This window comes from Carcharhinus amblyrhynchos, chromosome 5 (assembly GCF_965287045.1).
Source record: "Carcharhinus amblyrhynchos chromosome 5, sCarAmb.v2.hapA, whole genome shotgun sequence".
In the NCBI taxonomy this organism is placed as follows: domain Eukaryota; kingdom Metazoa; phylum Chordata; class Chondrichthyes; order Carcharhiniformes; family Carcharhinidae; genus Carcharhinus; species Carcharhinus amblyrhynchos.
This window is the reverse complement of record NC_137328.1, coordinates 126,244,943-126,317,031: the sequence shown is the minus strand read 5'-3', so window position 1 is coordinate 126,317,031 and position 72,089 is coordinate 126,244,943.

Sequence of the window (72,089 nt, the reverse complement as noted above, 5' to 3'; positions counted from 1 at the left end):
GTAACTAATTTAAGATTGTCAATCGGGCTTGCAGTGTCGCAGATCTGTGTGTACTGGAAGTGATACATATCAATACACATGACAGGAAGAACATGTACACACATTGCCTGCATTTCAACTGAACATGATAAGTGACGGGCATTCACTTCCTCATGGCCGTGCCTTGACCTTTAACCTTTGTTTTAAGCATTCCCGAATGTGTGCGTCACTGGCCAGACCAGCATTTACTTCCCATCTCTGACTTTCCCTCGGGAGGCCCATGGAACGTGGATAATGCATTACCCATCCGTAAATTGCCCTTGAGGAGGTGGTGCTGAGCTGCCTCCAGAGCCGCTGCAGTCCATGTGATGTAGGGACACTCACAGTGCTGTTAGGGAAAGAGTTCTAGGATTTTGACCCAGCGACAGTGAAGGAACGGTGATATATTTCCGAGTTAGGATGATGAGTGACTTGGAGGGGAACCTCCAGGCGGGGGTGTATCTGCTGCTCCTGTCCTTCTCGATGGAAGTGACTGTGGGTTTGGAAGGTGCTGCCTAAGGAACCTTGGTGAGTTGCTGCAGTGTATCTTGTAGATAATGCATGCACTGCCAGTGTTCTTCGGTGGTGGAGGGAGTGAGTTTTTAAGGTGTGTATCTTGTAGACCTACTTGATTAAACAAGGTCTTTGAACAGCAGACAAGCCTACATGCTGTCTGTTGGGTGCACTATGGAGTGCTAATCCTGCAGGGATTCTGGACACACCTTTTGTAAACTCGTTCTATATCAATAAGAGCTACTAATGTTTACAGGGCTGGTGATGACGGTGAGTCACAAACTTGTGACCTGGGCCATTGGAACAGATGTTGATTCCCCTGAGTTACATCACCAGCAGACACAGCGAGATTATTGACTAAAGTCCTGAAGCCAATGCCAGGGTCTCAGCAACGATCCGTCCACAAGCTATTCCCCACAGCAGCACAACGTACATGTTTCAGGACACAAAGCAGCTCCCCTTCCCTGAGCTACGGCACCTTGTGTTTACTCAGTGCCTCAGAGCAGAGAAATATCCCCAGGCTGGTTCAGTGGAAAAACACATGCCCACGCTCTCAACAGTACCCATTAGAAAAGCTTTCATTTAACTCACTGTAATTGTCCCAATCCTCTCACTCTCCAAACACTGAGTTAGTGTTACTGAGGGGAGGGGGGGTTGAACTGAGAAACCATCTGCATTTGTAAAAATTGGTGTCAGATCAGCAGGACACTGAGAAGGATCAGATTTACAATGTGAGGAGAATGTGGGAGCCAATTTACTCACAGCAAACTCTCACTCACAGAGGGACTCGGAACATTACTCATGCTGTTAAGGACTTGCGGTGTTTCGAGCCTATAATTAATGTTACATATGTGGTTAGTGCGCCACGCCTAAAGTCAGTGTGTTACACCCCCAATAAATATCTTTGGTTACTGAATCACACTGTTGTTATGGAGCTGTCTTTATTGTCAGAAGACCGCAGCTCTGATCAGTGTGTAGCTAGCCCAGGAACTGCTGCCGGGGTAACATGGGGGCGGGGGCAGATTAAATCTCCATTGACCTGAGGCAGGAACTCCTGGTCCTGGTGGGGTGGAAAATCCCCACCGCACAGCTGTGTTGCGGTTTGTTTGTCACATCTGCTCGTATCCCAATTCCTAGCCCCTAAACCCACCCAGTATCCGGTCTCCAGGCGGTTCAGCAGTGCAGAGAGATTAGCCAAGCTGCCCGTTAACGTGTGTCTGTTAACAATGAACTGTCTTTAGGTTCAATCTAAGAGATTTTTTTTTTTACAAACTCCATCATGGGAGCTGATAGTAATGTCACTGGATCAGTAATCTAGAGGCCCAGGGTAACGCTCTGGGGACATGGGTTCAAATCCCAACATGGCAGGTGGTGTGATTTATTACCCATCCCTGATTGTCCACGAGCAGAGGGCAGATAAGAGGCCACCACATAGCTGTGGCTCTGGAGTCACATGGAGGCTGAAGGGTGAATTAAACTGAACTGAATGGGAAACAGTGAAAAATATTGTTTCTTGCGAGCTATACAGGCAAAGCATACCGTTCACACAGTACATAAGGGAGGAGGAAAAGGGACTGTGCAGAATATAGAATTGCATTTACAGATAGGGTGTGGAGAAAGATCAGCTTAATATATGGTAGGTCCATTCAAAAGTCTGACAGCAGCAGGGAAGAAGCTGTTCTTGAGTCGGTTGGTACGTGACCTCAGACTTTGTATTTTTTTCCCGACGGAAGAAGGTGGAAGAGAGAATGTCCGGGGTGCGTGGGGGCCTTAATTATGTTGGCTGCTTTGCTGAGGCAGCAGGAAGTGTAGACAGTCAATGGATGGGAGGCTGGTTTGTGTGATGGATTGGGCTACATAAGAACATAAGAAATAGGAGCAGGAGTAGGCCAACTAGCCCTTCGAGCCTGCCCCGCCATTCAATAAGATCATGGCTGATCTGTCGTGGCTCAGTTCCACATTCCCGCCCTCTCCCCATAACCCTTAATCCCCTTGCCTATCAAAAACTCATCAACCCGCTTCTTAAAAATATTTAGCGAGGCAGCCTCCACCACTTCAACGGGCAGAGAATTCCAGAGATTCACCACCCTTTGAGTGAAGAAGTTCCTCCTCAACTCCGTTCTAAACCGCCTCCCCTTTATCTTGAGGCTGTGCCCCCTAGTCCTACTGTCCTTTCTGAGCGGGAAGAGTCTCTCCACCTCTATCCTATCCATCCCATTCATCATCTTATACGTCTCAATGAGATCTCCCCTCATTCTTCTAAACTCTAACGAGTACAAGCCTAGTTTATTCAGCCTCTCCTCATATTTGTAGTTCCTTGTGGTCTTGGACAGAGCAGGAGCCCATACCAAGCTGTGATACAACCAGAAAGAATGCTTTCTATGGGGCATCTGTAAAAGTTGGTGAGATTTGTAGCTGACATGCCAAATTTCCTTAGTCTCCTGAGAAAGTAGAGGCTGCGGAAATTCCTTTCTTAATTATAGTGTCAGTGTGGAGAGACAGTTTCTCTTCCTGATATTAATGAGTCAGATACATCTTTAGAACAATTGATCATATATTAACTCATTTTTCTACCTGTTTTTGCAGAGTTTTTTGTGGCTTGAATAGTCAACTTATACCCTGGCACCTGCGGTGTACATATAGATATATACCTTAAATATTCATGGATAATGCCTGGAATCTCTGTCCCCTGTTGAGTCTGTCTAATCTTTAACATACATTCCACAAATATTTCCGCCTACTTGTTACCACAAAAAAACATTTCTCTCTTAAGCTCCTGTGTGATTGAAGTTTCTTGATAGCAGGAGATGATGCATGAACTGATATGTCGGAACACTTTCTCTGACATGACACGAGAGTTAAATATTGCTGAGGTTGCTGTTTCTTTTATCCTCCATTATAATTAGAGACTGATATTAGATGACTGCTCTAATATAATGCAGCCTAACTCTACAGAATGTACAGCCTGCTTGTGCAGGGCTGCACGCCAGGAAGTCTGACTCCTTCTGCTCAGAATTGCTCTGATGGTAAAGACAGATTGAACAATGTAATCAGCAAAGTTAATGGAGTGTTGGGTTTTATTCCTAAGATGCTTGATTGCAAAAGGAGTGGAAGTGATGCTTTAGCCCTGACGAACCCTGGTTACATCACCTCTGGAGCTGTCATGTTCCGTTCCGGACACTGGGTCGTGGTGGAGAAGGTAGTCAAGAAGGCATACGGCATGCTTGCCTTCATCAGCCGGGGCACTGAGTTTAAAAATTGACAAGTCATGTTGCAGCTTTATAGAACCTTAGTGAGGCCGCACTTGGAATATAGTGTTCAATTCTGGTCACCACACTACCAGAAACCATCTACAAACTGTCATTATCATGAAAAAGGTAGTGTTGGGCAAGCTAATGGGACTAAAGGTAGACAAGTCTCCTGGTCCTGATGGAATGCACCCAGGATATTAAAAGAGATGGTGGGAGAATGAGAAAATGCACTAGTGGTAATTTACCAGAATTCACTGGACTCTGGGGTGGTTCCTGCAGATTGGAATACAGCAAATGTGATGCCACTGTTTAAAAAAGGAGGTAGACAAAAGGCAAATAACAATAGGCTGGTTAGCTTAACTTCTGTAGTAGGGAAAATACTTGAATCTATCATCAAGGAAGAAATAGCGAGACATCTGGATATAAATTGTCCCAACGATAAAAAGCATGGATTCATGAAGGGAAGGTCATGTTTGACTAATTTGATGGAATTCTTTGAGAACATTACATGTGCAGTGGACAATGGGGAACCTGAGATGTGGTGTATCTGCATTTCCAGAAGGCATTTGACAAGGTGCCACACCAAAGACTGCTACGTAAAATAAAGGTGCATGGTATTACGGGTAATGTATTAGCATGAATAGAGGATTGGTTAACTAACAGAAAGGAAAGAGTGGGGGTAAATGGGTGTTTTTCTGGTTGGCAATCAGTGACTAGTGGTGTGTATCAGGGATCAGTGTTGGGATTACAATTGTTTACAATTTATATAGATGATTTGGAGTTGGGGACCAAGTGTAGTGTGTCAAAATTCACAGGTGACACTAAGATGGGTGGCAGAGCGAAGGGTGCAGAGGATACTGAAAGTCTGCAAAGGGACATAGATAGTCTAAGTGAGTGGGCGAGGGTCTGGCAGATGGAGTACAATGTTGGTAAATATGAGGTCATCCATTTTTATAGGAATAACAGCAAAATGGACTATTATTTAAATGGTAAAAAATTGCAGCATGCTGCTACGCAGAGGGACCTGGGTGTCCTTGTGCAGGAATCACAAGGAGTTGGTTTGCAGGTGCAGCAGGTAATTAAGAAGGTAAATGGAATTTTGTCCTTCATCGCCAGAGGGATAGAGTTTAAAAACAGCAAGGTTATATTGCAGCTGTATAAGGTGCTGGTGAGGCCACACCTGGAGTACTGTGTACAGTTTTAGTCTCCTTACTTGAGAAAGGATATACTGGCACTGGAGGGGGTGCAGAGGAGATTCACTAGGTTGATTCCGGAGTTGAGAGGATTGGCTTATGAGGACAGACTGAGTAGACTGGGGCTATACTCATTGGAATTCAGAAGAATGAGGGGAGATCTTATAGAAACATATAAGATTATGAAGGGAATAGATAAGATAGAAGCAGGGAAGTTGTTTCCACTGGCGGGTGAAACCAGAACTAGGGGGAATGGCCTCAAAATAAGGGGGAGCAGATTTAGGACTGAGTTGAGGAGGAACTTCTTCACACAAAGGGTTGTGAATCTGTGGAATTCCCTGCCCAGTGAAGCAGTTGAGCCTCATTGAATGTTTTTAAGGCAAGGATAGACACATTTTTGAACAGTAAAGGAATTAAGGGTTATGGTGAGTGGGTGGGTAAGTGGAGCTGAGTCCATGAAAAGATCAGCCACGATCTTCCTGATAAGTTTACAAAACATCAGCACATTCTACCCTTTATAACCTGGAGCCAAACAGTTCAACTAACTGTGTAGAAAGTCACAGCAAAACCCATTCATTCGGCAACATCCGGGCTCACTGACCTGGGTCAGCTCATAAGATCAGAAGACCATAAGACAGAAAAGCAAAATGAGGCCACTCGGCCCATCGAGTCTGCTCTGCCATTCAATCATGGCTGATATTTCTCCCATCCCCATTCTCCTGCCTTTTCCCCATAACCCCCGATCCCCTTATTAATCAAGAACCTATCTATCTCTGTCTTAAAGACACTCAATGACCCGGCCCCCACAGCCTTCTGTGGCAAAGAATTCCATAGGTTCACCACCGTCTGGCTGAAGAAATTCCTCCTCATCTCTGTTTTAAAGGATCGCCCCTTTAGCCTGAGATCGTGCCTTCTGGTTCTAGTTTTTCCTACTGGTGGAAACATCCTCTCCATGTCCACTCTATCCAGGCCTCGCAGTATCCTGTAAGTTTCAATAAGATCCACCCTCATTTTTCTAAACTCCAACGAGTACAGACCCAGGGTCCTCAACCATTTCTCACACGATAAGCTCTTTCTTCCAGAGATCGCTCTTGTGAACCTCCTCTGGACCCTTTCTAAGGCCGGCACATCCTTCCTTACATACAGGGCCCAAAACTGCTCACAATTCTCCAAATGGGGTCTGACCAGAGCTTTATACAGCCTCAGAATTACATCCCTGCTCTTGTATTCGAACCCTCTCGAAATGATTGCTAACATCGCATTTGCCTTCCTAACTGCCGACTGAACCTTCACGTTAACCTTAAGAGAATCCTGAACAAGGACTCTCAAGTCCCTTTGTGTTTCTAATTTCCTAAGCATTTCCCCATTTAGAAAATAGTCCATTGTCTGATGACTCTTCAATACTTAAATACTCATCCTCATATTCAAATCTCTCCATCTTCTCATTCCTCTATATCTCTGCAATATCCCAGCTTGAACATTCCCCAATCACATGCATCCAGTTGTGGTCTCTGGCCTGATCTTAATTGCTCACACTGAGGATGGAACATCCATAGACTCTGTCTACACTTCCCGCTGCCTTGGAAAAGCTGCCGGCATAATTAAGGACCCCACACATCCTGGACATTCTCTCTCCCGCCTTCTTCCGTCGGGAAAAAGATATAAAAGTCTAAGGTCATGTACCAGCAACTTCCACCTCCCCACAGCCGAAGAAACCTGCAACAGATGCAGCCCTCCCCAGGAGGGACAGCTGAGAGGGTGGACAACACGAGGAGCTGGATCTCCAGGGGGCCCAGACCTCCAGGTTCACTGTTCACCACACAGAGTGGTCAGATAGTGTCAGTGCCGAGGGCAGGAATGATTTTGAAGCGTTCTCGACAGTTGTTGGAATATTAGGGGCGATTGGAGGAGTGAGCAGAAGAGGAAGAATGGAGGAGAATTCCCATCCATGGGGATTTGATGGGCTGAATGGCCTTTTCTGGAATGTAGCTGGAACAGAGGGAAGTGACAGGGAATCATTTGGAGACAGTGGAGTTTATGAAGCCACTGTGTAAAGCAGCAACGATGGGAGATATTTTTAAAACTTGCTTGTCGCAGATTCAGAGAGAACAATTTAATTTCCGTCCTGTTCCCACATGGTCTCAATCTGAGCAATTCAGTCTGGAATTTGGGCGCGATGGGAACATGGATTATGGAGTTTGATTTCATTTCAGACACCGAATCCAGTGGCAGAACCAAATCCCAGGACATTTATCAACATCACGGACACAAATAAACATGAAAGTTCTTTGGGTTTTTGGCCAACCTGAAGGAATTATTAAGTGGACCCTCTGAGAGGCAGATTCCTTGCTTCAGAATTGGCAGAGGACAAGGTCAAGCTAAAATTAATCACATCAGATGTTTTTCCAGGGATGTATTAAATAAAGCATTTAATTGGGATTATGTTTAATCGGTGCCTGACTTGCACGATCAGGATTGTTCAGGGTATGTTGGCAATGAACGGTGACTAATTTTATTCTTGTTAAAAAATGAGAACTAACTGAACCAGAGAGAGTAAAGGATAGAGCGGGGGAGGTAAACAAGCTCGCAGTGAGTTAGTATCATTACTGAGGGAGTGCCGCACTGTCAGAGGGTCAGTGCTGAGGGACTGCCGCACTGTCAGAGGGTCAGTGCTGAGGGAGCGCCGCACTGTCAGAGGGTCAGTGCTGAGGGAGCGACGCACTGTCAGAGGGTCAGTACTGAGGGAGCGCCATACTGTCAGAGGGTCAGTACTGAGGGAGTGCCGCACTGTCAGAGGGTCAGTGCTGAGGGAGTGCCGCACTGTCAGAGGGTCAGTACTGAGGGAGTGCCGCACTGTCAGAGGGTCAGTGCTGAGGGAGTGCCGCACTGTCAGAGGGTCAGTACTGAGGGAGTGCCGCACTGTCAGAGGGTCAGTGCTGAGGGAGTGCCGCACTGTCAGAGGGTCAGTACTGAGGGAGTGCCGCACTGTCAGAGGGTCAGTGCTGAGGGAGTGCCGCACTGTCAGAGGGTCAGTACTGAGGGAGTGCCGCACTGTCAGAGGGTCAGTGCTGAGGGAGTGCCGCACTGTCAGAGGGTCAGTGCTGAGGGAGTGCCGCGCTGTGAGAGGGTCAGTACTGAGGGAGTGCCGCACTGTCAGAGGGTCAGTACTGAGGGAGTGCCGCACTGTCAGAGGGTCAGTACTGAGGGAGTGCCGCACTGTCAGAGGGTCAGTGCTGAGGGAGTGCCGCACTGTCAGAGGGTCAGTGCTGAGGGAGTGCCGCACTGTCAGAGGGTCAGTGCTGAGGGAGTGCCGCACTGTGAGAGGGTCAGTACTGAGGGAGTGCCGCACTGTCAGAGGGTCAGTGCTGAGGGTGTGCCGCACTGTCAGAGGGTCAGTGCTGAGGGAGTGCCGCACTGTCAGAGGGTCAGTGCTGAGGGAGTGCCGCACTGTCAGAGGGTCAGTGCTGAGGGAGTGCCGCACTGTCAGAGGGTCAGTGCTGAGGGAGTGCCGCACTGTCAGAGGGTCAGTACTGAGGGAGTGCCGCACTGTCAGAGGGTCAGTACTGAGGGAGTGCCGCACTGTCAGAGGGTCAGTGCTGAGGGAGTGCCGCACTGTCAGAGGGTCAGTGCTGAGGGAGTGCCGCGCTGTGAGAGGGTCAGTACTGAGGGAGTGCCGCACTGTCAGAGGGTCAGTACTGAGGGAGTGCCGCACTGTCAGAGGGTCAGTGCTGAGGGAGTGCCGCACTGTCAGAGGGTCAGTGCTGAGGGAGTGCCGCACTGTCAGAGGGTCAGTGCTGAGGGAGTGCCGCACTGTCAGAGGGTCAGTACTGAGGGAGTGCCGCACTGTCAGAGGGTCGGTGCTGAGGGAGTGCCGCACTGTCAGAGGGTCAGTGCTGAGGGAGTGCCGCGCTGTGAGAGGGTCAGTACTGAGGGAGTGCCGCACTGTCAGAGGGTCAGTACTGAGGGAGTGCCGCACTGTCAGAGGGTCAGTACTGAGGGAGTGCCGCACTGTCAGAGGGTCAGTGCTGAGGGAGTGCCGCACTGTCAGAGGGTCAGTGCTGAATGAGTGCCGCACTGTCAGAGGGTCAGTACTGAGGGAGTGCCGCACTGTCAGAGGGTCAGTACTGAGGGAGTGCCGCACTGTCAGAGGGTCAGTGCTGAGGGAGTGCCGCACTGTCAGAGGGTCAGTGCTGAGGGAGTGCCGCACTGTGAGAGGGTCAGTACTGAGGGAGTGCCGCACTGTCAGAGGGTCAGTGCTGAGGGAGTGCCGCACTGTCAGAGGGTCAGTGCTGAGGGAGTGCCGCACTGTCAGAGGGTCAGTGCTGAGGGAGTGCCGCACTGTCAGAGGGTCAGTACTGAGGGAGTGCCGCACTGTCAGAGGGTCAGTGCTGAGGGAGTGCCGCACTGTCAGAGGGTCAGTGCTGAGGGAGTGCCGCACTGTCAGAGGGTCAGTACTGAGGGAGTGCCGCACTGTCAGAGGGTCAGTGCTGAGGGAGTGCCGCACTGTCAGAGGGTCAGCGCTGAGGGAGTGCCGCACTGTCAGAGGGTCAGTGCTGAGGGAGTGCCGCACTGTCAGAGGGTCAGTGCTGAGGGAGTGCCGCACTGTCAGAGGGTCAGTGCTGAGGGAGTGCCGCAATGTCAGAGGGTCAGTGCTGAGGGAGTGCCGCACTGTCAGAGGGTCAGTGCTGAGGGAGTGCCGCACTGTCAGAGGGTCAGTGCTGAGGGAGTGCCGCACTGTCAGAGGGTCAGTGCTGAGGGAGTGCCGCACTGTCAGAGGGTCAGTGCTGAGGGAGTGCCGCAATGTCAGAGGGTCAGTGCTGAGGGAGTGCCGCACTGTCAGAGGGTCAGTGCTGAGGGAGTGCCGCACTGTCAGAGGGTCAGTGCTGAGGGAGTGCCGCACTGTCAGAGGGTCAGTGCTGAGGGAGTGCCGCACTGTCAGAGGGTCAGTGTTGAGGGAGTGCCGCACTGTCAGAGGGTCAGTGCTGAGGGAGTGCCGCACTGTCAGAGGGTCAGTGCTGAGGGAGTGCCGCACTGTCAGAGGGTCAGTGCTGAGGGAGTGCCGCACTGTCAGAGGGTCAGTGCTGAGGGAGTGCCGCACTGTCAGAGGGTCAGTACTGAGGGAGTGCCGCACTGTCAGAGGGTCAGTACTGAGGGAGTGCAGCACTGTCAGAGGATCTTTCAGAGAAGGAAATCTGCCATCCTTACCCAGTCTGGCCTGCATGTGACTTCAGAGCCACAGCAGTGATTGACTCCTAACTGCAACGCCAAAATAGCTGAGTGGGACACTCCGTTCAAGGGGTAATTAGCGGTGGTTTGGTGATTGTCCCTTTCAGGGTCAACTCTTGGGCGGCACGGTAGCACAGTGGGTTAGCACTGCTGCTTCACAGCTCCAGGGTCCTGGGTTCGATTCCCGGCTCAGGTCGCTGTCTGTGTGGAGTTTGCACATTCTCCTCGTGTCTGCGTGGGTTTCCTCCGGGTGCTCCGGTTCCCTCCCACAGTCCAAAGATGTGCGGGTTAGGTTGATTGGCCGTGCAAAGAAATTGCCCTTTAGTGTCCAGGGATGTGTAGGTTAGAGGGATTAGTGGGTATAATATGTAGGGATATGGGGGTAGGGCCTGGGTGGGATTGTGTTTGGTACAGACTCGATGGACCGAAGGGCCTCTTTCTGCACTGTAGGGTTCTATGATTCAACCTGCAAAGTGAAGCTCATGTGAGCCAGGGATCCAACTGGGCACCAGGGTGGGGGTTCAGGATACCGTTGATGTTGTATTTCCACCCCTCTCTGCCCGTCACACTGCCACTCCCACCCCACAAGGCTCTGTGTCCTGTCCAATTGTGGCATGGAATCGGCCAATGAGGATGAGCTTGTTGGGACTGAGACCAAGTGTTGTCCGAGGCTGGAATAATATTGATCTTTGGATTTGGCTGTCGGTTCCGGTGTTGGGGGATCCACGCTGAGGATGGGCTCGGGTGGGACACAGGGTCAATAGCTGTTCATTTACCCTGTAAGAGGTGTCTCTGAATCAACAGCCTGGTTTGTTTCTGATAGTGCAGGGTCCCTGTGGAGATGGTGATCTTCTGGTTGACCTTTCCAGCAGATGGTTTGACCATCGCCTTGTTCCTGGCCTTCCCTGTTCACCAGGTATCGATTCAGGCAGCAATATCAAAGTCAAAACACCTGCGCTCCCGGGCAATGGTATATTGTTCTGGATTATTGTTGTGGGGGTTGTCCATGAAGTTCCAGATGTTCGGGGAATATTGACCATAATTCCGTACGTTTTTAGATATTAACAGATAAGGACCAGAGAGGTCCTCGGATGAAGAATTGGGGGAATGCCAACTATAACCAAATTAGGCAAAAATTGGAGAGTGTGGATTGGGGGCAGCTGTTTGAGATTAAATCAACATCTGGCATGAGGGAGTCTTTTAAGGAGCAGTTGATTGGAGTGTGAGACGGGCCCAGTTCCTGTGAAAAGGAAGGATAGGAAAGGCAAGATTCGGGAAGCATGGATAACCAGGGAAATTGTCAGCTTTGTCATAAGTAAAGGAAGCATATACAAGATCTGGGTGCTAAAAACAGACAGAGGCCTTGTATGATCTGGAGGAGGGAACCGAGTGTAGGGTGTCGAAATTTGCTGATGACACCAAGATTGGGGGAACGGCAAATTGCGCGGAGGGTGTGGAGAGTCTGCAGAAGGATCTAGATAGGCTGGGCGAATGGGCCAGGAAATGGCAAATGGAATTTAATGTTGGCAAGTGTGAGGTGGTCCACTTTGGTAGGAAGAATGGTAGGAAGGACTATTACTTACAGGGCGAAAAACTGCAGCAGGCGACGGTGCAGAGGGACCTCGGGGTCCTTGTGCATGAGTCGCAAAAACCCAGCTTGCAGGTGCAGCAGGTGGTCAGGAAGGCGAATGGGATGCTGGCCTTCATAGCGAGGGGAATTGAATATAAAAGTAGGGAGGTCTTGCTGCAGCTGTATAGGGCATTGGTGAGGCCGCAGCTGGAGTACTGTGTGCAGTTTTGGGCGCCGCACTTGCAAAAGGATATATTGGCCTTGGAGGGAGTGCAGAGGAGGTTTACTAGGCTGATACCGGAGTTGAGGGGGTTGAGCTATGAGGAGAGGCTGAATAAACTAGACTTGTACTCGTTAGAGTTTAGAAGAATGAGGGGAGATCTCATTGAGACGTATAAGATGATGAATGGGATGGATAGGATAGAGGTGGAGAGACTCTTCCCGCTCAAAAAAGACAGTAGGACTCGGGGGCACAGCCTCAAGATAAAGGGGGGGCGGTTTAGAACGGAGTTGAGGAGGAACTTCTTCACTCAAAGGGTGGTGAATCTCTGGAATTCTCTGCCCGTTGAAGTGGTGGAGGCTGCCTCGCTAAATATTTTTAAGAAGCGGGTTGATGGGTTTTTGATAAGAGAGGGGATTAAGGGTTATGAGGAGAGGGCGGGAAAGTGGAACTGAGCCACGACAGATCAGCCATGATCTTATTGAATGGCGGGGCAGGCTCGAAGGGCCAGATGGCCTACTCCTGCTCCTATTTCTTATGTTCTTATGTTCTTAAAACGTAGAGAAAGTAGGAAGGAGCTCAAACGGGGAGTTTGGAGGGCGAAAAAGGACCATGAAATGTCCTTGGCCAGCAGGGTTCAGGATAATCCCAAGGTATCTTATACATATATTCGGAGTTAGGGAAAGAGTAGGCCCACTCAAGGATAAAGGAGTGAAGTTATGGGTGGAGCCAGAGGCAGTGGGAGAGTTTGTATCGGTATTCACCAAGGGGGAAGACATGAGGGATGTTGAGGTTAGGAATATTCTCGGGCAGGTCAATATGAAGAAGGAAGTGCTGGGTGTCTTGAAACGCATTAAGGTTGGTAATAGGAGAGGCGATGGACTGATGGTATTATCGTTAGACTATTCTTCCAGAAAGTCAACTCATGTTCTGGGACCTGGGTTCGAATTCCGCCACGGCAGATGGTGGAATTTGAATTCAATAAAAAACATCTGGAATTAAGAATCTACTGATGACCATGAAATCATTATCAAAAAAACCCATATGGTTCACTCATGTCCAGGAATCAGTGGTGGGACATCTGTTGTTTGTAGTACATATAAACAATCTGGAGAAAAATGTGAGACATCTAATTAGAAAGTTTGCGGATAACACACAGATTGGTGGAGCTGCTGATAGTGCCAGGAATTGTCAGGGGATAAAACAGGATACAGATAGATTGGAGACTTGGGCACAGGAGTAGCCGATGGAATTTAATCCGGCCAGTGGTGTGCCTCAGGGATCTGTTTTGGGGTCACTGCTGTTTGTAATTTTTATAAATGATCTGGATGAGGGTATAGTTGGGTGGATCAGTAAATTTGCTGATGACACCAAAGTCGGAGGAGTGGTAGATAGTGAAGAGGGGTATCATAGTTTACAGAGAGACTTGGACAAGTTGCAGAGCTAGGCCGAGAGGTGGCAGATGGAGTTTAATGCGGAAAAGTGTGAAGTAATTCACTTTGGCAGGAATAACAGATGTGTAGAGTATAGGGCTAACGGTAGGACTCTGAATAGTGTTGATGAACAGAGGGATCTAGGTGTATGTGTACATAGATCCCTGAAAGTTGCGAATCAAGTAGATAAGGTTGTTAGGAAGGCGTACGGTGTCTTGGCGTTTATTGGTAGGGGGATTGAATTTAGGAGTCGCAACGTCATGTTGCAACTGTACAAAACTCTGGTGTGGCCGCACTTGGAGTATTGTGTGCAGTTCTGGTCCCCACATTATAGGAAGGATGCGGAGGCTTTGGAGAGGGTGCAGAGGAGGTTTACCAGGATGTTGCCTGGTATGGAGGGAAGGTCCTATGAGGAGAGACTGAGGGATTTGAGGTTGTTTTCGTTAGAAAGAAGGCAGCTAAGAGGGGACCTTATTGAAACATATAAGATGATTAGAGGTTTAGATAGGGTGGATAGTGATAGCCTTTTTCCTCGGATGGAGAAAGCTAGCACGAGGGGGCATGGCTTTAAATTAAGGGGTGGTAGTTATAGGACGGATGTCAGGGGTAGGTTCTTTACCCAGAGGGTGGTGAGGGATTGGAATGCCCTGCCTGCTGCAGTTGTAAATGCGCCTAGTTTGGGGGCGTTTAAGAGATCTGTGGATAGGTTTATGGATGGAAAGGGATTGGTTTAGGTTAGAGGGTCATTGCTTTTTAATTGGTCGATGCAACATCGTGGGCCGAAGGGCCTGTTCTGCGCTGTAATGTTCTATGTTCTATGTTCTAAATGTGAGGTGATGCATTTTGGATGATCAAATTTAGGTCTGAATTATACTGTAAATGGCAGAACCCTTAGGAACATTAACATAGAGGGATCTGGACGGCTCGGTGGCACAGTGGGTTAGCACTGCTGCCTCACAGTGCTAGGGACCTGGGTTCAATTCCCGGCTCGGGTCACTGTCTGTGTGGAGTTTGCACATTCTCCCAGTGTCTATGGGGGTTTCCTCCGGGCGCTCCGGTTTCCTCCCACAGTCTGAAAGACGCGCTGGTTAGGTGCTAAATTCTCCTTCTGTGTATCCAAACAGGCACCAGAGTGTGGCAACAAGGGGATTGGCACAGTAACTTCATTGCAGTGTTAATATAAGCCTACTTGTTACATTAATAAATAAACTTGAATTTTGAATGGCAACACAGGCAGGGAAGGTGGTGAAGAAGGCGTTCAGCATACTTGCCTTATCAGCCAAGGCATTTAGTACATGAGATGGGAAATCATGTTCCATGGTCCTTTTGCCTCTCTCTGTGAATATCCCCATTGCTCTTCTCTCTCACTGTGAATATCCCCATTGCTCCTCTCTCACTGTGAATATCCCCATTGCTCCTCTCTCACTGTGAATATCCCCATTGCTCCTCTCTCACTGTGAATGTCCCCATTGCTCCTCTCTCACTGTGAATGTCCCCATTGCTCCTCTCTCACTGTGAATGTCCCCATTGCTCCTCTCTCACTGTGAATGTCCCCATTGCTCCTCTCTCTCACTGTGAATGGCCCCATTGCTCCTCTCTCACTGTGAATGTCCCCATTGCTCCTCTCTCACTGTGAATGTCCCCATTGCTCCTCTCTCACTGTGAATATCCCCATTGCTCCTCTCTCACTGTGAATGTCCCCATTGCTCCTCTCTCACTGTGAATGTCCCCATTGCTCCTCTCTCACTGTGAATATCCCCATTGCTCCTCTCTCACTGTGAATGTCCCCATTGCTCCTCTCTCACTGTGAATGTCCCCATTGCTCCTCTCTCTCTGTAAATATCCCCATTGCTCCTCTCTCACTGTGAATGTCCCCACTGCTCCTCTCTCACTGTGAATGTCCCCATTGCTCCTCTCTCACTGTGAATGTCCCCATTGCTCCTCTCTCACTGTGAATATCCCCATTGCTCCTCTCTCTCTCACTGTGAATGGCCCCATTGCTCCTCTCTCACTGTGAATATCCCCATTGCTCCTCTCTCTCACTGTGAATATCCCCATTGCTCCTCTCTCTCACTATGAATATCCCCATTGCTCCTCTCTCACTGTGAATATCCCCATTGCTCCTCTCTCTCACTATGAATATCCCCATTGCTCCTCTCTCTCACTGTGAGTATCCCCATTGCTCCTCTCTCTCACTGTGAATATCCCCATTGCTCCTCTCTCTCACTATGAATATCCCCATTGCTCCTCTCTCTCACTGTGAATGTCCCCATTGCTCCTCTCTCATTGTGAATATCCCCATTGCTCCTCTGTCACTGTGAATATCCCCATTGCTCCTCTCTCACTGTGAATATCCCCATTGCTCCTCTCTCTCACTATGAATATCCCCATTGCTCCTCTCTCACTATGAATATCCCCATTGCTCCTCTCTCTCACTGTGAATATCCCCATTGCTCCTCTCTCTCACTGTGAATGTCCCCATTGCTCCTCTCTCTCACTATGAATATCCCCATTGCTCCTCTCTCTCACTGTGAATGGCCCCATTGCTCCTCTCTCACTGTGAATATCCCCATTGCTCCTCTCTCACTGTGAATATCCCCATTGCTCCTCTCTCTCACTGTGAATATCCCCATTGCTCCTCTCTCACTGTGAATGTCCCCATTGCTCCTCTCTCACTGTGAATGGCCCCATTGCTCCTCTCTCACTGTGAATATCCCCATTGCTCCTCTCTCACTGTGAATATCCCCATTGCTCCTCTCTCACTGTGAATATCCCCATTGCTCCTCTCTCTCACTGTGAATATCCCCATTGCTCCTCTCTCTCACTGTGAATGTCCCCATTGCTCCTCTCTCTCACTATGAATATCCCCATTGCTCCTCTCTCTCACTGTGAATGGCCCCATTGCTCCTCTCTCACTGTGAATATCCCCATTGCTCCTCTCTCACTGTGAATATCCCCATTGCTCCTCTCTCTCACTGTGAATATCCCCATTGCTCCTCTCTCACTGTGAATGTCCCCATTGCTCCTCTCTCACTGTGAATGGCCCCATTGCTCCTCTCTCTCACTGTGAATGGCCCCATTGCTCCTCTCTCACTGTGAATATCCCCATTGCTCCTCTCTCACTGTGAATATCCCCATTGCTCCTCTCTCACTGTGAATATCCCCATTGCTCCTCTCTCACTGTGAATATCCCCATTGCTTCTCTCTCACTGTGAATGTCCCCATTGCTCCTCTCTCACTGTGAATGTCCCCATTGCTCCTCTCTCACTGTGAATATCCCCATTGCTCCTCTCTCACTGTGAATGTCCCCATTGCTCCTCTCTCACTGTGAATGTCCCCATTGCTCCTCTTTCACTGTGAATGTCCCCATTGCTCCTCTCTCACTGTGAATATCCCCATTGCTCCTCTCTCTCACTGTGAATATCCCCATTGCTCCTCTCTCTCACTGTGAATATCCCCATTGCTCCTCTCTCACTGTGAATATCCCCATTGCTCCTCTCTCACTGTGAATGTCCCCATTGCTCCTCTCTCACTGTGAATGTCCCCATTGCTCCTCTTTCACTGTGAATGTCCCCATTGCTCCTCTCTCACTGTGAATATCCCCATTGCTCCTCTCTCTCACTGTGAATATCCCCATTGCTCCTCTCTCTCACTCACTGTGAATGGTTACACAAGTACCAGGCAATGACCATCTCCAACAAGAGTGAATCCAACCATTGCCCCTCGACGTTCAATGTCATTATCATTGCTGAATCCACCACTGTCAATACTCTGGGAATTATCATTGACCAGAAACTGAACTGGACTCTCTATTACAAGAGCTAATCAGAGGCCCGAAACACTGCAGCGAGTAACTCACCTCCTGACTCCCTACAGTCTGTTCACCATCTACAAGGTACAAGTCAGGAGTGTGAGGGAATACTCCCCACTTGCCTGGATGGGTGCAGCTCCAACAACACTCAAGAAACTCAACGCCATCCAGGACAAAACAGCCCCACTTGATTGGCCCCCCATTCACAAACATCCACTCCCTCCATCACCTTGTGTACCATCTATACCCAGTTGTGCAACTGTCATTGAGGTTACAAGCTGTAAATATGGATTGAAGAAATTGGGGCTGTTTTCCCTTGAAAGACGGTGACTGAGGGGGGATCTAATAGAGGTATATAAGATTATGAAGGGTATAGATAGAGTAAACAGAGGTAAGCTATTTCCTATGTTAGAGACACACAGTACGAGGGGCCATGGGCTTAGGGTGAGGGGCGAGAGGTATAACACGGATATTAGAGGGAGGTTTTTCACACAGAGGGTAGTGGGGGTATGGAATGCTCTGCCAAGTAAGGTGGTGGAGGCAGGCACGCTGGAGTTGTTTAAGAGTAACTGAGACAGGCACATGGGTGGGTTGGAGATGGGAGGATATAGGAGATTGTTTTAAATAAGGTTCATTAGCATTGGGATGTCCCTGGGAATGTAAAAGGATGTGGAATGATACTAATGTTTTTCTCTTTTAATTCACAGGTTTTAAGTCGGTCCGCCTTGTTGTCCAACGAGGGGCATACACGCGATAGGTCGTACTGGGGCTGCTCTTGGATGTTCGAGAGTAGCCTAGTGCTTCATGTCGTTAGTGTGTGCTTAAACTGGACCAGATGCTGGGCAAGACGACAGCTCAGTGACTATCACTGATTGCTGTGCAGATACATGGATTTGGGTCGGTGTCTGTGGGAGTTTGCGCATTCTCCCCATGCTTGCGTGGGTTTTCTCCGGGTGCTCCGGTTTCCTCCCACACCCCAAAGATGTGCTGTTAGGCTGATTGGAGGTAATAAATTGTCCCTAAATTAGTTTCCCTCAATGTGGAATGCCATAAGCATAGATAAGGGTCATGGGTGGAGGGGGGACTGGTAATGTTAAAATGGCGGCGTGGGCTCGTTGGGCCGAAGGGCCTGTTTCCCCGGGCTGTTTTTGTTCTTTGTTCTTTATTTATGAAATATAAACCTAAAATAGATACTTCCCTGCATAATGAAATGGAGTTGAGAGTTCGGGGTGAGTTTTCCTGCCTACTGATACACACGAAGAACTCAGTGTTAAACTTCATCCCAGCCCAAGTGTTGATGCAGACATTATATGAAAAAGAATTTTCAGGACATATTTTTGCAAAATCATGATCTATTCTCACGGTTAGTGGCTGCAGCTTCTCCAATGAGTTTAATAGCTTGGTTTCACAATCGTCTGGCAGCATCTGTGACTCCAACACTGAACTCCAGAGAATGGGTGTGAGACATTCAGTTTGATCACTGTGGCATGTAGACGCGAGGTTGCCACAGTGACCTAACCATCAGGGATTATCTGTCAGGGAAACGCAAAGAGATGCCAAGGTCACATGACAGAAAGGAGATTTTGGATACTGGGATTTCAGTGAGGCAGATTGTGAGCAGATAAGACAGAAACAGCCCGACCAGCACAGAGAACAATACCTTGCCCAAGATCACTCCAACGAGCCTAGAATATTCTACCGTAGGATTCTGTTATTGCACGTTGTCTGGGACAAGACAAGGTCTGCCTCAGAGAACAGAAACCAACAGCGGATCCATCACAAACTCCCATTGAACAACACTGGGATTACAGGAATGCTCCAGTTACTAGTCCACGGATTAGTATGCCAGCCCCTTTGCAGATCACCCCCATCTGCCCCCTGCATCAACCCCCCCCCCCATCATTGTGCATGCTCCACCACTCACAACTTCCCCATGATGGGAATCCTAAATATTACAATCTTTATACATGAACAAAGAACAAAGAAAATTCCAGCGCAGGAACAGGCCCTTCAGCCCTCCAAGCCTGCACCGACCATGCTGCCCCACTTAACTACCCTTCCGGGGACCATATCCCTCTATTCCCATCCTATTCATGTATTTGTCAAGATGCCCCTTAAAAGTCACTACCGTATCCGCTTCCACTCCCTCCCCCGGAGTGAGTTCCAGGTACCCACCAACTTCTGTATAAAAAATCTGCCTTGTACATCTCCTTTAAACCTTGCCCCCTCACACCTTAAACCTGTGCCCCCCTAGTAATTGACTCTTCCACCCTGGGAAAAAGCTTCTGACTATCCACTCTGTCCATGCCCCTCATAATCTTGTAGATTTCTATCAGGTCTCCCCTCAACCTCCGTCGTTCCAGTGAGAACAAACCAAGTTTCTCCAACCTCTCCTCATAGCTAATGCCCTCCATACCCGGCAACATCCTGGTAAATCTTTTCTGTCCCCTCTCCAAAGCCTCCACATCCTTCTGGTAGTGTGGTGACCAGAATTGAACACTATATTCCAAGTGCGACCTAAGTAAGGGTCTATAAAGCTGCAATTTTTAAACTCAATACCCCGGCCGATGAAGGCAAGCATGCCATATGCCTTCTTGACTACCTTCTCCACCTGCATTGCCACTTTCAGTGACCTGTGTACCTGTACACCCAGATCCCTCTGCCTATCAATACTCTTAAGGGTTCTGCCATTATTTGTGCAAGTGGATGTAAAGGGGTATGATACAGTCAGATATGGCTGCAGGGATAAGAATTAAACATTCACTATTTAGGAAGGTTAGACAAAAACTAAAAGGCAGTGGAGTTGCATTGCAGGTTAAAGAGGAAATTAAGATCACACTGAGGAAAGATATTAGCTCCAACATTGTGGAATCTATGGATAGAGCTAAGAAACACCAAGGGAAAAGAACATTAGTGGGAGTTGTACATACACACCTAAACTGTACTGGTGATCTTGGGACTCGTGATGTGGAGATGCCAGCGTTGGACTGGGGTAAACACAGTAAGAAGTCTCACAACACCAGGTTTATTTGGTAGCAAACACTACTAGCTTTCGGGGTTACTGGCGTTTGCTACCAAATAAACCTGTTGGACTTTAACCTGGTGTTGTGAGACTTCTTATGATCTTGGGAATAAGAACATAAGAACATAAGAAATAGGAGCAGGAGTAGGCCATCTAGCCCCTCGAGCCTGCCCCGCCATTCAATAAGATCATGGCTGATCTGTCGTGGCTCAGTTCCACTTTCCCGCCCTCTCCCCATAACCCTTAATCCCCTCTCTTATCAAAAACCCATCAACCCGCGTCTTAAAAATATTTAGCGAGGTAGCCTCCACCACTTCAACAGGCAGAGAATTCCAGAGATTCACCACCCTTTGAGTGAAGAAGTTCCTCCTCAACTCCGTTCTAAACCGCGCCCCCTTTATCTTGAGGCTGTGCCCCCTAGTCCTACTATCCTTTCTGAGCGGGAAGAGTCTCTCCACCTCTATCCTATCCATCCCATTCATCATCTTATACGTCTCAATGAGATCTCCCCTCATTCTTCTAAACTCTAACGAGTACAAGCCTAGTTTATTCAGCCTCTCCTCATAGCTCAACCCCCTCAACTCCGGTATCAGCCTAGTAAACCTCCTCTGCACTCCCTCCAAGGCCAAAATATCCTTGTGTAAGTGCGGCGACCAAAACTGCACACAGTAAGAACATAAGAACATAAGAACATAAGAAATAGGAGCAGGAGTAGGCCATCTAGCCCTTCGAGCCTGCCCCGCCATTCAATAAGATCATGGCTGATCTGTTGTGGCTCAGTTCCACTTTCCCGCCCTCTCCCCATAACCCTTAATCCCCTCGCTTATCAAGAACCCATCAACCCGCTTCTTAAAAATATTTAGCGAGGCAGCCTCCACCACTTCAACGGGCAGAGAATTCCAGAGATTCACCACCCTTTGAGTGAAGAAGTTCCTCCTCAACTCCGTTCTAAACCGCCTCCCCTTTATCTTGAGGCTGTGCCCCCTAGTCCTACTGTCTATTTTGAGCAGGAAGAGTCTCTCCACCTCTATCCTATCCATCCCATTCATCATCTTATACGTCTCAATGAGATCTCCCCTCATTCTTCTAAACTCTAACGAGTACAAGCCCAGTTTATTCAGCCTCTCCTCATAGCTCAATCCCCTCAACTCCGGTATCAGCCTAGTAAACCTCCTCTGCACTCCCTCCAGGGCCAAAATATCCTTGCGCAGGTGCGGCGCCCAAAACTGCACACAGTACTCCAGCTGCGGCCTCACCAATGCCCTATACAGCCGCAGCAAGACCTCCCTACTTTTACATTCAATCCCCCTCGCTATGAAGGCCAGCATCCCATTCGCCTTCCTGACCACCTGCTGCACCTGCAAGCTGGGTTTTTGCGACTCATGCACAAGGACCCCGAGGTCCCTCTGCACCGTCGCCTGCTGCAGTTTTTCGCCACGTAAGTAATAGTCCTTCCTACCATTATTCCTACCAAAGTGGACCACCTCACACTTGCCAACATTAAATTCCATTTGCCATTTCCTGGCCCATTCGCCCAGCCTATCTAGATCCTTCTGCAGACTCTCCACACCCTCCGCAGAATTTGCCTTTCCCCCAATCTTGGTGTCATCAGCAAATTTCGACACCCTGCACTCGGTTCCCTCCTCCAGATCATCTATATAAATGGTAAATAGCTGAGGCCCCAGCACCGACCCCTGGGGCACTCCACTAGTCTCCAACCCCCAATCCGAATAGCACCCATTGACCCCCACTCTCTGCCTCCTATTTGACAACCAATCCTCTATCCACGCTAACACCCTACCCCCAACTCCATGTCCCCTGACCTTCTGCAATAACCTCTTGTGAGGTACCTTGTCAAACGCTTTCTGAAAATGACAGTAATCAGGAAATTAGAGGCACATGCAATAAAGGAACATCTGTAATTGTGGGTGACTTTAATCTGCATAAGGATTGGGCAAACCAATTAATTAGAAAACCATCAAAGAGGAATTCCTGCAGTGTGTCTGAGATGGTTTCCTGGACAAGTACAATGAGGAGCAGGAACAGGTCATCCTAGGCTGGGTATTGTTTAATAAGAATCACTCACAATCTCATTGCACAAGATCCCTTGGGGGCGAGTGAGCATAGAACTCTTCATCATGATGCAGCGTGACATCATTGATTCTGAGACTGGGGTTCTCAATCTTAATAAAGAAAATTACAATGATATGAGGCACAAGTTTGCTATGATAGATTGGGAAATGTTACTTAATGGAGTGACAATAGATAGACAGTGACAAACATTCACACAGCACGTGGGTGAACTGCAACAATTGTTTATTCTTGTCTGGCACAATAGTAAAACTGGAAAGGTGTCCAAACCATGGCCCAGAGGTGTAATTAGAGATAGTATTCGATCCAAGGGAGAGGCAGAGAAATTGGCCAAAAACAACCACAGGCCTGAGGATTGGGAGTGGTTTAGAATTCAGCATAGGAGGACCGCGAGACTGATCAAGGAGGGGAAATAGAGTATGAGAGTAAGCTAGTGGGGAACATAAAAACTGACTATAAAACTTTCTATCGGTGTGTGAGGAGAAGAAGATCAGTGAAGAAAAGTGTAGGTCCCTTACTGTGAAAACCAGGAGAATTTATAATGGGGAACAAACCATCAGCTGAGCAACTGAATACAAACTTAGGTCCTGTCTTCACAAATTAGAACACAAATAACATACCAGAAGTGTAAGAAAACACAGGGCTGGGTGAGAGGAAGGACTGAAGAAGATCAGAATTAGTAAAAAAACGGTGTTGAGGAAATTAGACCATAAGGGATAGGAGTCACTCAGCCCATCGAGTCTGCTCCGCCATTCAGTCATGGCTGATATTTTTCTCATCCCCGTTCTCCTGCCTTTTCCCCATAACCCTGATCCCCTTATTAATCAAGAATCTTATCTATCTCTGTCTTAAAGACACTCAATGACCCGGCCTCCACAGCCTTCTGCGGCAAAGAGTTCCACAGATTCACCACTCTCTGGCTGAAGAAATTCCTCCTCATCTCTGTTTTAAAGGATCGTCCCTTTAGCCTGAGGTTGTGCCCTCTGGTTCTAGCTTTTCCTACTGGTGGAAACATCCTCTCCACATCCACTCTATCCAGGGCCTCGCAGTATCCTGTAAGTTTCAATAAGATCCCCCCACATCCTTGTAAACTCCAACAAGTACAGACCCAGGGTCCTCAACCGTTCCTCATACAACAAGCTCTTCATTCCAGGGATCATTCTTGTGAACCTCGTCTGGATCTTTTCCAAGGCCAACACATCCTTCCTTAGATATGGGGTCCAAAACTGCTCACAATATTCCAAATGGGGTCTGACCAGAGCCTTATACAGCCTCAGAAGTACATTCCTGCTCTTGAATTCTAGCCTTCTTGACATGAATGCTAACATTGCATTTCCCTTCCTAATTGCCGACTGAACCTGCACATTAACCTTAAGAGAATCCTGGACAATGACTCCCAAGTCCCTTTGTGTTTCTGGTTTCCTAAGCATTTTCCCATTTAGAAAATAGTCATTGATTCCATTCCTCCTTCCAAAGTGCATAACCTCACACTTTTCCAGAGTATATTCCATCTGCCACTTCTTTGCCCGCTCTCCTAACCTGTCCAAGTCCTTCTGCAGCCCCCCTGCATCCTCAATACTACCTGTCCCTCTGCTGATGGGATTGAAGGTCGGTAAGTCCCCAGGGCTGAATAATCCACATCCCAAAGGATTTCAGAAGTGGCCTGAGAAATAGTGGACACATTAGTGGTCATCATTAAAGATTCTACAGACTCGAGAAGAGTTGCTACAGATTGGAGACTAGAGAATGTGATCCCACTGTTTAAAAAGGGAGATAAAGAGAAAACGGGGAATTATAAAGCAGTCAGCCTGACTTCAGAAGTGGGGAAAATTCTAGAATCCATATCAAAGATTTAAGAGCACTTGGCAAACAGGATTAGACAGCGTCAGTATGCATTAATGAAAGGGGAATCATGCTTGAGCAACCCACTGATAGGGTGGGGCTCGCTGCCATGTTTAGGCTCCACAGCCCCCAGAATCAGCACATAACTCACACTCTCCAGAACACTGGCTGACCGTGGGAGGATCTCAGTGCAGGACGCGCCTGACAGACAGACACAGGTCACTCGAGCGCTCCCACTGCGGTCACACTATCAATTCCACACACGAGGCATGGGGAAATTAAAGGGAGTAATTCCGATCATCGCTCCCATGGCTGTAACACAAAATGCAGAACGCATTCGGGAAGGTTTTGCTCTCAGTTCCCCGACTTAATCAACACAGCGATTGTTTCTGCAGGGCTCAGCTCCACAGAGAGGGCTGATTATGTGTAAAGAACACAGCCCCAGGCAGCGAGCAGCTCCGAGCACACTCATACCCCTGAAATCAGCTTGTTGCAACACGCAGAGGCTGCACTGGCCCAGAGCCAACATATGTCACTGTCACAATTCCCAGTGCCTGATTACTGGGCACCCTCTGCAGTACTGAGGGAGTGCCGCACTGTCAGAGGGTCAGTGCTGAGGGAGTGCCGCACTGTCAGAGGGTCAGTGCTGAGGGAGTGCCGCACTGTCAGAGGGTCAGTGCTGAGGGAGTGCCGCACTGTCAGAGGGTCAGTGCTGAGGGAGTGCCGCACTGTCAGAGGGTCAGTACTGAGGGAGTGCCGCACTGTCAGAGGGTCAGTGCTGAGGGAGTGCTGCACTGTCAGAGGGTCAGTGCTGAGGGAGTGCCGCACTGTCAGAGGGTCAGTGCTGAGGGAGTGCCGCACTGTCAGAGGGTCAGTGCTGAGGGAGTGCCGCACTGTCAGAGGGTCAGTGCTGAGGGAGTGCCGCACTGTCAGAGGGTCAGTGTTGAGGGAGTGCCGCACTGTCAGAGGGTCAGTGCTGAGGGAGTGCCGCACTGTCAGAGGGTCAGTGCTGAGGGAGTGCCGCACTGTCAGAGGGTCAGTGCTGAGGGAGTGCCGCACTGTCAGAGGGTCAGTACTGAGGGAGTGCCACACTGTCAGAGGGTCAGTGCTGAGGGAGTGCCGCACTGTCAGAGGGTCAGTGCTGAGGGAGTGCCGCACTGTCAGAGGGTCAGTGCTGAGGGAGTGCCGCACTGTCAGAGGGTCAGTGCTGAGGAAGTGCTGCACTGTCAGAGGGTCAGTGCTGAGGGAGTGCCGCACTGTCAGAGGGTCAGTGCTGAGGGAGTGCCGCACTGTCAGAGGGTCAGTGCTGAGGGAGTGCCGCACTGTCAGAGGGTCAGTGCTGAGGAAGTGCTGCACTGTCAGAGGGTCAGTGCTGAGGGAGTGCCGCACTGTCAGAGGGTCAGTGCTGAGGGAGTGCCGCACTGTCAGAGGGTCAGTGCTGAGGAAGTGCTGCACTGTCAGAGGGTCAGTGCTGAGGGAGTGCCGCACTGTCAGAGGGTCAGTGCTGAGGAAGTGCCGCACTGTCAGAGGGTCAGTGCTGAGGAAGTGCCGCACTGTCAGAGGGTCAGTGCTGAGGAAGTGCCGCACTGTCAGAGGGTCAGTGCTGAGGGAGTGCCGCACTGTCAGAGGGCTTTAGTCAGTATTTATTGCCAACATTGTAAATTATTGATAAATTCCTGCAGATGCTCAAAACCTGAAATAAAAGCAGGAAGTGTTTGAAAATGTTAAGCAGATCTGGCAGAATCTTTGCAGAGAGAAATGGAGGTGACACTGGGTGGAATGATCCTGCCCCGCCCATCACGGGATAGGCCAAGGGGAGGAATTTCCAGTTTTGGGATGAGTGTGGCTGGAAGTTCCGCTCTGTGTGTTAATCTGACCCTTTATCAGTGGATCTTCTCAGACGCTGACTGGGCTACAGAGCTTTTCCATCATGTTCTGTTTTATTATCAATAAAAATATTGAAGCAATAGTTCTTTGGGATTCCTGAATTGATGAAATATTGATCTGGGATACCAGCTTTCTGGCTGTCTGGGTTCAGGGAGCAGTTGTTGACAGTGTCAGGGAGGTGATGGTATAATACATTCGAGTTCCTCATTTCGGCCAGTTCCTGCTGTCACCCCGCGTGAATTTACCGTAAGCTGCTTCCTTCAGGGAAGAAGGTCTTACACAATGAGTCCTTTATTTAGTAATATCCCCAAGGCATTTGGATTAAAAATTAATCCCACTCCACTGTGAACAATTAAGCAATGAATCCCTTTTGGTGCTCTGCAATTATAGAACATAGAACACTACAGCACAAACAGGCCCTTCGGCCCACGAGTTGCGCCGATTACATCAATACGTACCAATCTATAGACCTATCTATAACCCCCAATCCCACTAAATCCCATATACTCATCCAGAAGTCTTTTAAAAGACCCCAGCGAGTTCGCCTCCACCACCACCAACAGCAGCCGATTCCATTCACTCACCACCCTCTGAGTGAAAAACTTACCCCTAACATCTCCTCTGTACTTGCCTCCCCGCACCTTAAATCTGTGTCCTCTCGTAGCGACCATTTCAACCCGGGGAAATAGCATCTGAGAATCCACCCTATCTATTCCTCTCAACATTTTATAAACCTCTATCAGGTCACCTCTCAACCTTCGTCTCTCCAGGGAGAAGAGTCCCAGCTCCCTCAACCTATCTTCATAAGGCATGCCTCCCAATCCAGGCAACATCCTTGCAAATCTCCTCTGTATCCTTTCAATAGCTTCCACATCCTTCCTGTAGTGAGGCGACCAGAACTGCGCACAGTACTCCAAGTGGGGTCTGACAAGGGTCTTATAAAGTTGCAGCATTACCTCCCGACTCCTAAACTCAATCCCTCGATTAATGAAGGCCAGTACACCATACGCCTTCTTGACCACATCCTCCACCTGCGAGGCCGATTTAAGAGCCCTGTGGACCCGGACCCCAAGATCCTTCTGCTCTTCAACACTACTCAGACTCCTGCTCTTGATAGTGTACTCGTTCATCCCATTGGTCCTGCCAAAATGGACCACTACACATTTATCCACGTTGAAGTCCATCTGCCACTTCTCCGCCCAGTCCTGCATCCTATTTATGTCCTGCTGCAACTTCTCTCCTCTCCCACTCCATCCCTGAGTGAACAGGGAGACTCCATTCCATTATCCTTCAGAGATTAAAGTTGTGGCAAACATTGGGAAGGATGTCTCACAATTTACTATTTATCTCATCTTAATCTATGTCCCTCTGAAGCTTTGCTGCAATTCCACTGAGATTCAGTTCTGTCCTTTCGCAGTCAGTGAATTGACTGGGTGGCACGGTAGCCCAGTGGTTAGCATTGCTGCCTCACATTGCCAGGGACCCGGGTTCGATTCCAGCCTCAGGTCACTGCCTGTGTGCAGTTCGTACATTCTCCCCGTGTCTGCGTGGGTTGCCTTTGGGTGCCTCAGTTTCCCCCACTCTCCAAAGATGTGTTATGTGGATTATCGCTATACCATTATTCCAGAAACTTTGTTAATGTTCCGGGGAGCCGGGTCCGATGCCACCATGGCAAATGGTGGAATTTGGATTCAGTAAAAATCTGGAGTTAATATTCGAATGATGCCATGAAACTATTGTCGATTTTCGGGAAAACCCATCTGGTTCACTCACATCCTTAAAGGAAGGAAATCTTCTGTTCTCACCTGATCCGGGCCTACAGAGCCACAGCAAAGTGGTTGACTCTCAACTGCCCTCCAAGGGCAACTAGGGATGGGCAATAAATGCTGGCCAGCCAATGATGCCCATGTCCCATTAATAGAGAAAGTACAACATCCTACATCAACACTACAGGATCCTGTATCAATACAAGGTCCTTATCAACACAGGACCCGTTGTCAAGACAAGATGAATAGAAGATCCTATTTGAGTGTAAGCTCCAGGTTTATCAGAGAGCTGTGATCCCTGTGCCTCGGGAGATTTGGACTCACTCCAACCAGCCCCTGGAGCCAACTAAAACCCACTGAACTGGATTGGCAGCAAGTCCTCCTCAATCCAAAAGGTCTGTCCAAAACGGGGATAAATGTAAGCTATGGATCACGACTTTGTTACAGCGTCTCATCTGTTACGTCTACTTTCATGTCAGCATCAATTCCAAAGGAATTCCTATTGGCTGTGACTCAGATGTCTCCAATATAGTTGTCTCTTAACTCTCTCTGAAATGGTAAGCGTGGTGATCTGTTGAAGGGATTAAGGATGTGCAGTAAATGCCAGCGATGCCCGTATCCTAACTAACTAAAAAAATGTTCATACAGCTCACAGGATTGGCCCGGAGATGGCATTTGATCGCCTCTCGTTGGTACACAGGAGAAGTGCGTGTGTCCTTCTCTATCACATCATCAGCTGTGAGCTAACACACTCCTGAGAATTTCCATGTTTACATTCTGCTATCTTATCACAGTTTTTTTTTAATGTTAATAAAAACTTTGCCAACTCACATATATATCGTGTGACAATGAGCTGCTTTATCTGTGGCCTGGATTATTGTTCAACTTTGGATTTAATGAAGCTTTGCAGTTTGGAGGAAAGTCAATGGCATTGCCTGGGCAAGCTGAAACTGCGAGGTCTTGATGACACTGGATGGGTGCCTAACTCTGTAAATTACTCACATACAGGAGGTAAGCATCACTGACTCGGACAACATAGAACATAGAAAATTACAGAACAAACAGGCCCTTCGGCCCACAAGTTGTGCTGATCATATCCCTACCTACCAGGCCTATCTACAACCCTCAATCCCATTAAATCCCATGTACTCATCCAGAAGTCTCTTAAAAGTCCTCAACGAGTAAGGATCAAGAGCCCTGGGACGTTCCTGGGAATCAATAGATTCCTACGGACCTTCCAATGTATTTTATGGCTCACTTGTCTTACTTCTGAGCTTCTGGGGATTCCGTGAATGTCTGTATGAGTTGTGTATGTTTATTGATGTCTTTTCTTTTGATCCACAGGTGATTCGGTCCGCCTTGTTGTCCAACAAGGGGCATACACGCGGTGGGTCGTACGACGGCTGCTCTTGGATGTTGCTTTGAGAGTTGCCTAGTGCTTCACGTCGTTAGTGTGTGCTTAAACTGGGCCGACTGACGGGCAACACGACAGCTCAGTGACTATCACTGTTTGCTGTGCAGACACATGGATTTGGGCCGGTGTCTGTGGGAGTTTGCACATTCTCCCCGTGCTTGCGTGGGTTTTCTCCGGGTGCTCCGGTTTCCTCCCACACCCCAAAGGTGTGCTATTAGACTGATTGGTGTAACAAATTGTCCCTAAATTAGTCTCCCCTCAATCTGGTTATGGTTCCGTTATTGTGGAGTCCAATTGGCGTAGACAAAGGTCATGGGTAGAAGAGGGCAGTCACAATGTTAAGATGGCGGTGTGGGCTCGTTGGGCCGAAGGGCCTGTTTCCTGTGCTGGGTTGTTCTTTGTTCTTTGTTGAGTTTGCCTCCACTGACGGCAGCCGATTCCACTCACTCACCACCCTCTGAGTGAAAAACTTACCCCTGACATCTCCTCTGTACCTGCTCCCCAGCACCTTAAACCTGTGTCCTCTCGTAGCGACCATTTCAACCTCATGAGCTTTGTTGAGATGATTACAGGAATAGTGTCTTTCTGCTGAGCACGGAGCTGATCCTGTATTTTTCCGTGACCTTGGTAACTGGTTAATATTAATTCGTCTAAAGGTATTAGCTATTGCAATGTTACACCTCCTGGCAGGAAAGATGTGCCCACAATGCCAGGGAGAGAATCAGGACTGGAGGTAGCATTCCAGATCTGACAATCAGACACACTCTGAGGGTTCAGGGAACCTCTCAGCCACACAGACTGACTCAATCAGCAAGGGATAAATAATCATTTTAGCGGATGGAGCTGAAATGATTTAAAAGTTTTATAAGTTTATTAATTAGTGTCACAAATAGGCTGACATTAACACTGCAATGAAGTTACTGTGAAAATCCCCTAGGCGCCACACTCTGGCACCTGTACACTGAGAGAGAATTTAGCATGGTCAATGCACTTAACCAGCACGTCTTTCAGACTCTGGGAGGAAAGCAGAGCACCCGGAGGAAACCCACGCCGATACGGGGAGAACGCAAAACCCAGCAAAAACCCAGCTTGCAGGTGCAGCAGGTGGTCAGGAAGGCGAATGGGATGCTGGCCTTCATAGCGAGGGGGATTGAATATAAAAGTAGGGAGGTCTTGCTGCAGCTGTATAGGGCACTGGTGAGGCCGCAGCTGGAGTACTGTGTGCAGTTTTGGGCGCCGCACCTGCGCAAGGATATTTTGGCCTTGGAGGGAGTGCAGAGGAGGTTTACTAGGCTGATACCGGAGTTGAGGGGATTGAGCTATGAGGAGAGGCTGAATAAACTAGGCTTGTACTCGTTAGAGTTTAGAAAAATGAGGGGAGATCTCATTGAGACGTATAAGATGATGAATGGGATGGATAGGATAGAGGTGGAGAGACTCTTCCCGCTCAAAAAAGACAGTAGGACTAGGGGGCACAGCCTCAAGATAAAGGGGGGGGGCGGTTTAGAACGGAGTTGAGGAGGAACTTCTTCACTCAAAGGGTGGTGAATCTCTGGAATTCTCTGCCCGTTGAAGTGGTGGAGGCTGCCTCGCTAAATATTTTTAAGAAGCGGGTTGATGGGTTTTTGATAAGAGAGGGGATTAAGGGTTATGGGGAGAGGGCGGGAATGTGGAACTGAGCCACGACAGATCAGCCATGATCTTATTGAATGGCTGGGCAGGCTCGAAGGGCTAGATGGCCTACTCCTGCTCCTATTTCTTATGCTCTTATGTTCTTATGTTAACGCGCAGACTCCTCACAGAAACAGTGAGGAATCTGCAAGCCAAGAATCGAACCCAGGTCCCTGGCCGCTGTGAGGTGGTAGGGCTAACCTCTGTGCCATTGTGCCACCCAGTTTCAGAGTACCTCGGACTCACTGCGATTGTCAGAGTCCGAGGCAATGGGGCTGTGATCTGTACTCGGTTGTTGGAGAGGCTAACAATCTCCTCACAATTTCAGTCCCCCCCAAAGCAAGCTGGCCCGCATGAGATCCATTTTCTCTGCCGTTCCTTCCCCAGTCTGACATCGGTCACACTTGGTGTGTGCCAGCGTGGCTTGTACGAAGATGGAGGAAAGGTATGTGATGAGAAAGATGGAGCACTGGTTGGTGTGTTTCCTCTGTGTCTCAGAGGGGACAGAGATTGGGGTTCGATCAATGAGACAGACAGGATGGGGGTGTTGTAAAAGTCTCATTGAGAGAGTGAGTGTTGCTGCGTATCCCCTGCGAATGGATGTGTGAGATCCATGAAGAGAGTCACCACTAAAGTACATGATGCCATATTGGGAGTTTGATAGTGGAGGGAGTGAACAGAGGACTTACTCTGGCAGAGAGGGTGAGATCATTCACTTCCTACACTGGATGGCACTTTGTGGGTTACTGACTGCCACACTGACCTCCTGGGCAATGGCCTCCCAGTCTGGCAAGGTGAAGTTGATGTGTTCTTTGAGCCTTCCATGGGATAGAGAGCAAGTCCAAGCCACCAGACTCCCCGGATCGTATCATTGAGGCTCTGGGCACTACCTCCTTCTCCAGGTTCTGGTCTTTTCTCCCTGTGCTGCTGACATCCTGCACAGTCTGGTGGAGACACGTGGGCTGGAGAGAGTGTGTCAGAATGGCAGTTCAAGACGGCGGCCAGGCCTTCAAACCCACTAGCTGGCAGAGACCGGCCAAACCAGCTCCCAACCCAACAGGCAATTGGAGGAAACACTCCCGCGTGCATAATTAATGAGGCTCCAAGTGTGGAATTGAGTCTGAGGTCACACCATTCCAGCCAATGGGAGCAGAATGCCCAGAAGGGTGGCATGGTGGCACAGTGGTTGGCACTGCTGCTTCACAGTGCCAGGGACCCGGGTTCGAGCCCAGCTTGGGTCACTGACTGTGTGGAGTTTGCACATTCCCCCTGTGTCTGCGTGGGTTTCCTCCGGGTGCTCCAGTTTCCTCCCACAGTCCGAAAGACGTGTGAGTTAGGGTGCATTGGCCGTGCTAATTTTTCCCTCAGTGTCCCCGAACAGGTGCCAAAGTGTGGCGACTAGGGGATTTTCACAGTAACTTCATTGCAGCGTTAATAAAAAATATGCTAAAAACTAAAACTGGCCAGCACTTAGACAAACAAATGGGGAACTTTGCTCTCTATCTCAAACTCCTTCTGTTACTGATCATAGAAGGGAAGAGAAGCTGACGGAATATTTTTAACTCATTTTCAGGGTGTGGGCAGCGTGGGCAAGGCTGTAAATTTGGCTCTGTCCCTTTGATGCCTTGAGAATGTTTAATACAGAGAATTGCCTTGTGAGCCCACTTGTCAGCATTGTTGAGGGACTCAGAGACTGAGGGATTTGGGGTTGTTTTCGTTGGAAAGAAGGCGGCTAAGAGGGGATCTTATTGAAACATATAAGATGATTAGGGGTTTAGATAGGGTGGATAGTGATAGCCTTTTTCCTCGGATGGAGAAAGCTAGCACGAGGGGGCATGGCTTTAAATTAAGGGGGGGTAGTTATAGGACGGATGTCAGGGGTAGGTTCTTTACCCAGCGGGTGGTGAGGGATTGGAATGCCCTGCCTGCTGCAGTTGTAAATGCGCCTAGTTTGGGGGCGTTTAAGAGATCTCTGGATAGGTTTATGGACGAAAAGGGATTGGTATAGGCTAGTGGGTCATTGTTTTTGTAACTGGTCGGCGCAACATCGTGGGCCGAAGGGCCTGTTCTGCGCTGTAATGTTCTATGTTCTATGTTCTATGTATTGGTCCAAGACTGGAGTCACATATAGACCAGTCCCTGTTCATTCTCTACTCTCCACAGGACAATGAACCAGTCACATCTTTACCATGTGATCACCACACCAACTTCTTAATCCTGTCTCGTAGGAATGATTGAGGGCTCTGGGTTTGTACTCGTTGGAGTTTAGAAGGATGAGGGGGGGAGTCTTATTGAAACTTACAGGATACGGCGAGGCCCTGGATAGGGTGGATGTGGAGAGGATGTTTCCATCAGTGGGAAAAACTAGAACCAGAGGGAACAACCTCAGGATAAAGGGACAATCCTTTAAAACAGAGATGAAGGGAAATTTCTTCAGGCAGAGAGTGGGGAATCTGTGGAACTCTTTGCCGCAGAAGGCTGTGGGGGCCGGGGTCACTGAGTGTCTTTAAGACAGAGATAGATAGGTTCTTGATTAATAAGGGGATCAGGGGTTATGGGGAAAAGGCAGGAGAATGGGGATGGGAGAAATATCAGCCATGATTGAATGGCAGAGCAGACTCAATGGGCCGAGTGGCCTCATTCTGCTCCTGTGTCTTATGGTCTCAATGGGCCTACTCCTGCTCCTATTTCTTATGTTCTTATGTTCTTATATTTTGACCTGGTTTCGACTTTTCGGTGTTGCACTGGGTCAGCTGGGGGATGGGGGGGAGGGTGAGGGGGTGGGATTTGAACTTCCACTCTCTGGATTATGGGACCTGTCATCCATAACCTAGAGTTACAGGATAGGGGATCAGCCATTTAGGACTGAGAAGAGGAGTAATGCCTTCACTGTGAATTTTTGATCCTGGGGGAGTTGCAGATCTTCAACCAGCACTGTCTATATTCACGGTTTAGACCAGGAGATTTTTGGACACAAGATGGGGAGGCGATGGCCTAGTGGATATATCGCTAGGCTATTAATCCAGAAATTCAGCTAATGTTGTAGGGACCTGGGTTCGATTCCCACCACAGCTGATAGGGGTGGAGTGTCTGGGAGTCTGCAGTGTGTGTACAGATAGTGAGGGAGATAGAGAGGGCTGGTGAGATCCTGGCCATGTTAGTATGCTGAGGAGGACAGGCTGAATAGCACACTCTTTAATCAGATCTGACTGGTGCAAGTACCCAGTGGTAATATCACGAGATTATTCATCCCGAAACTCAGATAATGTTCTGGGGATCCGGGTTTGAATCCCGTCACGGCAAATTCAATAAAAAATATCTGGAATTAAGAATCTACTGATGACCATGAAACCATTGTTGATTGTTGTAAAATCCCAGCAGTTTGCTAATGTCCTTTAGGGGAGGAAATCTGCCGTCCTTACCTGGTCTGGCCTACATGTGACTCGGCAATGTGGTTGACTCTTAACTGCCCTCCAAGGGCAACTCGGGATGGGCAATAAATGCTGGCCCAGCCGGTAACACCCAGGTCCCACGAATGAATAAACAATCAAAGGGTTTGGGAATGAAGCAGGAAAGTGGATCTGGGGTTAAAGATCGGCTTGTGTTAAATAGCAGAGCAGACTCGGAATCGTCCCTTGGAGAAAGAGAGAGTCGGAAAAAAAAGTGAATTTTTTCAGCAGGAGAATAATTCACACAAATAAATACAAAGCAAATGCTTTCAGCAGCCCAGCAACTTCTCATTTAATAAAAGCTTCCCGTTCAAATTATAATGACCCCATTGAAATTTGAGTTTGGAAATATGCAGGAGTTTGTTCCAAAGTTTCCCGTCTCTGTGTATGGGGAACACACAGTGACTCGGTCCAAAGCCCCCCACCCCCGCCACTCTTTAATTGCTTGACATTGTATGATCATCGCTCTCAGAGTGTACGGTTAACGATGTTCAGTACTTAACCTCAAGAATGACCTTCCTTTTTAAGTGCGTAACAATTCCCAGTCATAAACCTCAAACTGACCTTCCTGTTTTCAGCAATTAACAGCACAGATGATATTTGCATCAACATAACTTTCAAATATAATAACCAGCTCAAATGTAGCACAGGGTGGGAGTCTTCCTGAGATAGAACCCTGAAATATCGCCACACAGAAGGAGGCCATTCGGCCCTTAGCACAGTGCCAGCTTTTTGGAAGATCAATCCTGTCTCATTCTCTCATCATCTTCCTGCTCTTCAAGTGATTCCTTTTGGACAGCTCAGTCTGTTAATAGCTCAGTGAGTGTTTCAGAATATAATCACCCCGTGCATGAAAACATCAGTAAGTTCCCCTTTTATCTTCAACTAAAAACATGCTTGAAGTTTATTTTGTTCACTCTGAACGGTGTGGGTGTCACTGCCTAGCCAATCCCATTTATTGCCCATCCCTAATTGCCCTTCAGAAGATGGTGGTGAGCTGCCTCCTGGAACCCACTGCAGTCCCTGTAGTTCAGGCACACCCACACCCAGTGACGGCGATATATCCCCGGGTAAGGATGCTCCTCCTTATCTCTCAATATTCTTGCCTAAGAAAAATCCAAACACTTCTGGAAGTTTCTGTTGTCTTGTAGGAGAGAGAACTCCAAGTCTCTCCAGTCCTCTGAGGAAGCGTTTCCTGATATCACCCTGAATGGCCCAGATCTAATTTTAGGATTAATTTTGAATTTAGGCCAGAGATAAGTTTAAAACAAATGCACAGGAGCTGGTCACCGTGCCTCTGCTGCCTCTATGGAACAGAGACTCACTTGTACGCCCCAACTAATTTCCCAATAACCCCACAAATACTCCCAACTCCACTATTGACCCAATTCCATTTTGAATGTTAATATTGAGTCAGCTCTCACATGCGAGATCAGAACAATTCACTCTTTATAAAAATGCACCTTCTCTCTCCAGCTGCTTATCCTATTTACACTGTGAAAACCCCTCTGGGGTTTTTGACAGAATTGCACGTATCAAAAATGGGTATTGTCATATCTGAGATGAAATGTCATTTTGGGTGAGCTCTGGCTGCTTTGGTGCGTCACATAAACAGGACCAAGGGCCACGGTTTCACCTGCACCTTAAACCTGCTTTAACTCTGCTGTTACCCAACGTTGGCACACAAACCTGGTTCCGTCAAACAGCTGGGCAGGTAGTGTGAGCGGGTATCTCGGGCTCTGCATTGTGTACAGATAGTGAGGGAGATAGAGACAACAGGTGGGATGCTGGCTGTGGCAGGGTGCTGAAGAGGACAGGCTGAATATAGGATAAATATTGGACACAAGAGGGGGTAGATTAGCCTGCTGCACAGGGTCCCCCCTGAGGGGCAAGAACAGACTCAGCTCAATAACTGATCTGAAATCAGCATCCCTGACACTGCAGCACTCCCTCGGCGGTACCCTGAGAGTTTGCTCAAAGTCCCTGCAGTGGCTTTGAACCCACACACTCTTGACTCAGAGGCTAAAGTGCTGCTCTCTAAACCACGTCTTATCATACTAAAACAGGCCATTCCGCCCAACTAGACTTACCCACCATGTGAGCAGCGAGTTCAAATCCATTCTGATCCCATAACTCATCAATCCCTCATTCAGCTGCGTGGATGTATCTTGCATTTCTCTGTCGATATCAGTCCTGTGTCTTCCAGAAAAGAACAGAGGAGAGCCTTAATTTCACATATAGCACAGGAGGAGGCAATTTGACTTGATTTATTATTGTCACATGTATTAACATACAGTGAAAAGTATTGTTTCTTGTGCACTATACAGACAAAGCATAGAGAAGGATAGGAGAGAGTGCCGAATGTAGTGTTACAGTCATAGCCAAAGTTAAAGTTTATTCATCTATTAGTCACAAGTAAGGTTTACATTAATACTGCAATGAGGTTACTGTAAAATTCCCCTAGGCACCACCTGTTCGGGTCAATGTATCTAACCAGCACATCTTTCAGACTGTGGGAGGAAACCAGAGCACCCGGAGGAAACCCAGGTAGACATGTGCAAACTCCACACAGACAGTGACCCGAGCCAGGAATTGAACCCGGGTCCCTGGTGCTGTGAGGCAGCAGCACTAACCACTGTGCCACCATGTTGCCACCAAGTAGAGAAAGATCAATTTAATGCAAGGTAGGTCCATTCAAAAGTCCAATGGCAGCAGGGAAGAAGCTATTCTTGAGTCGGCTGGTATGTGTCCTCAGACTTTTGTATCTTTTTCCTGACAGAAGAAGGTGGAAGAGAGCATGTCGGGGGTGTGTGGGGTCCTTAATTATACTGGCTGCTTTAGAACCTAGAACATAGAACATTACAGTGCAGTACAGGCCCTTCGGCCCTCGATGTTGTGCCGACCAGTGGAACCAATCTAATGACCCTCTAACCTAAACTATTCCAATGTTATCCATATGCCTATCCACTGACCATTTGAACACCCTTAAAGTTGGCGAGTCCACAACTGCTGCAGGCAGGGCATTCCACGCCCTTACTACCCTCTGAGTAAAGAAGGCAGCGGGAAGCGTAGACAGAGCCAATGGATGGTTTGCGTGATGGATTGGGCTACATTCACAACCCTTTTGAGAGTTGTGGTGGACATGCTGAATTTCCTTAGTCCTCTGAGAAGGTAGCGGTTTCTTAACTATACTGTCAGTGTGGGGGGGGGCCAGGACGGGCTGTTGGTGATCTGGACACATCCAGCTGATGCCACCTTCCTGCGAAGCAATCCCGTCAGTTCCATTCTCTATAGCCCTGCCGGTTCCAATCCCTAAAGTGCCAATCCAATTTCTTTTCCAAATCATTCCTCATCCACTTCTATTGGGCAGAAAGTTCCAGATCGTTACCACTCACTGCATAAAAATATTTTAAAAAACATGTATACAATCTGCAGGATTACAGAGCGATGGCAGGGGAACGACACAAAGTCACTCACTGGGAGCAGGATGGGCCAAATGGCCTCCTTCTGTGCTGAAACAATTCTGTGCAGTCCCATTGGTGTGTGACAAATAAGGATATTGGCTGTGTTTATCATAGTTGATTTGTCTATTAATTCTGATTTCTCAGAGACTGAAATATCAGCAAGTTCCTGGTAAAACTGCCAGCTCGAGTTGCTTGCATAGTTGGAGGTTTAGTCATCTAACCTCCTGCCTCGAATGATCTCACCCAGCCCAGTGCAACCTGTGCATCTTCAGTGTTTATATAAGAAAAATAACCAAACAAAGTAACAGCTAACAAATAGAATTGGTTTTAATGTTCTTTCCATCCAGGTTTTGTTCTAGATTCATTCTGAGGATGTGTCCAAGGCCGGCATTTGTTGCGCATCTCTAATTGCCCTCATGAAGTAAGTTGTATTCTTAAAGGGCTACAGTTCCTGTGTGTGGTGCGGCGGCACAGTGGGTTAGCACGGCTGCCTCACAGTGCCAGGGACCCGGGTTCGATTCCCGGCTCGGGTCACTGTCTGTGTGGAGTCTGCACATTCTCCCGGTGTCTGCCTGGGCTTCCTCAGTTTCAAAGGACAGGTCCAAAGAAAGGTACAGCTCAGGAACAGGCCTCTTGGCCCTCCAAGTCTTCACTGATGGTGATGTCTGCCTAACCTAAAACCGCATGCACTTACAGAGTCTGTATCCTTCTATTCCCACCCAATTCATGTATTTGTCTAGTTGGCCCTTAAATGCCACTATCATACCCCCTCCCCAGGCAGTGTGTTTCAGACATTCACCACCCCCTGTGTAAAAAACCTGCCTCGCACATCTCCTCTAAACTTTTCCCCACACCTTAAACCTACATCCCCGACTTTTCCACCCTAGGAAAAAGCTTCTGACTATCCACTCTGTCCGTGCCCCTCATAATCTCGTAGATTTCTATCAGGTCGCCCCTCAACCTCCGTCGCTCCAGTGAGAACAAACTGAGTTTTCTCCCAGATGCTCAGATGAGGTTGATTGGCAATGGTGAATTGTCTCTCAGTGTCCAAAGCTGTGTAGGTTTGGCAGATTAACCATGATAAATGCGTGGGGTTACGGGGATAGGGAGGGGGGAGAGGGCCTGGATAAGGTGCTCTGTCAGAGTATCTTGGTGTTCAACATTTTAACATTTCAGAGGGCAGTGGGTCTGGAGTCACATGTGGGCCAGACTGGGTAAGGACGGTAGATTTCCTTCCCTAAAGGACATTAGTGACTCAGAAGGGTTTTTACAACAATTGGCAATCATGGTTAACGTTAGATTTTTACTAGCTATCGGGGCTTGATGGATTGAGTTATAAGGAGAGGCTGGATAGACTGGGACTTTTCTCTCTGGAGTGTAGGAGGCTGAGGGGTGATCTTATAGAGATCTATAAAATAATGAGGGGCACAGATCAGCGAGATAGTCAATATCTTTTCCCAAAGGTAGGGGAGTCTAAAACTAAAGGGCACAGGTTTAAGGTGAGAGGGGAGAGATAGAAAAGGATCCAGAGGGGCAATTTTTTCACCCAGAGGGTGGTGAGTGTCTGGAACAAGCTGCCAGAGGCAGTAGTAGAGGCGGGTACAATTTTGTCTTTTAAAAAGCATTTAGACAGTTACATGGATACGATGGGTATAGAGGGATATGGGGCAAATGTGGGCAATTGGGATTAGCTTAGGTGTTAAAAAGAAAGGGAGGCATGGACAGGTTGGGCCGAAGGGCCTGTTTCCCTGCTGTAATCCTCTAAGGCTCTCTTCATTCCAGATTTTTATTCGCTTCAAATTTCACCACCTACCATCTTGGGATTCGAACCCGGATCCCCAGAACATTAGCTGGGTCTCTGGATTACTGACTCAGTGATAATAGCACTGTGCCACCAGCTCCAAAATGACTGAGCATCAACTGTCTTCTAATTTTTGTCGGGGGGGGGGGGGTAACATCTTTAAAATTAATCATTGATTTTTATTTTATTCGTTTATATTGCTGGTCCCGAGTTGCCCTTGAACTGCGTGGCTCACTCAGGGGGCAGTTGAGAGTCAACCACATTGCTATTTGCAGAGGAACGTTCCGGATGTCTGTCAGCCTTTGTGTGTGAAAGCGTTTCCAAACTTTGCTCCCGACAGCTCCGTCTCTGAGTTTTGGACAATATCCCCGGGATTCCCAACCAGCAGAAGGATTTCTCCGCACTGACTCTACCTGGCCCCCTGCAAACCTTGAAAACTTTGCACAAAGCACCCTTCGACCTTTTAAATTCCACGAACTGCTACCCCGGACATTCTCACAGTGCAGTTTGCTCGCAGGAGACGTCAGGGAACCCTGGATTCAGAGAGGAGCGATCAGTGCTCCCTTGCCCTGAGCTCTGCTGATTTATATCAGGGACTTCTGGCTATTTGCGATTCTAATACGCAAATTGCGCTTTGATTGCTTTCAGTGGAAATTACTGAACTCCAGTAGCACACAAATGATAAGAATCAATTTTCCTGAAACTCAGTTTCAGTTTTAAAAAGATTTGCTGAGTTTATTGAAGCCAGGTGTCACTGGAAAGTAGATTACGTCAATTGCCTGTACAACAGCCTGGGCTCCCATCGCTCAACAGCCCAGGTGCCTGGAGCTAGACTGCCCCACCCTGGCCACACATGGGAACTGTCACAACACTAGACAGGGCCTAAAGGTGCAGACACATGCCCGCTTACTGAGGGCAAAGCCAGGCCAGCGGCTCTTCACATAACTGAGCACTTGATTGTAGTCATAACTCCTGTGAGCAGTTAGATACCTAGAGCCAATCACTTCCCTCCAGAGTGTGACGTAGAGACAGGGTAATATGGGACTTCCACAAATTTAGGATGTCCCAGATTGACAATGGAGCACTTTTCAACTGGCTGGACTCTAATCTCTGAACTTCCTTCCTTAAACCTCTCTTCCTCACTACAACCTCTCTTCCTTTCAGATGTTCCCTGAAGCCTCTCTCTTTGCCTCAGTGTTTGATCTCCTGTCCCAATATCTCCTCGTCTGGCTCAGTGTCTGACTTTGATAATCCTGCGCAACACTTTGGGATGTTCTAATATATTAACATGCAGAGGGATCTGGGTGTACAGGTCCACAGTTCCCTGAAAGTAGAAACACAAGAGGATAAAGTGGTCGAGAAAGTATAAGGCATGCTTACCTTCATCAGCCAGGTCAAAGTGTGACGTTAGTGTACTTTTAAGATTTTTTTTCTTAAATCATGTTCTCTGCAGCTCACAGTCTTAGCTGATGTCATTGTTGCCAGGCTGTCTATGAGGAATCCTTTATTGCTCCTTAAATGGTTTAAATGGGGATGTTTATGTTTACAATTGTGTTTTGAATCACACCTGAGATGAAACATCTCATGTTTATCCGAGCCAAATTTAAGATACAAAACTCACAATCTAGGCAGGCTCCATAAAATACTTTGGAGTTTCTGACCTGGGCCATATTAATAGAGTATAATAATTAGCAAGTCATGTTGCAGCTTTATAGAACCTTAGTGAGGCTGCACTTGGAATATAGTGTTCAATTCTGGTCACCACACTACCAGAAGGATGTGGAGGCTTTGGAGAGGGTACAGAAAAGATTTCCCAGGATGTTGCCTGGTATGGAGGGCATTAGCTATGAGGAGAGGTTGGAGAAACTTGGTTTGTTCTCACTGGAGTGACGGAGGTTGAGGGGAGACCTGATAGAAATCTACAAGATTATGAGGGGCACGGACAGAGTGGATAGTCAGAAGCTTTTTCCCAGGGTGGAAGAGTTAATTACTGGGGGACACAGGTTTAAGGTAAAAGGGGGAATGTTTTATACACAGAGTGGGGTAAGTGCCTGGAATGCATTCCCAGAAGAGGTGGTAGAAACAGATACAATAGCAACTTTAAGAGGTAACTTGACAGAAACATGAATAAACAGGAATTGGGAGATACGGACTGTGTAGAGGCACAATATCTTTAGTTTAGAAAAGTGTCATGCATTTCCGGAGGCTTGGAGGCCTGATGTACTTTCCTTGGTTATTTCTTGTTCATTGTTCCATTCAGATTGCACAGATGCTCTCTCTCTCTTTGTCTCTCTGTCTCTGTTTCTCTCTCTTTGTCTCTCTGTCTCTGTTTCTCTCTCTGTCTTTCACCCTGTCTCTCTCTCTGTCTCTGTCTGTCTCTCTGTCTCTGTCTCTCTCTCTCTCTCTGTCTCTGTCTGTCTCTCTGTCTCTGTCTCTGTCTCTCTCTCTCTCTCTGTCTCTCTGTCTCTGGCTTTCTCTCTCTTCCTCTCTGTCGTCTCTCATTCCCTCTCTCTTTCTCTCTCGCTGTCTCTCCTTGTCTCTCTCTGTCTCTCTCTCTCTGCTCGGACTGTTACTGGCATGCCAGCTCCAATTCCAGGGGTGGGTGAGGTTTGGAGACGGCATTCTCCATTTGCCTCGGGTGGGATCTTATGGGACTTGGAATTCTGCCCTTTGTCTCTCTGTCTCTGTCTCTTTCTCTCTCTCTCCCCCTCTCTGTTTCTCTCTCTCTCTCTGTCTTCCTCTGTCTCAATTTCTCTCTCCCCCTCTCTCTCCATCTCTCTCTATCTATCTCTCTCCCTCTTTCTGTCTGTCTCTCTCTCTCTTGCTCTCTCTCTGTCTTCCTCTCTCTCTATCCCTCTCTCTCTTCAACTCTCTCTATCTGTCTCTCTCTCTCTCTCTCTCTACCCCTAACGTGGTTAGCACTGCTGCTTCACAGCTTTAGGGACCAGGGTTCGATTCCCGGTTTGGGTCACTGTCTGTGTGGAGTTTGCATATTCTCCCCGTGTCTGCGTGGGTTTCCTCTGGGTGCTCCGGTTTCCTCCCACAGTCTGAGAGATGTGCTGGTTAGGTGGATTGGCCGTGCTAAATTCTCCCTCAGTGTAACCCGAACAGGCGCCAGAGTGTGGCGTCTGGGGGATTTTCACAATAACTTCATTGCAGTGTTAATGCAAGCCTACTTGTGACAGTAATAATTAAAATAAACAAGGAATTGATTGCAGGCTATGAAATATTCTCACCAGCACACAGAATCAGTTACTGATGATTCCGGGTAAGGAGCCTTGCATTTCTATAGCGTCCTTCATGCCCTCAGACAACCCAGAGCATCTTCCAGCCAATGAAGCACTTTCTGAAGTGTTGTGATGTAGGAAAACATGGCAGTTTCTGCACAGCAAGATCCCAGAAATACTGAATAAGACAGTCTCCTGTTTTCACTGGTTAATGACACGCCAGTGGCTCACAGATCTCAGTCCTGCCTTACTTCATGCTTTGGAAGAGGTATGATCGAGCCCTGAGGATGTGTTTGTTTTCAGACTGTGGAAGATTTCCTTCTCATTGCTGTCAGCGTGATTAATACTTCCTGGACTATCTTTGCTTAGTGAAGGGACAGGGTTTCACTAAATGGGGCTTTTGGGACAGTCAGAGGATCTGAACTCATTCTTAGCAAGATCAGAGGATAATGAGCCAGCTATGAAGTAAGGGATTGGTATTGAGACAAACATTGTGATGGACCTTTGGGTAAAACACAAGGGTTTACTCCAAATCGGAGAGGTGAAAGATTCACTTCTTTAACTGGCCAGCTGACCTCAAGGGAAGTCCTAGAGTCAAATACTAAACCTGTAGAATCATAGGATCCCACGGTACATTCGGCCCATCGAGACTGCACCAAAAACTATCCCACTTAAGCCCTATCCTCATAACCCAGCTAATCAAATACTAAACCTGTGGATATTTACCCTGCTAATCCCCTGACACGAAGGGAGAATTTAGCACGGCCACCTAACCCACACACGTTTTGGCTGTGGGAGGAAACCGGAGCACCCGGAGGAAACCCACACAGACACGGGGAGAACATGCAAACTCCACGCAGACAGTGATCCAATCCGGGAATCGAACCCAGGTCCCTGACGCTGCGAGGCAGCAGTGCTAACCACCGTGCCACCATGTCGATGGTATTTTCTTTGCTTGAAATACAGGTCTGACTCTTCTGGATCTCTGTTTGGCTCTCTCAACACAGTGGCATGCAGTCTGCGCCAAAGCAAAACTACAACCACTTCTGTTAGCAAATATCCAGAAAATTTAAACAAAAGAAGCTTCCACCCCCACAGCCCATCTCCATGGCCACGCAGCATGTTTTGGGATGTCTTCAAACAGTAATGCAAATCTTCCATAGAGTCATAGAGGTTTACAGCATGGAAATAGGCCCTTTGGCCCAACTTATCCATGCCACTCCTTTTTTAACCACTAAGCTAGTCCAGTTGCCCACGCTTGGCCCATATCCTTTATACCTATCTTACCCATGAAACTATCTAAACACTTTTTAAAAGAGAAAATTGTAACTACCTTTTTTGGGTACAATTGGGCATTTGGATACCAAATTGGCTTGATGACAAGAAGCCAGAGGGTGGTTGTAGAGAACTGTTTTTCAAACTGGAGACCTGTGACCAGTGGTGTGCCTCAGGGATCAGTGCTGGGTCCACTGTTATTTGTCATTTATATTAATGATTTGAATGAGAATATAGGAGGCATGGTTAGTAAGTTTACAGATGACACCAAGATTGGTGACATAGTGGACAGTGAAGAAGGTTATCTCAGATTGCAACAGGATCTTGATCAATTGGGCCAGTGGGCTGACGACTGGCAGATGGAGTTTAATTTAGACAAATGCAAGATGATGCATTTTGGTAGATTGAACCAGGGCAGGACTTACTCAGTTAATGGTAGGGCGCTGGGGAGAGTTACAGAACAAAGAGATCTAGGGTTACATGTTCATAGCTCCTTGAAAGTGGAGTCACAGGTGGACAGAGTGGTGAAGAAGGCATTCAGCATGCTTGGTTTCATCGGTCAGAACATTGAATACAGGAGTTGGGACGTCTCGTTGAAATTGTATAAGACATTGGTAAGGCCACACTTGGAATACTGTGTACAGTTCTGGTCACCCTATTATAGAAAGGTTATTATTAAACTAGAAAGAGTGCCTTCCATGTTACTCTGATTCTGTAACCAATCTGAATGATTTATAATGCTGATCCAGTTTTATCACCCTTTCTCCAGATTCCTGTTCAAAAGAAAATAAACATGTTTATAAACTGCTATGAGCTTCCTTTCAGCTGGAAGCCACACATGTCATTTAATTTTATATTGATGTAAGGGAAGACCTGCTGGCTCTTTTCAATGAAGATAGAATAGAATCCCTACAGTGCAGAAAGAGGCCATTTGGCCCTTCGAGCTTTCACCAACAACAAACACCCAAGCCCTAGCTATTCCCGTAAACCCCAAGCATTTATCCCGCTTAACACCCTGACACTTAGGAGCAATTTAGCACGGCCAATCCACCTAACTCGCACATCTTTGGACTGTGGGAGGAAACCGGAGCACCCAGAGGAAACCCATGCAGACACGGGGAGAATGTGCAGACTCCACACAGACAGTGACCCAGGGCTGGAATCCCTAACGCTGTGAGGCAGCAGTGCCAACCACTGTGCCACCGTACTGCCCCTAAAGAAGAGTCCTTATAGTTCATCCCTTTTGCACCTCTACCTGTCACCTTGTAAGATAAACATGAGTGACTTTATTAATTTAATTAACTCAGCTTTGCTTGAATTGCATTTACCTCAAAAGTTATTTTCAATTTCTCGATCAGATATCCATTTACATTTAACACCTTAACATCCAACATAAAACTTGCACCTCAAAGCTGCTCAGTTATTCCTAGCTCTGTAATTTACCCGTCTGTGGGTGAACTCTACAGGGGCAGTGTGAAGTGTTAATGTTAGATAGGTAAACGGATATAAAAAATCAAAAAATATGTAAATAGCTAGTCTTCATCATCAATGATGTAAGAGATTCGATGTGAAGCCTGGTGCTAAACTGTAAATAATTAGTATAATGTTCAACATAAGGTGAAGTTTCTCATCAGCCTTGCCCCGAGCAGTAACCGGTCAATCCTTATCAAGGACAACCTCATCGAAGCCCCGTAACAGTGATAAAAGATGACGACAACTGGAAAAACTGTTAAAAAAGCAGTAAGTAAAGCAATCCAGTGATTGGAAACAGACCGTAAAGAACGGACAATGCGGAGAAAATGCCAACCGAACTCGAAGAATGAAGGAAAAGCAGGAAGAAATGCTAACCTTTACCAGAATACTTCATACAAACATGGAAACTAGAAGCAGGAGGAGGCCATTCAGCCCTTCTAGCCTGCTCTGCTATTCATTATGAGCCTCGCTGGTCATCGAATTCAATATCCCAATACCCCCTTCCCCCTCACATCCCTCAATCCCTTTCGCCCCAAGAGCTACTCCTGATTCCTTCTTGAAACCAGACACCATTTTGGCTGCAACTACCTTCCATGGGAGTGAATTCCACTCATTCACCACCCTCTGGGTGAAGAAAATCCTCCTTACCTCAGCCCTTCGATCACGTGGAAGTCCCAGATCAAGCCAAGAAGTGGCAGGATTAAGAAGTTATTCGACACAGAACCATTTTGGAATTGGTAGAGAAGACTCACAAGGAACAGGTCAGCACCCTTCTCTCTGCGGTAGGCAGTAGTGCCGATGACATAAACAAAGAAACAGTGACATACAATGAGGTTATAAAAAAAGCCTTCGATATATCTTTCAGACATAGAAGGAACAGCATAATAGAACAAGTAAAGTTCAATAGATGTATCCAAAGATCTGGGAGAGAGTGTCTTCATTAACGACTCATATCAACTAGCTGAGATTTGCAGCACTGAAAGACAAATTAATTTGGAAACACATTGCTGTAGAGGACCTTTTAAATCAGTAAGCTGCAGAGAAAAGCTCAACATGCAAACCAAACAGTAAACCAATGAAAGCATTTTCATTTCAGAAATTGAGGATGAAAACTCAGTGAAGTGCCATTCTTGAGAGACATGACAGGACGTAATGGGAAAGTACAGGCATTATGGTCAGTGGACATAAAACAAACTTTAAACTAGTCTCTGGAGCAGGTGTTTCAGTTTTTTTCAGACACAGAACAGTAGCAAGGCTCCCTCTGGTCATTGACATCACAGCTCCAGGGTCCTGGGTTCGATTCCCGGCTTGGGTCACTGTCTGTGTGGAGTTTGCACATTCTCCTCGTGTCTGCGTGGGTTTCCTCCGGGTGCTCCGGTTTCCTCCCACAGTCCAAAGATGTGCGGGTTAGGTTGATTGGCCGTGCTAAAATTGTCCCTTAGTGTCCTGGGATGTGTAGGTTAGAGGGTAAATGTGTAGGAATATGTGGAAAGGGCCTGGGTGGGATTGTGGTCTGTGCAGACTCGATGGGCCGAAGGGCCTGTGTCTGCACTGTAGGGTTCTATGTTCTGTGACCGTTTGATTCTACAGTCCAGGCCACATTCAACTGAAAGATAAACTTCAGTACATAGGAAAATAAATCAAAAAAACTTTGTACATGAACCAAAACCCAGAAAGCTTGCACAGATCTCCAACTCATCTGTAAAGTAGACAAATTTCAAAGCCAGAATTCTGGACAAAAATTCCAAACTTGTTGTAAAGTCTGGGGAAGCTGAAAACAACCTGTATATCACACTGATACCAGGTATAAAACCAGCTCATTCACCCCAAGGAAAGCTTCAGCCCCACTTTTACAGAAGCTGGAACAAGATGAATCAGTGTTACACCAAGGAGTTATCTCACCTGTAACAAGTTGGTGTTCAGGTGTGGTTCCAGTACCAAAACCAAATAGCTCATTACAAATGTATGTTGACCTTACAGTTAAACAACAATGGAAAGGCCCATTCAGCCAGTGCTTTCTGTGGATGTGAGTCTGGTAACATGAGCAAAAAAGCTCCGTTTTCACAACTGTTGAACAAGGAATCAAAGTTATTACACTTGCCACACCATTTAAAAGACATTAGCCAGAATTTTCCAGCCTTTCAGCCCCCGCCACTGCTGCCAGCGAGCATGGAAAATTTGGCGCTTGGCTAAATCCCGGTTCACTGCAGAGGGACCAGAGAATCCCGTTGGATAATGAATGGCCTGAAAATTCCAGACTTTATTCCAGTTGGCCACCCTCTGGAATTACATTGGCCCCAGAGATGCTTTTCAGGGGATGACGAAATGTATTTATTTCCTGATCTAAAGGTCCACCACACTGGAATATAATGCAAGGGTGAGAGCAGGATTCCAGTGTTTACAAGGAGCAGGACTGAGTCTCAACACATTCTGACAGGCCCTGGGACCCGCAAACATTAGTTTTTATGGTTTTGTATTCTAAATTTTATTTCCGCTTGGCTCTCAAGTTTAAACCTAGACTGAATATTTAAAGTTATTCTGCATTTAATCTCACTAGGTGGATATTAATCCAAACCCAGCAATGGTTATGCTTTGTTCATTCATCAATAATAATCAGTAGTGATTTGCTTTTCTGGACCTTGTTTTCAGTTCGAAAGCTGGTATTTAGATGAAGGCTGAAATTCTCCACTGCATCTGCCAGGATTCGGTGCTCGGCAAAACTCGGAAGATTCAGGAGATTGAATTTCTCTTTTTATTATTATTAGTGTCACAAGTAGGCTTACATTAACACTGCAATGAAGTTACTGTGAAAATCCCTAAGTCACCACACGCTGGTGCCTGCTCGGGTACACTGAGGGAGAATTTAGCAAGGCCAATGCACCCAACCTTTCGAACCCATTCTTTCGAACTGTGGAGGGAACCGGAGCACCCGGAGGAAACCCACGCAGACATGGAGAGAATGTGCAGATTCCGCACATTCAGTGGCTGAGGTTGGATAGCGCATCTTTGTTTCCCATTTTTCAAACTACAATACTAAAATAAATCGTCTTTTGTTTATCAGGATCCTGGTTTACTGAATCCAGTGACCGTTAGATTACAAAGTCGCTGAGTAACCTTATATGATGTGGTCACCTAAAGCATTGGGGAATGAAGTTTGTCTGATGGAGCTGATGTGAAGGCATAACCAAGAGCTTGGTAAACAAGCTGAATATTGCTAAACCTACATGACCTTGCAGTCATTGCAAGAAAAACTGATTAGAGCTGAGATTTGTTTTGGGGATGACTCCATTTGGCCTCAAAATGCTGGAATGCAGCCAAGAATTTGATTTAGAAGGGACATTGCCCTGGGGACTCGGTGCTGAAGCCATAGAGTCGTAGAAACATAGAACATAGAAGATAGGAGCAGGAGGAGGCCATTTGGCCGTTCGAGCCTGCTCCACCATTCATCACGATCATGGCTGATTGTCCAACTCAATAGCCTCATCCTGCTTTCTCCCCATAACCTTTGATCCCATTCGCCCCAAGTGTTGTATCCAGCCACCTCTTGAATACATTTAATCTTTTGGCATCAACTCCTTCCTGTGGGAATGAATTCCACAGGCTCACCACTCTCTGGGTGAAGAAATGTCTCCTCATCTCCGTCCTGAATGATCTATCCGGAATCCTCAGACTGTGACCCCTGGTTCTGGACTCCCCCCACCATCGGGAACATCCTCCCTGCATCTACCCTGTCTAGTCCTGGTAGAATTTTATAAATCTCTATGAGATCCTCCCTCATTCATCTGAACTCCAGGGAAAACAATCCTAACCTGGTCAATCTCTCCTCGTACATCAGTCCCGCCATCCCCGGAATCAGCCTGGTAAACCTTCACTGCACTCCCTCGAGAGCAAGAACATCCTTCCTCAGAAAAGGAGACCAAAACTGCTCACAATACTCTAGGTGTGACCTCACTAAGGCCCCTGTATAATCGCAGCAACACATCCCTGCTCCTGTACTCAAAACCTCTCACAATGAAGGCCAACAGACCGTTTACCTTCTTCACCGCCTGCTGCACCTGCACGCTTACCCTCAGTGACTGGTGCACAAGGACACCCAGATCCCTCTGCACACTCCCCTCTCCCAATTCACAACCATTCAGGTAGTAATCTGCTGCCTTGTTTTTGCTTCCAAAGTGAATAACCTCACATTTATCCAAATTATCCTGCATCTGCCATTGATTAATCCACTCACCCAACCTATCCAGATCATTCTGAAGGATCTCTGTATCCTCGTCACAGTTCACCCTCCCACCCAACTTGGTATCATTGCAAATTTTGAGATGTTACATTTTGTTCCTTCATCCAAATCATTAATATATATTGTGAATAACTGGGGTCCCAGCACCGATCCCTGTGGCACCCCCACTAGTTACTGCCTGCCCATTTGAAAAGCACCCATTAATTCCTACTCCTTGTTTCCTCTCTGGCAACCAGTTTTCTGTCCATCTCAACACACTTCTATCAACCCCATGTGTTTTAATCTTGCATAATAATCTCTTGTGCGGGACTTTGTCAAACACTTTCTGAAAGTCCAAATATATCACATTGACTGGTTCCCCCTTGTCAACTCTATTAGTTACATCCTCAAAGAATTCCAGCAGATTTACCAAGCATTTCATAAATCCTTCATAAGTCACAGAGGTTTTACAGCATGGAAACAGGCCCTTCAGCCCAACTTGTCCATGCCACCCCTTTTTTAAAACTACGAAGCTAATCCCAATTGTCCACATTTGGCCCATATCCCTCCATACACATCTTACCCATCTGACTGTCTAAATGCTTTTTAAAAGATAAAACTGGACGCACCTCTATGACTGCCTCTGGCAGCTTGTTCCAGACACTCACCACCCTCTGTGTGAAAAAATTGCCCCTCTGGACACTTTTGTATCTCTCCCCTCTCACCTTAAACCTGTGCCCTCTAGTTTTAGACTCCCCTACCTTTGGGAAAAGATATTGACTATCTAGCTGATCTGTGCCCCTCATTATTTTATAGACCTCGATAAGATCACCCCTCAGCCTCCAGGGAAAGAAGTCCCAGTCTATCCAGCCTCTCTTTATTACCCAAACTATCAAGTGCTGGTAGCATCCTAGTAAATCATTTCTGTGCTCTTACTAACCATGCCTACTAAATTCTCATCCAAATCATTAATATAAATGACAAATAACAGTGGACCCAGCACTGATCCCTGAGGCACAGCGCTGGTCACAAGCCTCCAATTTGAAAAATAACCCTCTACAACCACCCTCTGTATCTGCCATCAAGCCCATTTTATATCCATTTAGATACCTCACCCTGGATCCTGTGAGATTTAACCTTATGCAACAACCTACCATGCGGTACCTTGTCAAAGGCCTTGCTAAAGTCCATGTAGACAACATCAACTGCACTGCCCTCATCTACCTTCTTGGTTCTCCCTTCAGAAAACTCAATCAAATTTGTGAGACACGATTTTCTACTCACAAAGCCATGCTGACTGTCCCTAATCAATCCTTTTGTCTCTAAATGCCTGTAGATCCTGTCTCTCAAAATACCTTCCAACCAGGGGATGGCACGGTAGCGCAGTGGTTAGCACTGCTGCCTTACAGCTCCAGGGACCTGGGTTCAATTTGGAGTTTGCACATTCTCCTCGTGTCTGCATGGGTTTCCTCCGGGTGCTCCGGTTTCCTCCCACAGTCCAAAGATGTGCAGCTTAGGTTGATTGGCCATGTTAAAATTGCCCCTTAGTGTACTAGGATGCTTAGGTTAGAGGGATTAGTGGGTATGAGGAGGAACTTCTTCACTCAAAGGGTGGTGAATCTCTGGAATTCTCTGCCCGTTGAAGTGGTGGAGGCTGCCTCGCTAAATATTTTTAAGACGCGGGTTGATGGGTTTTTGATAAGAGAGGGGATTAAGGGTTATGGGGAGAGGGCGGGAATGTGGAACTGAGCCACGACAGATCAGCCATGATCTTATTGAATGGCGGGGCAGGCTCGAAGGGCTAGATGGCCTACTCCTGCTCCTATTTCTTATGTTCTTATGTTCTTATAATATGTAGGGATATGGGGGTAGGCCCTGGGTGGGATTGTGGTCAGTGCAGACTCGATGGGCCGAAGGGCCTCTTTCTGCACTGTAGGGTTCTATGATTCTATGAACTTAGCCACTACAGATGTGAGGCTCACTGGTCTGTAGTTCCCAGGCTTTTCCCAGCAGCCCTTTTTAAACAAAGACACAACATTTGCACTTTCCATTCTTCACGCACCTCACCTGTGACTATCAATGATTCAAATATCTCTGCAAGGGGTCCTGCAATTTCCTCCCTAGCCTCCCACAACATGCTGGGATACAATTCATCTTCTATAGTGGAATAGTCACACAGGAGATGGATCAGGAACAGAGTGGCTGACCTAAGTGTCCACCCTCTGAGATTACTCAGCAAACTAGCAAAGTTTTTACTAAGGCGATAGTACCAATTTGGAGAACTGTCATGGGACAGAGAAATCTGGGGTCATTGTTTTAATTTAAGTAAACATCTGTCTTAATTCTTATATATAAAATCCATGTATTCTCCTTTCAATAAATGTATCTTTCTTCCCCTCACACTTATTGTCATATCATCAATTATAATTATTGTATCATTATCTTTACCAATATTATAATCCTAATTTAATATTCAATAAAATTGATGCTTTAACACAATCCTTTTCACAGTTGCCCATTTCTGGATTTACATCCAGAGTACTGCTTTGATCATAAGTGAGCTTTAAGGGGGAGGTGGTGTTGTGGTGGTCCAGGGTAATTCTCTGGGGTTCCGGGTTCAAATCTCACCACAGATGGTGAAACTTGAATTCAATTAAAATTATTTGGATCGGGATGATGACACATTCAGAAGGACTGAGTAGTTACTGAAACATTTGTCACTTAAAAATAGACCGATCTGCTTCACTAAGGTCCTTTAAGGGAGGAAGTCTGGCATTCTTATCTAGTCTGGCCCTCGTGCGACTCCAGAACCATAGCAACGTGCTGGACTCTCAACTGCCCCTCTGCAATGGTCACTTGGTACAAGGGCAATTCAGGACGGGCAATAAATGCTATTTTGCAAGTGAGGCCCAAGAGTGAATTTAAAAAGATTGTGAAAGGGGAGCTGACAACTCCCCAGACTGAAATGGCAGCGTGGGCTCGTTGGGCCAAAGGGCCTGTTTCTCGTGCTGTGTTGTTCTTTGTTCTTCGTGATCTTATATCACTGATGATGTAAAGGGTCTAGTTACATATTTAACATTAACCCTTTACATTACATCACCCCTCCCACAGCCGAGGATCCAACCAACTCACAATGATGCGAACAGGAACTGGGTCTACTTCATACTCATCATATATCCACTCCAGTCTTTCTCAATATGTGAAACATCTTGATGCAGACAGACAACTCACTAACTCCTGGGTATTGACCTTAAAGATAGATCCTACTTCCCAGGGCTGGCAGGATCCTCAGATCACAATCCCTCTGTCCCAAACCATCAGATCTTTTCTACTAATTGAGTCTCTGTGACATGCAGTTGGTGAAATAACTTCTCAGAGGCTGATGTCCCTTCGCCAGGTTCCCTTTATTTACAAACTCTATTCCACTCCGGAGAGTGCTTCAGGTACACAGTCAGAATCTGGAGAGTGAGTCGCTCTGAAACTGCTCAATATAGACACAGGTGAGATGCTTTGATTGGGCAGGCAATCGTCACCTCAACCTGGGAGCTCATACTCCAATCATTACCTCAATCAGGGAGCTTATATTCCAATCATTATCTCAATCAGGGAGCTTATAAACCAATCATCACCTCAATCAGGGAGCTTATACTCCAATCATTACCTCAATCAGGGAGCTTATACTCCAATCATTACCTCAATCAGGGAGCTCATACTCCAATCATTACCTCAATCAGGGAGCTTATACTCCAATCATTACCTCAATCAGGGAGCTTATAAACCAATCATCACCTCAATCAGGGAGCTTATACTCCAATCATTACCTCAATCAGGGAGCTGATACTCCAATCATTATCTCAATCAGGGAGCTTATACTCCAATCATTATCTCAATCAGGGAGCTTATAAACCAATCATCACCTCAATCAGGGAGCTTATACTCCAATCATTACCTCAATCAGGGAGCTGATACTCCAATCATTACCTCAATCAGGGAGCTCATACTCCAATCATTACCTCAATCAGGGAGCTTATATTCCAATCATTATCTCAATCAGGGAGCTTATAAACCAATCATCACCTCAATCAGGGAGCTTATACTCCAATCATTACCTCAATCAGGGAGCTTATACTCCAATCATTACCTCAATCAGGGAGCTCATACTCCAATCATTACCTCAATCAGGGAGCTTATACTCCAATCATTACCTCAATCAGGGAGCTTATACTCCAATCATTACCTCAATCAGGGAGCTTATACTCCAATCATTACCTCAATCAGGGAGCTCATACCCCAATTACTTCAATCAGGGAGCTCATACTCCAATCATTACCTCAGTCAGGGAGCTGATACTCCAATCATTACCTCAATCAGGGAGCTCATACTCCAATCATTACCTCAATCAGGGAGCTGATACTCCAATCATTACCTCAATCAGGGAGCTGATACTCCAATCAGGGTCTCCTCACTCCCAGACTTCCTTGGCCTTGTTGAAGTTTTACAGTTTGCTTCCCTATCATTAGATGTTACTGCTTGTTGCTTGCTGCTTTAGTGTTGTGACTGAAAGGGTTTCGAAAGTCCTCCTTCCTGAGCACGATGCAGAAATCCAGCTTCTGAATTTATTTATCATAATGAGGGCTTCAAAATAAACCTGGCACAAAAAATGTTGGACTTCAAAGGGTAGGGTTTTATCACATCAGAATGACCCAGATCTTCTGAAGCTGGGAGCTATTAAAGGTGAGTGTGTGAGGATACGATCATCATTTTCAATCTGCTTTAATGAAAGCAATTTAACAAGCATTAGGGTTGATGTGAGAGTACAAACAGAATGTACACAGTCAACGTTTGATATTGGTTTTTGGTACGTGGGTGTCACTGGCTGGGCCAATATTTTTTTCCCCATCCCTAATTACCCTTCAGAAGGTAGTGGTGAGCTGCATTCTTGAACCACTGTGGTCCGTCATAGAATCCCCATTCTGCCGAAGGAGGCCATTTGGCCCATCGAGCCTGCACCAGCAACAATCCCACCCAAGCCCTATTCCCATAACTCCATGCATTTACCATAGTTCGTCCCCCTGACACTAAGTCGCAATTTTGGCATGGCCAATCAACCAAATCCGCACAACTCTGGGGTGTGGGAAGAAACGGGAGCACCCGGAGGAAACCCACGCAAACATGGGAAGAACATGCAGACTCCGCACAGATAGTGACCCAAGCCAGGAATCAAACCCTTGGCGCCGTGAGGCAGCAGTGTTAACCACTGTGCTACCATGCCACCATGCATGTGGTGTAGGTACACGCACTGTTAGGGAGAGAGTTCCAGGGTTTTGACCCAGCGACACTGAAGGAACACTGATATATTTCCAAGTTAGCGGGGTGAGTGACCAGGTGTTCCCAGCTTCTCTTGTCTTTCTAGATGATAATAATTGTAGGTTTGGAAGGTGCTGCCTAAGGAGCTTTGGTGAGTTGCTGCAGTATAATCTGTGGATGGTACACACGGCTGCCACTGTATGCCAACAGTGGAGGGAGTGAACGATTAAGGTGGTGGGTGGGGTACTAATCAAGGAATTGATTTGTCCTGAATGGTGCCAATGAGACAGAGATGTTGGTAGTGGTGTCTGGCACATGATCTAAGGTCTGGAGTTTAGAAGGATGAGGGGGGATCTTATAGAGACGTATAAGATAATGAAAGGGATGGATAGGGTTGAGGTAGAGATTCTTTCCGCTTAGAAAGGACAGCAGGACTAGAGAGCACAGCCTCAAGATAAAGGGGGGGCGGTTTAGATCGGAGTTGAGGAGGAACTTCTTCACTCAAAGGGTGGTGAATCTCTGGAATTCTCTGCCCGTTGAAGTGGTGGAGGCTGCCTCGCTAAATATTTTTAAGTCACGGGTAGATAGATTTCTGATAGACAAGGGAATTAAGGGTTATGGGGAGAGGGCGGGAAAGTGGAACTGATCCACTTCAGATCAGCCATGATCTTATTGAATGGCGGGGCAGGCTCGAAGGGCTAGATGGCCTACTCCTGCTCCTATTTCTTATGTTCTTACATTCTGATTCTATGAGAATGACTATGTCAGGCTGTTGTCTGTGAGACAGCTCTCCCAGGAGTTGGGGTAACTTGTGCCCCAGTTAATAAGATTTTATTCTTATTCAATCTACATTTAGTGCTTTGATAAGAACTGAGTGAATTTATTGCCCATTTCAGAGTCATAGATCGTAGAGGTTTACAGCATGGAAACAGGCCCTTCGGCCCAACTTGTCCATGCACCTTTTTTTTAAACCCCTAAGCTAATCCCAATTGGCCACATTTGCCCCATATCCCTCTATACCCATCGTACCCATGTAACTGTCTAAATGCTTTTAAAAAGATAAAATTGGGCGCACCTCTACTACGACCTCTGACAGCCTGTTCCAGACACCCTCTGTGTGAAAAAATTGCCCCTCTGGACACTTTTGTATCTCTCCCCTCTCGCTTTGAACCTCTGCCCTCTAGTTTTAGACTCCCCGACCTTTAGGAAAAGATATTGACTATCTATCTTGTCTATGCCCCTCATTATTTTATAGACATCTATAAGGTCACCCCTCAGCTTCCCACACTCCAGAGAAAACATAGAACATAGAACAATACAGCACAGTACAGGCCCTTTGGCCCTCAATGTTGTGCCGAGCTACGTCCAATCCCAAGATCAAGCTATCCCACTCCCTATCATTCTGGAGTGCTCCATGTGCCTATCCAATAACCGCTTGAAAGTTCCTAAAGTGTCCGACTCCACTATCACAGCAGGCAGTGCATTCCACACCCCAACCACTCTCTGAGTAAAGAATCTACCTCGGACATCCCTCCTATATCTCCCACCATGAACCTTATAGTTATGCCCCCAGTAACAGTTACACCCACCCGAGGAAATAGTCTCTGAACGTCCACTCTATCTATTCCCTCTCATCATCTTATAAACCTCTATTAAGTCGCCTCTCATCCTCCTCCGCTCCAAAGAGAAAAGCCCCAGCTCCCTCAACCTTTCCTCATAAGACCTACCCTCCAAACCAGGCAGCATCCTGGTAAATCTCCTCTGCACTCTCTCCAATGCTTCCACATCCTTCTTATAGTGAGGTGACCAGAACAGCACACAATATTCCAAATGTGGTCTCACCAAGGTCCTGTATAGTTGCAGCGTAACCCCACGGCTCTTAAACTCGAACCCCCTGTTAATAAACACTAACACACTATAAACCTTCTTCACAGCTCTATCCACCTGAGTGGCAAGTATCCACTTGAGTCCCAGTCTATCCAGCCTCTCCTTATAATTCAACCCATCAAGTCTCGGTCGCATCCTAGTAAATCTTGTCTGTACTCTTTCTAGTTTAATAATATCCTTTCTATAATAGGGTGACCAGAACTGTACACAGTATTCCAAGTGTGGCCTTATCAATGTCTTGTACAACTTCAACAAGACGTCCCAACTCCTGTATTCAATGTTCTGACCGATGAAACCAAGCATGCTGAATGCCTTCTTCACCACTCTGTCCACCTGTGACTCCACTTTCAAGGAGCTATGAACATGTACCCCTAGATCTCTTTGTTCTGCAACTCTCCCCAGCGCCCTACCATTAACTGAGTAAATCCTGCCCTGGTTCAATCTACCAAAATGCATCACCTCGCATTTGTCTAAATTAAACTCCATCTGCCATTCATCAGCCCACTGGCCCAATTGATCAAGATCCCATTGCAATTGGAGATAACTTTCTTCACTGTCCACTATGCCACCAATCTTAGTGTCATCCGCAAACTTACTAACCATGCCTCCTATATTCTCATCCAAATCATTAATATAAATGATAACAGTGGACGCAGACTGACCCCTGAGGCACACCGCTGGTCACAGGCCTCCAGTTTGAAAAACAACTCTCTACAACCTCCCTCTGGCTTCTGTCAAGAAGTCAATTTTGTATCCATTTAGATACCTCACCCTGGGTCCCATGAGATTTAACTTTATGCAACAACCTACCATGCGGTACCTTGTCAAAGGCGTTGCTAAAATCCATGTAGACAACATCAACTGCACTGCCCTCATCTACCTTCTTGGTTACCCCTTCAAAAAACTCAATCAAATTCGTGAGACACGGTTTTCCACTCACAAAGCCATGCTGACTGTCCCTAATCAATCCTTGTGTCTCTAAATGCCTGTAGATCCTGTCTCTCAAAATACTTTCCAACAATTTACCCACCACAGATGTGAGGCTCACTGGCCTGTAGTTCCCAGGCTTTTCCCTGCAGCCCTTTTTAAACAAAGACACAACATTTACCGCTCTCCAATCTTCACACACGTCACCCGTGACTATCGATGATTCAAATATCTCAGCTAGGGGATCCACAATTTCCTCCCTAGCCTCCCACAATGTCCTGGGATACACTTCATCAGGTCCCAGGGATTTATCTACCTTGATGCACTTTAATACTTTCAGCACCTCCTTCTCTGTAATATGTACACTCTTCAAGACATCACTATTTATTTCCCAAGTTCCCTAATATCCATGCTTTTCTCAACAGTAAATACTGATGAGAAATATTCATTTAGGATCTCACCCATCTCTTGTGGATCCGCACATAGAGGACCTTGTTGATCCTTAAGAGGCCCTACTCTCTCCCTTGTTACTCTTTTGCCCTTTATGTATTTGTAGAAGCTCTTTGGATTCTCCTTTGTCTTATCTGCCAAAACAATCTCTTGTCCCCTTTTTGCCCTCCTGATTTCCATCTTAACTCTCCTCCTACACCCCCCTATACTCTTCAAGAGATTCACTTGATCCCAGCTGCCTCTGCATGTCATGTGTCTCTTTCTTCTTCTTGACCAGGGCCTCAATACCCCGAGTCATCCAGGGTTCCCGACTTCTACCAGCCTTGCCCTTCACTTTGAGAGGAATGTGTTTCCCCTGAACCCTGGATAATACTTTTGAAAGGCTCCCACTTACCAGACGTCCCTTTGCCTTCCCACAGATTCCCCCAAGTAACTTTTGAAAGTTCCTGCCTGATACCATCAAAACTGGCCTTGTCCCAGTTTAGAATTTTAACTTTTGGGACAGACCCATCATTCTCCACAGCTATCTTAAAACTAATAGTCAACCACATCGCTGTGGCTCTGGATTCACATGTAGGCCAGACCGGGTGAGGACAGTAGATTTCCTTCCCTAAAGGACATTTGTGAACCAGATGGATTTTTACAACAATCAGTGACAATTTCATATCATTATTAATTAGACTGGCATTTTATTCCAGAGTTATCCATTGAATTTGAATTGCCCCAGTTGTCACAGTGGGATTTGAACTCATGTCTCTGGACTATTGTGCCAAGCTTGTGTCTTACTCCAATGAGCTGTCCAATAGACTCTACCATTCCCCTTGCTGCAGGATTCCCAGCCTCTGACCTGCTCCTGTCGCTAGTCCAGTTCAATTTCTGGCCAATGGTAACCCCCAGGATGTCGATAGTAGGGATTCAGCGATGGTAATGCCGTTTAGTGTAAGGGGCGATGGTTGGAACCTCTCTTGTTGGAGATGGTCATTGCCTGGCACGTCTGGCCCAAATGTTACTTGGCATTTGCCAGCCCAATCCTGGATATTGTCCAGGTCTTGCTGCAAATGGACATAGGCTGCTTCAGTACCTGTACTACACAGCACAGCACAGGGGATGCAAAGCAGATGATAGACACCAGACGATATAGCCCAGATGAAAATCCCAGACAATACAGTGCAGACGACACTGCCCAGACAATACAACAGACAAAAGACCCCAAAAGATGCAGAGCAATATAAGACCCCAGACAACACAGCCCAGACGATATAGCCCAGGCGATACAGCCCAGACGATACAACAGACAAAAGACCTCAATTGATGCAGCACAATATAAGACCCCAGACAATACAGCTCAGACGATACAACACAGACGATACAGCCCAGACAAGAGATCCGAGATGACAATACAGTCGAATGTGACCCGGTCCATGAGGAGTCATCCTGGCTCATTTCACCCAGTGAATGAATTGAATGAAGGGATTACGGGGAATATCAGGACTCAGTGAAGTGGAATTGATTGAAAGGTTTGAAGGTTTCTGATTGTATTGCGTTAGAGCCAGTGAGATCAGCACATTTCCAGCAAGCAATCTGATCAGGCAGTTGGGAAACGATCAGTGAAATTTGCATCTATTGCACAGTCGGCCATTAAACCTAAGTTGTAAGAGAAATAATTGGAATGTTTAAACACGAGATACTGATTTTCAATCTAATTAACTTGGACAAGTGGCTGATCAAAAACTAACTTCCAAATAGTTGACATCTCCTCGCTGCTCTACACATGCCTCTCCTTATTGGGAAATGAGAGGACTTTAACCAGGGCTGAAACTCAACCCAAAGTCTCCCCAAGGAACTTACAATGGCAAACAATGTGTTGGCTGTTATTCATTGGCATTCACGTAAACTGCAGAGCAACTCTGTTCCAATCACACTCAGCATCTGAGAGACCAACAACATTATTCCACAAATCCAATCCTCCCATCAAACACTCCCAGGACAGGTACAGCATGGGGTTAGATACAGAGTAAAGCTCCCTCTACACTGTCCCCCATCAAACACTCCCAGGACAGGTACAGCACGGGGTTAGATACAGAGTAAAGCTCCCTCTACACTGTCCCCCATCAAACACTCCCAGGACAGGTACAGCACGGGGTTAGATGCAGAGTAAAGCTCCCTCTACACTGTCCCCCATCAAACACTCCCAGGACAGGTACAGCACGGGGTTGGATACAGAGTAAAGCTCCCTCTACACTGTCCCCCATCAAACACTCCCAGGACAGGTACAGCACGGGGTTAGATACAGAGTAAAGCTCCCTCTACACTGTCCCCCATCAAACACTCCCAGGACAGGTACAGCACGGGGTTAGATACAGAGTAAAGCTCCCTCTACACTGTCCCCATCAAACACTCCCAGGACAGGTACAGCACGGGGTTAGATACAGAGTAAAGCTCCCTCTACACTGTCCCCATCAAACACTCCCAGGACAGGTACAGCACGGGGTTAGATACAGAGTAAAGCTCCCTCTACACTGTCCCCCCATCAAACACTCCCAGGACAGGTACAGCACGGGGTTAGATACAGAGTAAAGCTCCCTCTACACTGTCCCCATCAAACACTCCCAGGACAGGTACAGCACGGGGTTAGATACAGAGTAAAGCTCCCTCTACACTGTCCTCATCAAACACTCCCAGGACAGGTACAGAACAGGGTTAGAACATAGAACATAGAACATTACAGCGCAGAACAGGCCCTTCGGCCCACGATGTTGCGCCGACCAGTTAAAAAGCAATGACCCTCTAACCTAAACCAATCCCTTTCCATCCATAAACCTACCCATGGATCTCTTAAACACCCCCAAACTAGGCGCATTTACAACTGCAGCAGGCAGGGCATTCCAATCCCTCACCACCCTCTGGGTAAAGAACCTACCCCTGACATCCGTCCTGTAACTACCACCCCTTAATTTAAAGCTATGCCCCCTCGTGCTAGCTTTCTCCATCTGAGGAAAAAGGCTATCACTGTCCACCCTATCTAAACCTCTAATCATCTTATATGTTTCAATAAGATCCCCTCTTAGCCGCCTTCTTCCTAACGAAAACAACCTCAAATCCCTCAGTCTCTCCTCATAGGACCTCCCCTCCATACCAGGCAACATCCTGGTAAACCTCCTCTGCACCCTCTCCAATGCCTCCACATCCTTCCTATAATGTGGGGACCAGAACTGCACACAATACTCCAAGTGTGGCCGCACCAGAGTTTTGTACAGTTGCAACATGACGTTGCGGTTCCTAAATTCAATCCCCCTACCAATAAACGCCAAGACACCGTATGCCTTCCTAACTACCTTATCTACTTGATTCCCAACTTTCAGGGATCTATGCACATATACACCTAGATCCCTCTGTTCATCCACACTATTCAGAGTCCTACTGTTAGCCCGGTACTCTACACATCTGTTATTCCTGCCAAAGTGAATTACCTCACACTTCTCCGCATTAAACTCCATCTGCCACCTCTCGGCCCAGCTCTGCAACTTGTCCAAGTCTCTCTGTAAACTATGATACCCCTCTTCACAATCTACCACACCTCCGACTTTGGTGTCATCAGCAAACTTACTAATCCACCCAACTATACCCTCATCCAGATCATTTATAAAAATTACAAACAGCAGTGGCCCCAAAACAGATCCCTGAGGCACACCACTTGTAACCAAACTCCATGATGAATACTTTCCATCAACCACCACCCTCTGTCTCCTATCTGCTAGCCAATTCCTGATCCAATTAACTAAATCACCCCCAATCCCATACATCTGCATTTTCTGCAGAAGCCTTCCATGGTGAACCTTATCAAACGCCTTACTAAAGTCCATATATACCACGTCAATTAGATACAGAGTAAAGCTCCCCCTACACTGTCACCCATCAAACACTCCCAGGACAGGTGCAGCACTGGGTTAGATACAGAGTAAAGCTCCCTCTACACTGTCCCCATCAAACACTCCCAGGACAGGTACAGCACGGGGTTAGATACAGAGTAAAGCTCCCTCTACACTGTCCCCATCAAACACTCCCAGGACAGGTACAGCACGGGGTTAGATTCAGAGTAAAGCTCCCACTACACTGTCCCCATCAAACACTCCCAGGACAGGTACAGCACGGGGTTAGATACAGAGTAAAGCTCCCTCTACACTGTCCCCATCAAACACTCCCAGGACAGGTACAGCACGGGGTTAGATTCAGAGTAAAGCTCCCACTACACTGTCCCCATCAAACACTCCCAGGACAGGTACAGCACTGGGTTAGATACAGAGTAAAGCTCCCTCTACACTGTCCCCATCAAACACTCCCAGGACAGGTACAGCACGGGGTTAGATACAGAGTAAAGCTCCCTCTACACTGTCCCCATCAAACACTCCCAGGACAGGTACAGCACGGGGTTAGATTCAGAGTAAAGCTCCCACTACACTGTCCCCATCAAACACTCCCAGGACAGGTACAGCACGGGGTTAGATACAGAGTAAAGCTCCCACTACACTGTCCCCATCAAACACTCCCAGGACAGGTACAGCACGGGGTTAGATACAGAGTAAAGCTCCCTCTACACTGTCCCCATCAAACACTCCCAGGACAGGTACAGCACGGGGTTAGATACAGAGTAAAGCTCCCTCTACACTGTCCCCCATCAAACACTCCCAGGACAGGTACAGCACAGGGTTAGATACAGAGTAAAGCTCCCTCTACACTGTCCCCATCAAACACTCCCAGGACAGGTACAGCACGGGGTTAGATACAGAGTAAAGCTCCCTCTACACTGACTAACAGACAGTGACTGAGACAGAGAGACAGAGAGGAAGAGACATAGACTGTCAGAGAGAGAAACAGATACAGCCAGAGGCAGAGAGACTGAGTGTGTTAGAGACAGATATGGTGGCTGATCTGACAATGTGATGTTCCACAAACTCTCACACAAAGCACCTGCCCTGTTTCAATGTGTAACGTAGATCCATTAATTTAATTTAGTCGTTAATAATACTTAATCAACTTACCGCATATTTATTAGTTTTGTGACCTCATTTAACTTGTAGCCAGATTCACTGAAGCATTTTCTTGTCCAACCACAAGTATTGGACACAGACAGCAGCCACTGCGCTCCCCCCAACCCCACCCCCCCACCCCGCCTCCCCATACCCAATTAGCACTGAGTTGCCAAGTCTCTTATCTGCGTTTATGATCTTGGACATTTATAGTCAGTCAAGTTGGATTTCATACGTCCCCAAGGATATACTGGCCTTGGCTCTTCCGATGTTTACTCATTCTTTTCATGGGCCAAGTGTTTGGGAAGGCTCCCCCTTAACTGACCATTTACCCCGGTGACTGCGTCCGTGTGAATTCTGTCAGTATTTATTGACTGTACTGATAGACCAGCCTCTCTGTGCCCATCCCTGTGAAAAGTCTGACAACGCCAGGTTTAAGTCCAACCGATTTATTTGATAGTAAACTCACTAGCTTTCGGGGTTTCCCTCTTCCTCAGGTGAATGGAGAGTTCTCATGGAGCCATGGAGAGTTCTCTATTCACCTGATGAAGGGACAAACCTCGAAAGCTAGTGAGTTTACTATCAAATAAATCGGTTGGACTGAAACCTGGTGTTGTCAGACTTCTTACTGTGTTTACCCCAGTCCAACGCCGGCGTCTCCACACCATGACTCCTGTCCCTGTGTCCAATGTTCTCTCCTTCACGCTGTCACTGTCCAATTCCTGTGTCAATGCTGCTCCCTCCTGGAGAGGAATGGAATAACACCAGTCAAAGGGCTCTCTTTCCCTCGGAATCTACTTTCCCTAAGGGTTTAACAGCGCAGCAATACACATCGAAATCTCACAATGTCCTGACCCAACTGCAGCCCTCACCACCCCCCCCACCGACTGGCCCCCGGCCCGCACTCCATTCGCTTCAGCTTGGTCACGTGGCCCACGAAGGATCACCTCTTAAAGGGGCCACACTCCCCCCAACCCCCACCCCCTCCTCTCCCCACCTCCCTTCCTCCAACCCAAACTTCCCAGACTATCAATGAAAAAACAACAAAGGAAAACCGTTAATAAAGAGAAACAAGGGAAAACAGTACGTGACGTCAGCCTCTCCGTAAACTTCCGGGGAACAGCACAACTCTGTCAGGAGTTCTTCCGCAGCTGATGGCACAGGATCCACTAATGGGCTGGGCTCGCGAAGCAGCCTGGGGAGCTAGGCCCTGGCCGGCCCCTTCCTCTGCCTCAGCCATGCACGCCTTGAGCCCACGTGGACATGGGGCTGCCTTGTTCAGACAAAGGTTACTTGTCTTCTCTCTGTGAGCTTGCTCCTGTCCAGGAGTAACTTCTCCTGTCAATCAACCTCATCAGAAAAACCCCAGGACAAAACACTAACGGAATAACCCTGCATTAGTCCAGATTAAAACAAACATTCCAGCAATTAAATTCGATGATACAGCTGCAGCACCAACACGTACTGGTAAAAGACAGAAGTTTGTATTCAGTTGCTCAGCTGATGGTTTGTTCCCCATTATAAATTCTCCTGGTTTTCACAGTAAGGGACCTACACTTTTCTTCACTGATCTTCTTCTCCTCACACACCGATAGAAAGTTTTATAGTCAGTTTTTATGTTCCCCACTAGCTTACTCTCATACTCTATTTCCCCTCCTTGACCAGTCTCGCGGTCCTCCTGTGCTGAATTCTAAACCGCTCCCAATCCTCAGGTCTGTGGTTGTTTTTGGCCAATTTCTCTGCCTCTCCCTTGGATCGAATACTATCTCTAATTACCCCTCTGGGCCACGGTTTGGACACCTTTCCAGTTTTACTATTGTGCCAGACAAGAATAAACAATTGTTGCAGTTCACCCACGTGCTGGTTGAATGTTTGTCACTGTCTATCCACCGTCATCTCTTTAAGTAACACTTCCCAATCTATCATATCCACTCCTCATATCATCAGAGTTTCCTTCATTGAGATACAGGACCCCAGTCTCAGAATCAGTGATGCTACTTTCCATCTTAATGATGAATTCTATCATGTTATGGTCACTCATCCCCAAGGAGTCTCACACAATTAGTTTGCCAATTATTCCTCTCTAGAATGGTCTGCTTGCTAGTTGGTTCCTTGACATATTGAATTGATTTGATTTATTATTGTCACGTTATTAACATACAGTGAAAAGTATTAGTCCTTGTGTGTTATACAGACAAAACATACTGTTCATAAAGAAGGAAAGGAGAGAGTGCAGAATGTAGCATTACAGTCATAGCTAGGGTACAGAGAAAGGTCAACTTAATGCAAGGTAGGTCCATTCAAAAGTCTGACAGCAGCAGGGAAGAAGCTGCTCTTGAGTCAGCCGATACGTGACCTCAGACTTTTGTACCTTTTTCCCAAAGGAAGAATATGGAAGAGAGAATGTCCGGGGAGCGTGGGGCTCTTAATTATACTGGCTGCTTTGCTGAGGCAGCAGGAAGTGTAGACAGAGTCAATGATTGGAGGCTGGTTTGTGTGATGGATTGGGCTTCATTCACAACCCTTTGTAGGTAGAATGCATTGAGCTCATCAGGGAGGGGTGCGTTGGAGCTGGCGGTTTTACATGTCTTCATCCTGTAGCCTGTTATGTCTTGCAAACCTTGCCATAGTCGGCGGGGGTCGGTGTGGCTAACCTGATACTCTAGCTTGGTCCGGTACTGTCTTTTGCATCTTTGATGGACATCTGGCTTTCTTGTCTAGGTCAGTGTCGTCTGGCTTGAATGCCTCAGACTTCAGAAAGTAGTGGATATCCCAGTTCATCCAAGGTTTCCGGTTGGGAAACACGCAGATTTGCTTCTTTGGCAGAATTTTCTACGCGCTTACTAATGAAGTCAGTTACTATAGTGGTGTACTCATTTAGGCTGGTCGCAGAGTTTTTAAATACTGACCAGTCCACTGACTCCAAGCAGCCCCGTAGGAGATTATCTAATTCCTCCAACCACCATTGCACGGCTCTCTTTGATGGATTCTCCCTCTTCAGTTTTTGCTTGTAAGCTGTGAGCAGGAGCGCAGACTTGTGGTCTGATTTGCCAAGGTATGGGCGGGTGATAGAGCGGTAGGCATGTTTGATATTTGTGCAGCAGTGGTCTAGGATGTTTGGACCTCTGGTGGAACAGAGACGTGTTGGTGTATCTTAATAGTATGCTCTTAAGCTTGGCCTGATTGAAGTCTCCAGCCACGATGAACAAGGCCTCGGAATGTTTTGTCTCGAGGTTATTCGTTGTTATGTATATTTTGTACAGCACGATCTTCATGTTCGCATGGGTTTGGGATGTAAACTGCCATGAAGATAATGGAGGTGAACCCCCGTGGAAGGTAGTAGGGGAAGCATTTTAGCGTCAGGTATTCTAGGTCCATGGAGCAGAAACTTGCCAGTGTTGCTATATCTAGGCACTACACGGTGTTGATTAGGAAGCAGACCTCACCTCCTAGCCTTGTCTGAGGCCGCTGCACAGTCCATTCGATGGATTGAGAAATCCTCTGGTTGTAGGGTGCAGTCCGGTGAATCAGGAGTGAGCCGTGACTCTGTGAAACAGAGTACAAAGCAATCCCTCAGTTGTCTTTGGAAAGTGAGTCTGGCTCTAAGTCCATCTAGCTTGTTATCCAGAGATTGGACATTTGTCAGCAGTGAGCTGGAGAGGGGAACCTTGGGACCGCGTTGTTTCACTCTCACCTGCAGGGCCTGTATGTTGTTGCCTGTCCTTACTGATTGTGGTCTGTGTGTTCGGAAGTTCAGGACCCAGTCACAGAGAGAGGAGCCGAGGCCCAGGCTGTGGGGTTTGGAGATGAGATTTGCGGGAATAATAGTGTTGAAGGCTGAGCTGTGGTCAATAAGTAGGCGTCTGACATAGCTTGTTACGCCCATCATTTATCCAGGAAACCATCCCTGTATACACTCCAGGAATTCATCCTCTATAGTACTGAAACTAATTTGAATTACCCAATCAATGTACAGATTAAAATCACCCATAATTACAAAGAACAAAGAACAAAGAACAACCCAGCACGGGAAACAGGCCCTTCGGCCCAACGAGCCCGCGCCGCTGCATCACCCTACACCTATTCTACCCTGCGTGTCTACGAATGGAATTACAGATGTTACTTTTTCACACCTGTTTCTAACTTCCTGTTTCTTGCCATTCCCCGACATCACTGATACAGTTTGGGGGTCTATATATAACCCCAACTGACACTTTTTGTCCCTTGGTGTTTCCAGGCCTATCCAGAGAGATTCCACACTGTTGGAGCTAATATCCTTCCTCAGATTGGTGTTAATTTTCTCTTTAACCGCAGTGCAACTCCATTGCCTTTACCCTTCGCCGATCCTTCCTATATACTGAAAATCTCTGAATGTTCAATTCCCACCCCCTGGTTACCCTTTTGCCGCAATCCCCACTACATCATACTGTTTACATCTATCGAATTCATCCACGTTATTGTGAATGCTCCTCGCGTTAAGACACAAAGTCGATAAGCTTGTCTTTTTAACACTACTGGTTCCATCCCCACTGTTTGCCACTGAGGTTCTATTTGAATTTGGCCCTTGATTTCTCTGCCTATCGCATTTTCCTTATTCTCCTTGCTGTCTAGTTCTTAATTCCCCTGCTCTGAATCCTTGCAAAGGTTCCCATCCCCCTGCCATATTCGTTTAAACCCTCCCCGACCACACCAACAACTACACCTTAGGACATCAGGCCTGGTCCTGCCCAGGTATAATGGATCCACTTTGTACAGGTCCCACCTCCCCCAGAACCAGTCCCAACAGCCCCGGAATCTAAAACCCTCCCCCAACACCATATTTTCACACCATATTATGTATTAGTGATTTGGAAGAGGGAACTGACTAATACAGAGATGATACAGAGTTGGGTGGGAGGGTGAGCTGTGAGGCGGATACAGAGATGTTTCAGTGTGATTTGGACAGGCTGAGTGTGTGGGTATCTGCATGGCAGATGCAGTATAATGTGGATAAATGTGAGGTTATCCACTTTGGTAACAATAATAGGAAGACAGATTATTATTTGAATGAGTTGAGAGAGGCAGATACTCAACATGACCTTGGTGTCCTTGTTCATCAGTCACTGAAAGTGAGCGCGCAGGTACAGCAGGCAGTAAAGAAGGCAAATGGTATGTTGCCCTTCACAGCGAGAGGATTTGGGCACAGGGGGAGGGATATTTTACTGCAATTGTACGGGGCATTGGTGAGGCCACACCTGGAGTATTGTGGTCTCCTTATCTGAGGAAGGATGTCCTTGCTATAGAGGGAAGTGAAGGTTTATCAGGCTGATTCCTGGGGTGGCAGGTCTGACATGAGGAGAGATTAAGTGGGTTAGGATTATATTCACTGGAGTTTAGAAGAGTGAGAGGGGATCTGATAGAAACTTATAAAATTCACACAGGGTTAGACAGGGTAGATTCAGAAAGAATGTTCCCGATGGTGGGGGAGTCCAGAACTGGGGGTCAGAGTTTGAGGATAAGGGGGAAATCTTTCAGAACTGAGGTGAGGAGAGATTTCTTCACCCAGAGGGTGGGGAATGTGTGGAATTCACTCCCACAGGAAGTAGCTGAGGCCAAAATGTTATCCAATTTCAAGAAGGAATTAGATATAGTTCTTGCAGCTAAAGGGATCGAGGGATAGGGGGGGAAGGAGAGAATCAGGATATTGAATTCAATGCTCAGCCATGATCAAAATGAATGCAGAGCAGACTTGAGGGGCCGAATGGCCTCCTCCTGGTTCTAGTTTCTATGTTTTCAGCCACATATTCAGGCAATATATCCTGCTACTCTGACCAGCACGTGGCACCTGAAATGTTCCAGTCTCCACAGATGGCGAACGTAGTTCTCAGGGGGCCAAAGATCAGAGGATTGTGACCAACCTCACCCACTAACACCTGGTGAAACATTGGCTGGCATTTCATGTTCAAGGTGTGAGTGACCCTGGCACAGCCCCATTTACTGTCCACCCCCTGCGGCCCCTGATGGGAAATCAACAACTAGCAGGAGTTACAGGAAAGCCAGAGCGAGTGAGGAGACCAGGATCACAGTGGGGATATCAATTCCAATTCCCCACAGCGATCCAGACCATCAGCACTCAGTACGTTCTGTCTTATGTTTGCTGGGCTATGTGATGTGTTGCTGCCAGTGTCGGTCCAATCACACAGTCAGCACCAGCAGATAGAAAGAGTGGGGAGACCGATGGTAAAATCTAAATGACCTTCCCATCGAGCCCAGAAGGGGGCAGCCCAGCACCACCCTACAGGCCGGGCGGCCAAGCGTGGAGGAACCCGAGACCTCCCAAAAGAGGCAGCGAGGGACAGAAGGAGGGATTGAGGGGAGAAGGGAGGAAGGAGGGAAGGATTGAGGAAAGGAAGAGGGAGGGGAGAGGGAGGGATTGAGAGAGGAAGGGAAGGAGGGAGGAAAGGTGGAGGGATTGAGGGAGGAGAGAGCGAAGGATTGAAGAGGTGAAAGGCAAAGTTCACTCTTAGCCAAGTAGAAATTCAAATGTTCCCATGGCAACGCTGTGCAGTGACAATGTCCCTGGATCAGTAATCCAGAGGCTCAGGATAATGCTCAGGGGACAGTGCGGCACTCCCTCAGCACTGACCCTCTGACAGTGCGGCACTCCCTCAGCACTGACCCTCTGACAGTGCGGCACTCCCTCAGCACTGACCCTCTGACAGTGCGGCACTCCCTCAGCACTGACCCTCTGACAGTGCGGCGCTCCCTCAGCACTGACCCTCTGACAGTGCGGCACTCCCTCAGCACTGACCCTCTGACAGTGCGGCACTCCCTCAGCACTGACCCTCTGACAGTGCGGCACTCCCTCAGCACTGACCCTCTGACAGTGCGGCGCTCCCTCAGCACTGACCCTCTGACAGTGCGGCGCTCCCTCAGCACTGACCCTCTGACAGTGCGGCGCTCCCTCAGCACTGACCCTCTGACAGTGCGGCACTCCCTCAGCACTGACCCTCTGACAGTGCGGCACTCCCTCAGTACTGACCCTCTGACAGTGCGGCACTCCCTCAGCACTGACCCTCTGACAGTGCGGCACTCCCTCAGTACTGACCCTCTGACAGTGCGGCACTCCCTCAGCACTGACCCTCTGACAGTGCGGCGCTCCCTCAGCACTGACCCTCTGACAGTGCGGCGCTCCCTCAGCACGGACCCTCTGACAGTGCGGCACTCCCTCAGCACTGACCCTCTGACAGTGCGGCACTCGCTCAGCACTGACCCTCTGACAGTGCGGCACTCCCTCAGTACTGACCCTCTGACAGTGCGGCGCTCCCTCAGCACTGACCCTCTGACAGTGCGGCACTCCCTCAGCACTGACCCTCTGACAGTGCGGCACTCCCTCAGCACTGACCCTCTGACAGTGCGGCACTCCCTCAGCACTGACCCTCTGACAGTGCGGCACTCCCTCAGCACTGACCCTCTGACAATGCGGCACTCCCTCAGCACTGACCCTCTGACATTGCGGCACTCCCTCAGCACTGACCCTCTGACAGTGCGGCACTCCCTCAGCACTGACCCTCTGACAATGCGGCACTCCCTCAGCACTGACCCTCTGACATTGCGGCACTCCCTCAGCACTGACCCTCTGACATTGCGGCACTCCCTCAGCACTGACCCTCTGACAGTGCGGCACTCCCTCAGCACTGACCCTCTGACAGTGCGGCACTCCCTCAGCACTGACCCTCTGACAGTGCGGCACTCCCTCAGCACTGACCCTCTGACAGTGCGGCACTCCCTCAGCACTGACCCTCTGACAGTGCGGCACTCCCTCAGCACTGACCCTCTGACAGTGTGGCACTCCCTCAGCACTGACCCTCTGACAGTGCGGCACTCCCTCAGCACTGACCCTCTGACAGTGCGGCACTCCCTCAGTACTGACCCTCTGACAGTGCGGCACTCCCTCAGCACTGACCCTCTGACAGTGCGGCACTCCCTCAGCACTGACCCTCTGACAGTGCGGCACTCCCTCAGCACTGACCCTCTGACAGTGCGGCACTCCCTCAGCACTGACCCTCTGACAGTGCGGCACTCCCTCAGCACTGACCCTCTGACAGTTCAGATCGAAGTGCCAGTGAAGGATGACCAAGTAAGGAAGTAAGAGGATGAAAGGTCTCTGTGTGATTTTAAACCAGGAGTTTTCCAGAGACGGGTGTGATTCTGGACAGTGACTGGTGTATTTGAATAGAGGGATGTTTTGCTGTACAGCTGGGGTCATCGGAGGAACAAAAATCCATCTGAGGTCAAAAGGCGGGTATTTGGAAAACAGCACATAGTGAACAGACTCGAATCACCATAGAAACCCTACATTGCAGAAGGAGGCCATTCAGCCCATCAACTCTGTACTGACCATAATCCCACCCAGGCCCTATCCCCGTAACCCCCACATATTTACCCAGTTAATCCATCTCACCTACACATCCCAAGACACTAAGGGGCAATTTAGCACAGCCAATACACCTTGCCAGTGCACCTTTGGAGATTGGAACGAAACTGGAGCACCCGGAGAAAACCCACATAGACACGGGGAGAATGTGCAAACTCCACACAGACAGTGTCCCAAGCTGAGAATCGAACCCAGGTCCCTGGCGCTGTGAGGCTCACAGCCAGTACCTGTAAAATAAATGG